A 72,089-nucleotide genomic window follows, 5' to 3' on the forward strand; every position below is an offset into this window, starting at 1 on the left:
TATATTTTTATAAAGCCCAAAAATCTAGAAATGTATCTTAACCATCATATACATAAAACATTAGTGTACATAATTGTCAAGTTTCGAACAACTAATTCTCATTATCTCAATTTGACCCACTTTGGCCCACATTTCATATCTTAACCACCATTGAAATATGTGGTTGGTCATCTTCCGGAACCGAAAGATCGAAGTTGGGAGTGCGTTCGCCTGCGTTGACTCTGATATACCGTTCATGGTTATGGTTTTACGAGTTATCACTATAATAACCCGTTCACCAACAATTGGCGGAGATGAACTCGTCAAGTTGAGAGAAATAAAGTGTTAAAACTCCAGACAAATAATAATTGAATTTTTGTTTCAACTAGATTACCGCGAGTAAATCGTGTAGGACGTTGAGAACTTGCTCGGGCATGGGCAGCTCATTTCTAAAGTAGAATCCTGACACCATGTCGGCGGTGGCCAGCGTCATCGGTACCGCAACCTCAACTTATTTTTCATTGAATATTTTTATGTCTGAGGCTTGCTCGATTGGTATAGCTACAGTCGAGTTATCTAATGCACAACGGATGCTATACATTTCTTGCAAGTTAGTAGGAAGCAATACTTCCTACTACCAATGGGTGGTTTTTTTTTTTGTAGTATAAGTAGGAAGGTATTCTACAATGTTATTTTGATCATTTACATACGAGCAAAAATGGAGGCTGACAATTTGCCTGTCCCATGGCTCAAACTTTTCTCAAAACTAGATCAATCTGCTTTGAGAAATTGGAGTTGTGCTTTTCCGAGCATCATGGAGATACTACAGATCCGTAACTACCGAAGGTGGGTGAAGGGTGCTTTGAAAAAGCTTCGAGGAATTAGTAGGGAAATTTCATCTGCGGATCCCGCTGATCTCTTAGAAGAGAGGGATAAAAATACGGGAATTCTCCTCAAAGAAGTTGATATGTTGAAAATGATGAACAAAACGGTCTACATCATGTGGTGTTTTGAAAGATTTAATCAGTTGGTGGAAGCGCTCGAGAATATGTTGACACTGGAGGTTATCATAGCCAACGCCGGACGCCCAAAATATGTAAGTTTTCTTTAAAATTATACTCCATCTCTTACTAAATTTTGTACATGTCGATGAGAGCCGCGTACGCAACCTCAACTTTAATTAAAATTTTAATATTGTAGTTCTTTGGTTGAAATAATTCAGTACTTGTTTTCCGAACTTTTATTTTGTGAACATCTTTTTTAAGAAATAGTATAAGTAGGAAGCAATATTATGCAAGTAATCAATGAGGCTAACTTGAATATTCATCAAACTAATTTAAGCTAAAAAAATCGTCATACTTTGAAATATTGGTGAAAATTATATTTTTATAAAGCCCAAAAATCTAGAAATGTATCTTAACCATCATATACATAAAACATTAGTGTACATAATTGTCAAGTTTCGAACAACTAATTCTCATTATCTCAATTTGACCCACTTTGGCCCACATTTCATATCTTAACCACCATTGAAATATGTGGTTGGTCATCTTCCGGAACCGAAAGATCGAAGTTGGGAGTGCGTTCGCCTGCGTTGACTCTGATATACCGTTCATGGTTATGGTTTTACGAGTTATCACTATAATAACCCGTTCACCAACAATTGGCGGAGATGAACTCGTCAAGTTGAGAGAAATAAAGTGTTAAAACTCCAGACAAATAATAATTGAATTTTTGTTTCAACTAGATTACCGCGAGTAAATCGTGTAGGACGTTGAGAACTTGCTCGGGCATGGGCAGCTCATTTCTAAAGTAGAATCCTGACACCATGTCGGCGGTGGCCAGCGTCATCGGTACCGCAACCTCAACTTATTTTTCATTGAATATTTTTATGTCTGAGGCTTGCTCGATTGGTATAGCTACAGTCGAGTTATCTAATGCACAACGGATGCTATACATTTCTTGCAAGTTAGTAGGAAGCAATACTTCCTACTACCAATGGGTGGTTTTTTTTTTTGTAGTATAAGTAGGAAGGTATTCTACAATGTTATTTTGATCATTTACATACGAGCAAAAATGGAGGCTGACAATTTGCCTGTCCCATGGCTCAAACTTTTCTCAAAACTAGATCAATCTGCTTTGAGAAATTGGAGTTGTGCTTTTCCGAGCATCATGGAGATACTACAGATCCGTAACTACCGAAGGTGGGTGAAGGGTGCTTTGAAAAAGCTTCGAGGAATTAGTAGGGAAATTTCATCTGCGGATCCCGCTGATCTCTTAGAAGAGAGGGATAAAAATACGGGAATTCTCCTCAAAGAAGTTGATATGTTGAAAATGATGAACAAAACGGTCTACATCATGTGGTGTTTTGAAAGATTTAATCAGTTGGTGGAAGCGCTCGAGAATATGTTGACACTGGAGGTTATCATAGCCAACGCCGGACGCCCAAAATATGTAAGTTTTCTTTAAAATTATACTCCATCTCTTACTAAATTTTGTACATGTCGATGAGAGCCGCGTACGCAACCTCAACTTTAATTAAAATTTTAATATTGTAGTTCTTTGGTTGAAATAATTCAGTACTTGTTTTCCGAACTTTTATTTTGTGAACATCTTTTTTAAGAAATAGTATAAGTAGGAAGCAATATTATGCAAGTAATCAATGAGGCTAACTTGAATATTCATCAAACTAATTTAAGCTAAAAAAATCGTCATACTTTGAAATATTGGTGAAAATTATATTTTTATAAAGCCCAAAAATCTAGAAATGTATCTTAACCATCATATACATAAAACATTAGTGTACATAATTGTCAAGTTTCGAACAACTAATTCTCATTATCTCAATTTGACCCACTTTGGCCCACATTTCATATCTTAACCACCATTGAAATATGTGGTTGGTCATCTTCCGGAACCGAAAGATCGAAGTTGGGAGTGCGTTCGCCTGCGTTGACTCTGATATACCGTTCATGGTTATGGTTTTACGAGTTATCACTATAATAACCCGTTCACCAACAATTGGCGGAGATGAACTCGTCAAGTTGAGAGAAATAAAGTGTTAAAACTCCAGACAAATAATAATTGAATTTTTGTTTCAACTAGATTACCGCGAGTAAATCGTGTAGGACGTTGAGAACTTGCTCGGGCATGGGCAGCTCATTTCTAAAGTAGAATCCTGACACCATGTCGGCGGTGGCCAGCGTCATCGGTACCGCAACCTCAACTTATTTTTCATTGAATATTTTTATGTCTGAGGCTTGCTCGATTGGTATAGCTACAGTCGAGTTATCTAATGCACAACGGATGCTATACATTTCTTGCAAGTTAGTAGGAAGCAATACTTCCTACTACCAATGGGTGGTTTTTTTTTTTGTAGTATAAGTAGGAAGGTATTCTACAATGTTATTTTGATCATTTACATACGAGCAAAAATGGAGGCTGACAATTTGCCTGTCCCATGGCTCAAACTTTTCTCAAAACTAGATCAATCTGCTTTGAGAAATTGGAGTTGTGCTTTTCCGAGCATCATGGAGATACTACAGATCCGTAACTACCGAAGGTGGGTGAAGGGTGCTTTGAAAAAGCTTCGAGGAATTAGTAGGGAAATTTCATCTGCGGATCCCGCTGATCTCTTAGAAGAGAGGGATAAAAATACGGGAATTCTCCTCAAAGAAGTTGATATGTTGAAAATGATGAACAAAACGGTCTACATCATGTGGTGTTTTGAAAGATTTAATCAGTTGGTGGAAGCGCTCGAGAATATGTTGACACTGGAGGTTATCATAGCCAACGCCGGACGCCCAAAATATGTAAGTTTTCTTTAAAATTATACTCCATCTCTTACTAAATTTTGTACATGTCGATGAGAGCCGCGTACGCAACCTCAACTTTAATTAAAATTTTAATATTGTAGTTCTTTGGTTGAAATAATTCAGTACTTGTTTTCCGAACTTTTATTTTGTGAACATCTTTTTTAAGAAATAGTATAAGTAGGAAGCAATATTATGCAAGTAATCAATGAGGCTAACTTGAATATTCATCAAACTAATTTAAGCTAAAAAAATCGTCATACTTTGAAATATTGGTGAAAATTATATTTTTATAAAGCCCAAAAATCTAGAAATGTATCTTAACCATCATATACATAAAACATTAGTGTACATAATTGTCAAGTTTCGAACAACTAATTCTCATTATCTCAATTTGACCCACTTTGGCCCACATTTCATATCTTAACCACCATTGAAATATGTGGTTGGTCATCTTCCGGAACCGAAAGATCGAAGTTGGGAGTGCGTTCGCCTGCGTTGACTCTGATATACCGTTCATGGTTATGGTTTTACGAGTTATCACTATAATAACCCGTTCACCAACAATTGGCGGAGATGAACTCGTCAAGTTGAGAGAAATAAAGTGTTAAAACTCCAGACAAATAATAATTGAATTTTTGTTTCAACTAGATTACCGCGAGTAAATCGTGTAGGACGTTGAGAACTTGCTCGGGCATGGGCAGCTCATTTCTAAAGTAGAATCCTGACACCATGTCGGCGGTGGCCAGCGTCATCGGTACCGCAACCTCAACTTATTTTTCATTGAATATTTTTATGTCTGAGGCTTGCTCGATTGGTATAGCTACAGTCGAGTTATCTAATGCACAACGGATGCTATACATTTCTTGCAAGTTAGTAGGAAGCAATACTTCCTACTACCAATGGGTGGTTTTTTTTTTTGTAGTATAAGTAGGAAGGTATTCTACAATGTTATTTTGATCATTTACATACGAGCAAAAATGGAGGCTGACAATTTGCCTGTCCCATGGCTCAAACTTTTCTCAAAACTAGATCAATCTGCTTTGAGAAATTGGAGTTGTGCTTTTCCGAGCATCATGGAGATACTACAGATCCGTAACTACCGAAGGTGGGTGAAGGGTGCTTTGAAAAAGCTTCGAGGAATTAGTAGGGAAATTTCATCTGCGGATCCCGCTGATCTCTTAGAAGAGAGGGATAAAAATACGGGAATTCTCCTCAAAGAAGTTGATATGTTGAAAATGATGAACAAAACGGTCTACATCATGTGGTGTTTTGAAAGATTTAATCAGTTGGTGGAAGCGCTCGAGAATATGTTGACACTGGAGGTTATCATAGCCAACGCCGGACGCCCAAAATATGCAAGTTTTCTTTAAAATTATACTCCATCTCTTACTAAATTTTGTACATGTCGATGAGAGCCGCGTACGCAACCTCAACTTTAATTAAAATTTTAATATTGTAGTTCTTTGGTTGAAATAATTCAGTACTTGTTTTCCGAACTTTTATTTTGTGAACATCTTTTTTAAGAAATAGTATAAGTAGGAAGCAATATTATGCAAGTAATCAATGAGGCTAACTTGAATATTCATCAAACTAATTTAAGCTAAAAAAATCGTCATACTTTGAAATATTGGTGAAAATTATATTTTTATAAAGCCCAAAAATCTAGAAATGTATCTTAACCATCATATACATAAAACATTAGTGTACATAATTGTCAAGTTTCGAACAACTAATTCTCATTATCTCAATTTGACCCACTTTGGCCCACATTTCATATCTTAACCACCATTGAAATATGTGGTTGGTCATCTTCCGGAACCGAAAGATCGAAGTTGGGAGTGCGTTCGCCTGCGTTGACTCTGATATACCGTTCATGGTTATGGTTTTACGAGTTATCACTATAATAACCCGTTCACCAACAATTGGCGGAGATGAACTCGTCAAGTTGAGAGAAATAAAGTGTTAAAACTCCAGACAAATAATAATTGAATTTTTGTTTCAACTAGATTACCGCGAGTAAATCGTGTAGGACGTTGAGAACTTGCTCGGGCATGGGCAGCTCATTTCTAAAGTAGAATCCTGACACCATGTCGGCGGTGGCCAGCGTCATCGGTACCGCAACCTCAACTTATTTTTCATTGAATATTTTTATGTCTGAGGCTTGCTCGATTGGTATAGCTACAGTCGAGTTATCTAATGCACAACGGATGCTATACATTTCTTGCAAGTTAGTAGGAAGCAATACTTCCTACTACCAATGGGTGGTTTTTTTTTTTGTAGTATAAGTAGGAAGGTATTCTACAATGTTATTTTGATCATTTACATACGAGCAAAAATGGAGGCTGACAATTTGCCTGTCCCATGGCTCAAACTTTTCTCAAAACTAGATCAATCTGCTTTGAGAAATTGGAGTTGTGCTTTTCCGAGCATCATGGAGATACTACAGATCCGTAACTACCGAAGGTGGGTGAAGGGTGCTTTGAAAAAGCTTCGAGGAATTAGTAGGGAAATTTCATCTGCGGATCCCGCTGATCTCTTAGAAGAGAGGGATAAAAATACGGGAATTCTCCTCAAAGAAGTTGATATGTTGAAAATGATGAACAAAACGGTCTACATCATGTGGTGTTTTGAAAGATTTAATCAGTTGGTGGAAGCGCTCGAGAATATGTTGACACTGGAGGTTATCATAGCCAACGCCGGACGCCCAAAATATGTAAGTTTTCTTTAAAATTATACTCCATCTCTTACTAAATTTTGTACATGTCGATGAGAGCCGCGTACGCAACCTCAACTTTAATTAAAATTTTAATATTGTAGTTCTTTGGTTGAAATAATTCAGTACTTGTTTTCCGAACTTTTATTTTGTGAACATCTTTTTTAAGAAATAGTATAAGTAGGAAGCAATATTATGCAAGTAATCAATGAGGCTAACTTGAATATTCATCAAACTAATTTAAGCTAAAAAAATCGTCATACTTTGAAATATTGGTGAAAATTATATTTTTATAAAGCCCAAAAATCTAGAAATGTATCTTAACCATCATATACATAAAACATTAGTGTACATAATTGTCAAGTTTCGAACAACTAATTCTCATTATCTCAATTTGACCCACTTTGGCCCACATTTCATATCTTAACCACCATTGAAATATGTGGTTGGTCATCTTCCGGAACCGAAAGATCGAAGTTGGGAGTGCGTTCGCCTGCGTTGACTCTGATATACCGTTCATGGTTATGGTTTTACGAGTTATCACTATAATAACCCGTTCAACCAACAATTGGCGGAGATGAACTCAGCAAGCTCAGAGAAATAGAGTGTTAAAACTTCAGACAAACAATAATTGAATTTTTGTTTCAACTAGATTACTGCGAGTAAATCGTGTAGGACGCTGAGAACTTGCTCGGGCATGGGCGGCTCATTTCTAAAGTAGAATCCTACCACCATGTCGGCGGTGGCCAGCATCATCGGTACCGTAACCTCAAATTGTTTTTCATTGAATATTTTTATGTCTGAATCTTGCTCGATTGGTATAGCTACAGTCGAGTTATCTAATGTACAACGGATGGTATACATTTCTTGCAAGTTAGTAGGAAGCATGTCACGACCGGCCTTAATTAAGGATAATTAATCCGGGAAAACCATGACTGGGGAAGGGAAATTAAGAAGCGGGTTGAGAAAGGGGCGCATAAAAGAATATTCAAAGGACTTGAATACGCGTGAAATATCCCTTAAAAAAAAAAAAGGCATAGGTCGCATAAAAAGGGTACTCAAAGAACTTGTATACGCGTTATATTCCTTAAAAGGAAAAAGGCATCGTTAGGGGCTTGGCTAAAACATTATCAGAGTTTGCAACGGTAGGTGTAACTGAAATAATAAGTGTTTACAGCGGAATGCATAACTGAGATACATGTATGAAGACATGTATCCTTTCTGAGCCTACTTTAAGTTCGACAAAAACTCCACTCAGCAACACTTCATCGCCCATCACAACTCAACCTGCACAAACATAAACATACGAAGGGCTGAGTACAAGAGTACTCAGTGGGCAGTGCCAAGCATATAACATAATATCAACAACAAAACACAACATCGCATAAGAGGCATAAGTTTCTTTCAAATCCTTTGCTCATTAAACATTTCCAAATTCATAAATAGCATGAGCGCATTCTTCATCATTAACAATCATAAACACGCATCGTGTCGTGGAGAAGGCCTTCCCCAACGAACACGGGCATCGCGCCGTGAGGGGGAGCCTCCCTCAGCGGTCACGGCATCGTACTATTGAGGGAGGCCTCCCCCAATAGACGCTGTAACACTGGCATACTGGCATCGCGCCGCTAGGGAGGCCTCCCTTAGCAGACACGGGCATCGCGCCGTGAGGAAGGCCCTCCTCAGCGGACACGGCATCGTACTGTTGAGGGAGGCCTCCCCCAACAGACGCAAGCATCAATCACAGGCATAAACTTATCAGCGTAACGCATTCAAGCGTAAATAAGCGTAATCAAGCGTAAATCATTTAGCGTAAAGCATAATAAAGCATACCACACTTGAAGATCCAATTTGCATTTTAAATCATAACACTTGCATAGCATTTTATTTACGCGTAAGAAATTGCCCACCTGATAGCAAAGTTTTGCTAAGGTACTCTAACTCCTTGTGTAGTTCTTACTCTCGCGCTTGACCTTAATCACGAGAATATAAAATAAGACATTGCCTCGAGGAAAATTCTTAATTAATGAGAAAGCGTAATTTAACTATGCATGAATCTGGTATGCATGAACTAATCTTCTGAGCGATAATCGGGAATTCTACTATTAATCCTCGTTAATAGATTTAGCTAATTCTCGTCTAGCGCGGTCGAATAAAACTGTGATTCTTCTTTCCTCATCGGAATATTCTAGTCGTGAAATAAACCTCGCATTTGTACTTGATTGAAAAAGGACTAACTCGGCTTTAAACGAGGTGTGACCTTGTAGAAATTATCGGGTTTTTCGATAGAAACATCATTACTAGCGTAACCTCAAATAATTAATAGGCTCAAAAGAGAGTAGCCAATTAATTAAATAAACCAGTGGCTTTAAAGAAATAAAGGATAATAGTTTGCTTTAAAGTCCGAAGTCCAAAAACATTAATTAATAAACTGGGCGGCTCATTACTGATAAATAATTGGGCTCCATTTAAAATTGATACCGCTAGGCTTAGCTCAAAGGAGTAACTTTAGCTCAAGCTTTAAAAGAATTAAAGCCCAACTTAAAAAGTCTTCGACCCAAAACAATTAAAATAGGGGTCCAAATAATAATTAATGTGGACTGAAAAGAATTAATCTAGCTTACTTATTCAAATAAAATTGGCCACATGAAGAAATAAATAGGCCGGATGAATTTATTTGGGACATGGAATAAAAAGTCTATCACAACTTTACATCAGCCCAAACTTAAAACAATTCGAGCCCAATCTTTTAAAATCAAGCCCAAACTTTTTTAAATAATATAGCCCAAATGAAATAAATCATCCAGCCCATCTCCTTTAAAAATTTAGAGCCCAACAGTAAAATAATAAGAATGACCCAACTGTAATAAAATAAATTAGGCCCTACTTAAATTAAAATCAGAGGCCCATACAGTAATTAAAATCGGCCCAATTAAAAAAATAGAGGCCCAATTCGAATTAAAATGGAAGCCCAAGTCACTAAAATATGAAAGCCCAAACTCTCTCTCTCTCTCAAAATTCTCGGTTCTTCCCTTTTTCTCAAATCTCACAACCGACACTCTCTCTCTCAAACTCAAAGCAGAACACGCTCTGCTCTTCTTCTCGATTCAAAAACCAGTCGATCGGCCCTTCCCAGCTCGCTCGACGTCTTCTTCTCCGGCCATCCAGCCGCTTGCTCCGGTCGTCGTCATCTGTCGACGCGTCAAAGCCCCGGCGCCGTCCTCTTTCCTCCCCGCAGAGCCCCGAAATCGCGCCCTAGATCTGAATCGTCATCGTTGCCGCCGAAATTGGTCGGTTAGTCGCCGCCTGGGAGCGGCGTTGCTCCGTACTCTGACCATTCCAGCCACCGGCGACTGCTGCTGTTTCGCCGGAGTCGCGGCCTGGAGTTGCTGCTGTTGCTACTCTTTCGCCCGGAATCCGGCGAGCGGTCGCCGTCTGAGGTGGGCGATATTTTGGAGCGTTGTTTCTGTGTTCAAAACCCGGCGGAATCCCGTGCCTGGTTTGCACCCATCGTCGTTGACGTTCTGGGAGTCGGCGGCTTTACCGCGATTCTGATTCGGAGCGCCGGTTGGCTTCTCCTTCTTTGGCCGCTGTTTCTGTCATTCCTATGCAGGCAAGACTACGAGAGTTCGCTGCCCATCTTCTTTCCCCGTTCGGCAGTAGGTGGTTCGCTGCCCCTTTTCCCGTCTCTCTCTCTTTTTTTAAAAACTGAACTCTAATAATCTCTCTCCTCTCCTCCCAATTTTCGACAGAAAAAGAAAAAGGCAGCGGCTTGCCGCCGAGCCGTCTCCGGCCGTGAGCAGCCCCCGGCTGTTCTCACCCACTTCTATTCCGGCGAGTAGCAGCGAAAGCCGCCGCCGATCCTTGTGTTCACGGCTCAGCAGCCTCACAATCTCAGCCCTCTCCTCGCCGATCGACTGCAACGAAGGTCGCCACCTTCGACGGCCTCCTCCAACAACTCACACATCCCGACTCACAACAACAGCGTCAACAGCTTCATCTCAACACTCACGCCCACACACAATGCATAGATACTCCCTTTTCTTTTCTTTAACCAATTTGTGGTAATTCTAAAATGTAGTAGAAAGAACATTTTATGGAACTCATTTATCAGAAAAAGAACAAGGTATGCGTGCTGATTTCTGTGACATAATATGTGTGCGTATCCTCTGTGAATTGTGCAGTCCTAGTTAGTGTTGATTATGTACATGAACATGTCATCGGTGATGGTTTTCTTTATAAAATGAATGACTGATTTTGAGTGTATGTGTGAGTTGGTTTACCTCTTATGAAAATAAGTTGATTTCTCCAGGAGTGAGTTGCTGTAAATTGATGTTGGCTGCTGTGGTGTTTGAATCAGTGGATAGAAACTGAAATAAATTGCTTATTTGCTTAACAATTGCCGGATGAACTTAATCAAAGGAGAAGAAAGCATTGAAGCCAAGCATTACCTTGAGAGCTTCGGCTGAAACGAACTGGAATTGATCCTCTGAACTGGTGGATGAAAATGAAATGAGAGTGAATATTGCATTTGTTGGGTGGGGAGCAAGTGGTGGTGGAGTTGATAATTAAAGGTTTGGAGATATTGGAGATAGTGGTGGTGGTTGGCTGAGGGAGGAAAGCAAAAGGTTGGAGTGGTGTTGGTGGAGTAAATACGTGTACATCATTAACAAAAGATGGAAATAAAAAATTGTATTTAAACTTTAATTGATTGAAGAGCTTTTGCTTTTGTAATATACTAAACGATTTTCCCCAAGATGGGAACTAGCCTGTAATCTGTGAACTGTAAATAAATACTGGCTTCGATTTTCAATCATCGCATTTCTGTATCTTGCTTGATATCTTTTTCCTTGCCTGCTAACTTGATAAACTGTAATATAACTTAAATTAAATCCGTAGATTTAATCTGCGTTGCAGTCGGAATAATTCCTCGACTTCTAGTAAATAATAGAAATAATATTTCTATCGCATATAAATTAATAACTTGACTTTGCTAAGTCAGTTATTAAACTGGATAATAAATTATTGAATGACTCAATAATCATCGTCGCGTTTTTCTCATACTTTATAAAAGTATAAAGCTAAAATAATAACTCCGTTTCTGATAAAAAAAAAAAATCAGGACCATAAACTGGATTCATTTATAAAAATTGCATTTACTAATTTTAGTCATAATTAAAAGAGCGGGCTACTACATACTACCCCTCTTAACAAAAATTTCGTCCCGAAATTTGCATATCTCTGCTAAAACAGTTCGGGTATTTTTTTCTTTATCTTGTCTTCAAGTTCCCACGGGGTTTCTTCTTGACTGCGGAGCAAACCTAGACAGGTTGCAGAATTACTTGTCGTATTCAACCACAGATTTGTTTCCTTGCTTTAACTCGTAGAACTCAGCTTCTTTCTTCTTCCTATAGCTTTTCGGAATATATTTATCATATAATCATGTCTTAAAATCTTCCCAAGTATAACTTGCCCATTGTTCAGGTGTCAAAATTTTTCAACGTGCTTCCCACCAGAAGTCAGCTGATCCTGTTAGCTGGAATGAGACGCAAGATAGGCGCTCCTCATCAGTACAACGTAGAAAGTTGAAAATACGTTCCATTGCACGCACCCAAATCTCAGCTTCAGCCGGTTCACTTGTTCCGTCAAACGTAGGTGGATTTTGCCTTAAAAAGAGTTCTTCGACTCTCCTAGTCGGGGGCGGAGGGGATGGGTTATGTCCTTGAGCATCTTGTGGTTCTTCGGGTACAGCGTTACGGTTTCTGCGATTGTTATTGTTTCTCGCAGGGCGTCCTCTCTTAGGCGGCATTCTGGTAGCAAAGATGTGCCAATTAGTACACTCTAGCATAATCTAATACAAGTCTCTAAAGAATTCTTGTAAAGGTCAACTTATTCTAACTTGTAAACAAGTCATAACTCCAATGACAACATTGATGTAGTAAGCTTTAAGGGTCCTTAGCATCTCAAATCTATGAGTCATAACAATCCTTAAGCATATAATATCTCATCATCTAAATTGGATACTTAGGCATAAGTCATGGAGATTTATAGCGGCTATAAAATCATGAGCTTAAGAATTATTCTATACGTATCACTTATCTTGCTGCCTTTACTATAGCCATCAAAAGATACAATCTAATTTCTTCTATGTTTGCTTCTATGTTCTGTCGTAGTGGTGATCTCATATCTTAATAGCTCTATGTTCATATGGATTCATTCCATAGGCATACTTAATCGTGCTTGCGTAAATCATTTCATTCAGTAACAACATAACATAGCTATTAACAGTTACACACTTTGTCACTTTTTGTAAACATTATCTCAAAACTTGAAAGAGCTTACCATTCTGCTTCGTTGAGTGTGATGCGATGAAGTGCTGAGCTTTGTCGATTGAATTCTAGACACTTTAGTGATCCATTCTAAGTTTGGCTTAAATAACTCTTTGGCTCAGAGCAAACGAACTGCTCTGATACCACTCTGTCACGACCGGCCTTAATTAAGGATAATTAATCCGGGAAAACCATGACTGGGGAAGGGAAATTAAGAAGCGGGTTGAGAAAGGGGCGCATAAAAGAATATTCAAAGGACTTGAATACGCGTGAAATATCCCTTAAAAAAAAAAAAGGCATAGGTCGCATAAAAAGGGTACTCAAAGAACTTGTATACGCGTTATATTCCTTAAAAGGAAAAAGGCATCGTTAGGGGCTTGGCTAAAACATTATCAGAGTTTGCAACGGTAGGTGTAACTGAAATAATAAGTGTTTACAGCGGAATGCATAACTGAGATACATGTATGAAGACATGTATCCTTTCTGAGCCTACTTTAAGTTCGACAAAAACTCCACTCAGCAACACTTCATCGCCCATCACAACTCAACCTGCACAAACATAAACATACGAAGGGCTGAGTACAAGAGTACTCAGTGGGCAGTGCCAAGCATATAACATAATATCAACAACAAAACACAACATCGCATAAGAGGCATAAGTTTCTTTCAAATCCTTTGCTCATTAAACATTTCCAAATTCATAAATAGCATGAGCGCATTCTTCATCATTAACAATCATAAACACGCATCGTGTCGTGGAGAAGGCCTTCCCCAACGAACACGGGCATCGCGCCGTGAGGGGGAGCCTCCCTCAGCGGTCACGGCATCGTACTATTGAGGGAGGCCTCCCCCAATAGACGCTGTAACACTGGCATACTGGCATCGCGCCGCTAGGGAGGCCTCCCTTAGCAGACACGGGCATCGCGCCGTGAGGAAGGCCCTCCTCAGCGGACACGGCATCGTACTGTTGAGGGAGGCCTCCCCCAACAGACGCAAGCATCAATCACAGGCATAAACTTATCAGCGTAACGCATTCAAGCGTAAATAAGCGTAATCAAGCGTAAATCATTTAGCGTAAAGCATAATAAAGCATACCACACTTGAAGATCCAATTTGCATTTTAAATCATAACACTTGCATAGCATTTTATTTACGCGTAAGAAATTGCCCACCTGATAGCAAAGTTTTGCTAAGGTACTCTAACTCCTTGTGTAGTTCTTACTCTCGCGCTTGACCTTAATCACGAGAATATAAAATAAGACATTGCCTCGAGGAAAATTCTTAATTAATGAGAAAGCGTAATTTAACTATGCATGAATCTGGTATGCATGAACTAATCTTCTGAGCGATAATCGGGAATTCTACTATTAATCCTCGTTAATAGATTTAGCTAATTCTCGTCTAGCGCGGTCGAATAAAACTGTGATTCTTCTTTCCTCATCGGAATATTCTAGTCGTGAAATAAACCTCGCATTTGTACTTGATTGAAAAAGGACTAACTCGGCTTTAAACGAGGTGTGACCTTGTAGAAATTATCGGGTTTTTCGATAGAAACATCATTACTAGCGTAACCTCAAATAATTAATAGGCTCAAAAGAGAGTAGCCAATTAATTAAATAAACCAGTGGCTTTAAAGAAATAAAGGATAATAGTTTGCTTTAAAGTCCGAAGTCCAAAAACATTAATTAATAAACTGGGCGGCTCATTACTGATAAATAATTGGGCTCCATTTAAAATTGATACCGCTAGGCTTAGCTCAAAGGAGTAACTTTAGCTCAAGCTTTAAAAGAATTAAAGCCCAACTTAAAAAGTCTTCGACCCAAAACAATTAAAATAGGGGTCCAAATAATAATTAATGTGGACTGAAAAGAATTAATCTAGCTTACTTATTCAAATAAAATTGGCCACATGAAGAAATAAATAGGCCGGATGAATTTATTTGGGACATGGAATAAAAAGTCTATCACAACTTTACATCAGCCCAAACTTAAAACAATTCGAGCCCAATCTTTTAAAATCAAGCCCAAACTTTTTTAAATAATATAGCCCAAATGAAATAAATCATCCAGCCCATCTCCTTTAAAAATTTAGAGCCCAACAGTAAAATAATAAGAATGACCCAACTGTAATAAAATAAATTAGGCCCTACTTAAATTAAAATCAGAGGCCCATACAGTAATTAAAATCGGCCCAATTAAAAAAATAGAGGCCCAATTCGAATTAAAATGGAAGCCCAAGTCACTAAAATATGAAAGCCCAAACTCTCTCTCTCTCTCAAAATTCTCGGTTCTTCCCTTTTTCTCAAATCTCACAACCGACACTCTCTCTCTCAAACTCAAAGCAGAACACGCTCTGCTCTTCTTCTCGATTCAAAAACCAGTCGATCGGCCCTTCCCAGCTCGCTCGACGTCTTCTTCTCCGGCCATCCAGCCGCTTGCTCCGGTCGTCGTCATCTGTCGACGCGTCAAAGCCCCGGCGCCGTCCTCTTTCCTCCCCGCAGAGCCCCGAAATCGCGCCCTAGATCTGAATCGTCATCGTTGCCGCCGAAATTGGTCGGTTAGTCGCCGCCTGGGAGCGGCGTTGCTCCGTACTCTGACCATTCCAGCCACCGGCGACTGCTGCTGTTTCGCCGGAGTCGCGGCCTGGAGTTGCTGCTGTTGCTACTCTTTCGCCCGGAATCCGGCGAGCGGTCGCCGTCTGAGGTGGGCGATATTTTGGAGCGTTGTTTCTGTGTTCAAAACCCGGCGGAATCCCGTGCCTGGTTTGCACCCATCGTCGTTGACGTTCTGGGAGTCGGCGGCTTTACCGCGATTCTGATTCGGAGCGCCGGTTGGCTTCTCCTTCTTTGGCCGCTGTTTCTGTCATTCCTATGCAGGCAAGACTACGAGAGTTCGCTGCCCATCTTCTTTCCCCGTTCGGCAGTAGGTGGTTCGCTGCCCCTTTTCCCGTCTCTCTCTCTTTTTTTAAAAACTGAACTCTAATAATCTCTCTCCTCTCCTCCCAATTTTCGACAGAAAAAGAAAAAGGCAGCGGCTTGCCGCCGAGCCGTCTCCGGCCGTGAGCAGCCCCCGGCTGTTCTCACCCACTTCTATTCCGGCGAGTAGCAGCGAAAGCCGCCGCCGATCCTTGTGTTCACGGCTCAGCAGCCTCACAATCTCAGCCCTCTCCTCGCCGATCGACTGCAACGAAGGTCGCCACCTTCGACGGCCTCCTCCAACAACTCACACATCCCGACTCACAACAACAGCGTCAACAGCTTCATCTCAACACTCACGCCCACACACAATGCATAGATACTCCCTTTTCTTTTCTTTAACCAATTTGTGGTAATTCTAAAATGTAGTAGAAAGAACATTTTATGGAACTCATTTATCAGAAAAAGAACAAGGTATGCGTGCTGATTTCTGTGACATAATATGTGTGCGTATCCTCTGTGAATTGTGCAGTCCTAGTTAGTGTTGATTATGTACATGAACATGTCATCGGTGATGGTTTTCTTTATAAAATGAATGACTGATTTTGAGTGTATGTGTGAGTTGGTTTACCTCTTATGAAAATAAGTTGATTTCTCCAGGAGTGAGTTGCTGTAAATTGATGTTGGCTGCTGTGGTGTTTGAATCAGTGGATAGAAACTGAAATAAATTGCTTATTTGCTTAACAATTGCCGGATGAACTTAATCAAAGGAGAAGAAAGCATTGAAGCCAAGCATTACCTTGAGAGCTTCGGCTGAAACGAACTGGAATTGATCCTCTGAACTGGTGGATGAAAATGAAATGAGAGTGAATATTGCATTTGTTGGGTGGGGAGCAAGTGGTGGTGGAGTTGATAATTAAAGGTTTGGAGATATTGGAGATAGTGGTGGTGGTTGGCTGAGGGAGGAAAGCAAAAGGTTGGAGTGGTGTTGGTGGAGTAAATACGTGTACATCATTAACAAAAGATGGAAATAAAAAATTGTATTTAAACTTTAATTGATTGAAGAGCTTTTGCTTTTGTAATATACTAAACGATTTTCCCCAAGATGGGAACTAGCCTGTAATCTGTGAACTGTAAATAAATACTGGCTTCGATTTTCAATCATCGCATTTCTGTATCTTGCTTGATATCTTTTTCCTTGCCTGCTAACTTGATAAACTGTAATATAACTTAAATTAAATCCGTAGATTTAATCTGCGTTGCAGTCGGAATAATTCCTCGACTTCTAGTAAATAATAGAAATAATATTTCTATCGCATATAAATTAATAACTTGACTTTGCTAAGTCAGTTATTAAACTGGATAATAAATTATTGAATGACTCAATAATCATCGTCGCGTTTTTCTCATACTTTATAAAAGTATAAAGCTAAAATAATAACTCCGTTTCTGATAAAAAAAAAAAATCAGGACCATAAACTGGATTCATTTATAAAAATTGCATTTACTAATTTTAGTCATAATTAAAAGAGCGGGCTACTACAAAGCAATACTTCCTACTACCAATGAGTGGTTTTTTTTTTTTTTTTTTTTTTTTTTTGTAGTATAAGTACGAAGGTTTTCACACCGGAGGTTACCATAGCCAACGCCGGACGCCCAAAATATGCAAGTTTTCTTTAAAATTATACTCCATCTCTTACTAAATTTTGTACAGGCCGATGAGAGCCGCGTACGCAACCTCAACATTAATTAAAATTTTAATATTGTAGTTCTTTGGTTGAAATAATTCAGTACTTGTTTTCCGAACTTTTATTTTATGAACATCTTTTTTAAGAAATAGTATAAGTAGGAAGCAATATTATGCAAGTAATCAATGAGGCTAACTTGAATATTCATCAAACTAATTTAAGCTAAAAAAGTCGTCATACTTTGGAATATTGGTGAAAATTATATTTTTATAAAACCCAAAAATCTAGAAATGTATCTTAACCATCATATACATAAAACATTAGTGTACATAATTGTCAAGTTTCGAACAACTAATTCTCATTATCTCAATTTGACCCACTTTGGCCCACATTTCTTATCTTAACCACCTTTGAAATAGGTGGTTGGTCATCTTCCGGAACCGAAAGATCAAAGTTGGGAGTGCGTTCGCCTGCGTTGACTCTGATATACCGTTCATGGTTTTGGTTTTACGAGTTATCACTATAATAAGCCGTTCAACCAACAATTGGCGGAGATGAATTCGGCAAGCTGAGAGAAATAGAGTGTTAAAACTCCAGACAAATAATAATTGAATTTTTGATTCAACTAGATTACCGTGAGTAAATCGTGTAGGACACTGAGAACTTGCTCGGGCATGGGCAGCTCATTTCTAAAGTAGAATCCTGCCACCTTGTCGGCGGTGGCCAGCATCATCGGTACCGCAACCTCAACTTATTTTTCATTGAATATTTTTATGTTTGAGGCTTGCTCGATTGGTATAGCTACAGTCGAGTTATCTAATGTACAACGGATGGTATACATTTCTTGCAAGTTAGTAGCAAGCAATACTTCCTACTACCAATGGGTGGTTTTTTTTTTTTTTTTTTGTAGTATAAGTAGGAAGGTATTCTATAATGTTATTTTGATCATTTACATTTGAGCAAAAATGGAGGCTGACAATTTGCATGTCCCATGGCTGAAACTTTTCTCAAAACTAGATCAATCTGCTTTGAGAAATTGGAGTTGTGCTTTTTCGAGCAACATGGAGATACTACAGATCCGAAACTACCGAAGGTGGGTGAAGGGTGCTTTGAAAAAGCTTCGAGGAATTAGTAGGCAAATTCCATCTGCGGATCCTGCTGATCTCTTAGAAGAGAGGATAAAAATACTGGAGAAAGGGTCAGCTCCAGAAAGAGTCTGCGGCTAGAACTGTAGAATTGTCCTAAAAGAAGTTGTTGATATATTGAAAATCGTGTAGGACGCTGAGAACTATAGATTACCGCGAGTAAATCGTGTAGGACGCTGAGAACTTGCTCGGGAATGGGCGGCTCATTTCTAGAGTAGAATCCTGCCACCATGTCGGCGGTGACCTGCATCATCGGCACCGCAACCTCAACTTGTTTTTCATTGAATATTTTTATGTATGCGGCTTGTTCGATTGACATTGCCACAGTCGAGTTATCGAAGGTAGCGGATGGTATACATTTCTTGTAAGTTAGTAAGAAGCAAATATTATGCAAGTATAAGTAGGAAGCAATACTGCCTACTACCATTTGGAGATATTTTATAGTATACATAGGAAGAAATATTATCCATGTAATCAATGTGGCTAACATGAATATTAATCAAACTAATTTAAGCTAAAAAAGTTGCGGTACTTTGGAATATTGGTAAAAAATTATATAGTTGTAAATAGGGATGTAAATGAAGCAAATAATTTTGATTCGGTTCGGTATTCGATTCGAATTTTTGATATTCGAATATCAAATTTTATGATTCGAATACGAATACAAATACTTTTTTTGATTCGTTTAGTTATCAAATACTATTCGAGAATCACGATATTCGATTCGATTTGATTCGGTATTCGAAAATATATATATATATATATATAAAATATAAATAATAAAATTTTATTTTTGGAGTTGGATTTTGAAATAGAAGAATATATTTTTAGTATATATTATTGAGTTTTTTAAGTAAATTTTGAAATATTATTTTACATTTTTCTCTCTATTAAAATCGTGGATTGAATATATACGAATTAAATTAATAATAGGAATTTTTCGAACCGAATATTCGATTTATATTGTGTTACATATATTTTTAAAAAAAGACAAACGAATATTCGATTCGGTTCGAGTATTCGCGAATAGTATACGAATCGAATACAAATAGCGAAATATGATTCGAAAGGTATTCGAATACCGATTCGAATATGTAATTAATTTTACGAATATGAATCGAATACAATGATATTCGATTCGATTCGATTCGTTTACATCCCTAGTTGTAAAGCCCTAGAATTTAGAAATGTATCTTAACCATCATATACATAACACATTTTTTACATAATTGTCAAGCTTCGAACAACTAATTCTTATTATCCCAATTTGGCCCACATTATTCTACTTTGGCCCACATTTCATATATTAACTACCTTTGAAATAGGTGGTTGGTCATCTTCCGGAACCGAAAGATCAAAGTTGGAAGTGCATTCGCCAGCGTTGACTCTGATATACCGTCCATGGTTTTGGTTTTACGGGTTATCACTAGAATAACCCGTTCAACCAACAATTGGCGGAGATGAACTCGGCAAGCTGAGAGAAATAGAGTGTTAAAACTCCATACAAATAATAATTGAATTTTTGTTTCAAATAGATTACCGCGAGTAAATCGAGTAGGACGCTGAGAACTTATTCGAGGATGGGCGGCTCATTTCTAGAGTAGAATCCTGCCACCATGTCGGCGGTGGCCTGCATCATCGGCACCGCAACCTCAACTTGAAACACTCTCCAAACGTATAATCTTCTCTTAGCCCATACCCTCTAAACCAACGTCGCATCACTTCACCCAATCGTCGTTGCATCCTGTAAAAGAAAACAGAACTTCCATCTCGTCATGGGTATAGAACTTACTTGGTACCTCTCGATCAACAACATACTCATTCTCGCTGGTACAGTGGTGCTTCGGCTTAACAAGGCTTAGTTCCTCTTCATATTATCCTTAACCACTGGCTCATGTCACAATCACTTCGGATAGTTTCGTCAATCAACACAATACATATCTCATTAGCAAATCAGGCTCAACTCACGTCATGAAAACCATAAAGAACATCGATAAACTCTTACCTTCATAACCCGAAGGAGATGGGGCGCTGGGGTTTTATTTTGAAATTACTCTCAAACTAGTCTAAGAATTCAAGTTAGACTAGACTCAACTCAAAGATTAATAATAACAAGAATTCAACTCAATCAAGAAATAGACTCAGAGCAGATAACCTGCTCTGATACCACTCTGTCGCAGCCCGCCGTCTAGCCAGTGATAGCGTAGATCGGGTATCGATACGACTAAATAAAAGAAAGAAGTAAAGAAGTATTAAGCTAAGGACAAACAAGTAGCTAAGGGTACAAAACTGAAAAACTAGATAAAAACTAACTATTGTCAATATCTAGACACTTAATCTTTGAAGTGTGTTCTGGTATGATTGATGGGAGTTTCTGTGCAACATTATCAGCAAAGAAGGCGAAGAAAATGAAGTCTAATATCTTAAAAGACAAGATACAAAGCATATTTGATTCATCCCACCAACTTACTGAAGTGGTTGTCGAGCATAATAAAGGTTAGTATTCTACATGAGACAACGGTGTTAATAGTTCTAACATCAAATCATCAACGATATAGGATATTATGCAAATACATTATGTTTGTCATTAACTAATTTTATTAATATTATCATCAACTTTTTAAACAAAAGAGTCCCACAAACACCAACACTCAAGTCAAGGAGTGGCATAACAATAAAGCGAAGAATATTGGACTAATGAAGTGAAAGATTTTATGAGACTTTGAAGCAACTTTTGTATGTACTTTGTACAATTCTCTAGCTATGACTTTTGGTTCTACTAGCATTTTGAGGTTACCTTTTGTATGTACATTGTATATGCCTTGATGTAGTTTTTGGTTTAATGCGATATGTATAATATAACGTCTAATGTCTAAAAGGATATTGAATAGTTTAAATATGGGATTATAGCCAAAAAATACACGAACTTTGATAAAAGTTGCAATTTTCACCTGAACTTTCAAATTAGCCAAAATATACCTGAACTTATATTTTTTGTTGTAAATTTCACCTGAATTGAACTCCGTCGAGGTGAAATTTACAACAAAAAATATAAGTTCAGGTATATTTTGGCCAATTTGAAAGTTCAGGTGAAAATTGCAACTTTTATCAAAGTTCGTGTATTTTTTGGCTATAATCCCTTTAAATATAAATTGTATTGTGTAGATTGTGTGCTCCGAGCTGTACAATTTAAATACTCCTAACTGTATTACAATTGTGACCTACAAGTCATAGTATAATATGTGTTGTGGAATTGCTCGGGAAGACAATCAACGCAGCAAGAACATAAAAGAAAAGAACACCAAGGCGATTTACGTGGTTCGGATTTTTCAATCCTACATCCACGGTGCAGAAACAATCAATTCTATTTCACTATGAACACTCAAGAACTTTACAATTACAATTGAGAACACTCAACACTAGAAGAAGTGTATAGCCTACAAATCTATCAAGATTGCTATAATTCCTCACTCTCAACTAGTTTACAGTAATGAAAATTCTTAAGCTTCAACTCAATAACTAATCTAGGTATTTAAACAAACGAATTAGCAGTTGAGAAGATTTGAGCTATGCGCCGACTTCTCGAATGAAGGAACAGATCCGTTGGAACTGTTGTAACTAACCTAAAACTGAACTCCCTTAACTCTTGCATATTTACAAACTGATACCTCAGCTATAGACTAAACACCCGTGCGTATTTTCGCCAGTCAGAGGAATCGAACGCTAGAGCAGAGAAATCAAGACGCCAGAGGAATCAATATGCCAGAGCAGCGAAATGCTTTACCAGAGAAATCAGGTTCAGAGAAATCAAGTCCAGAGTCGTGAACAACATTGCCAGAGAAATCAAATCCAGAGCAGCGAAATCATCATTCCGCTGGCAACCCATTTCTCTGGCGAGATCATAGAAACCGTATAGACTAATTGTATGTAGATACTTTACTCACAATTCTCCACCTTATCTAATACAATTAGAATACACCAAGTTACTTGCATGGATTAGACAAACACCTTGCTCTCCTCAAGAGAGCTCATACCAATCAACGAACAACACTTTTGGAACTTAACAGTTGGTAATGCTTTAGTAAGCACATCTGCCGCATTATCATCAGTTGAAACTTTCTTGACTACCACATCACCTTTTTCAACCAAATCTCTCACAAAATGAAATTTAACATCTATATGCTTAGACCTCTCATGAAAAGATTGATGTTTAACAAGATGAATGGCACTTTGATTATCACAAAGAATAGAGACAACCTGTTGATTAATGCCTAACTCAGATAGCATACCTCTCAGCCATATACCTTCTTTCACTGCTTCTGTCACAGCTATAAATTCAGCTTCTGTAGTGGAAAGGGCTACCACAGATTGTAGTGTAGATTTCCAGCTCACTGCTGTTCCATAAAGTGTAAATACATATCCAGATTGGGACTTCCTTGTATCTGTACTTCCTGCATAACCCGAGTCAGTAAAGCCAACTAAAACTTGTTCTAAATTAGTAGCTCCACCTTGAAACATAATTCCTTTATTAACAGTTGCTTTCAAGTATCTTAATACTCCTTTTAAAGCATCCCAGTGTGCCTTACCAGGATTTGACATGTACCTGCTTACAAGACTTACAACATAAGCCAAATCAGGCCGAGTACAAAGCATAGAATACATGATGCTTCCTACCAAATTTGCATAAGGAATAACACTCATGTCTTTAATTTCTTCAATAGTAACAGGACAATGCTTATTAGACAATTGAATATGTTGAGCTATAGGGACCTGAGCAACTTTTGCTTCATTCATATTGAATTTTAACAATACTTTCTTCAAGTAATCAGATTGAACAAGCATAAGTTTCATATTTTTCCTATCTCTCTTGATATCCATACCAAGAATTCTTCTAGCAGTCCCTAGATCTTTCATATCAAACTCAGCACTCAGTGATTGCTTTACTTTATCAATCTCATTACTAGAACTACTAGCAATAAGCATATCATCAACATACAAGAGTAAGTAAACAGCCACAAACTCAGCCACTTCTTTCAAGTATACACATCTATCATGCAATGTTCTCTTGAAACCTATACTTATCATGAATTCATCAAACCTTTTATTCCACTGTCTTGGACTTTGCTTCAGTCCATACAAAGACTTTTTCAAGAGACATACCTGACCTTCACAGCCAGCTACTTCAAATCCCTCTGGTTGATTCATGTATATAGTTTCCTCTAACTCACCATTTAGAAAAGCTGTTTTAACATCCATCTGTTGCAATTCTAAATCTAGGTGTGCAGTTAGAGCAAGTATAAGTCTAATAGAACAATGTTTAACAACAGGAGAAAAGATTTCATTAAAATCTATACCTTCTTGCTGAGAGAAACCTCTAGCAACTAACCTTGCTTTATACCTGATTACCTCAATGCCTTTGTGAACCTCCACCTTTTTCTTGTATAACCATCTACATGTTACACATTTCTGGTTCTTAGGTCTGTCCACCAAGATCCAAGTCTTATTTTTCAATAAAGACTCTATTTTCTCCTCCATAGCTTTGATCCATTGCTTGCTTTCAGAACACTGAATTGCTTCTTTATAAGACTTAGGCTCTCTGTAATTTACCTCTTCAGCTGCTGAGAAAGCAAAGCTAACTTGATCTGCTTCAGAGTATCTGGCTGGAGGTTTGATTACTCTTCTAGCTCTGTCTCTGGCTAGATGATACTCACTGAGGTCCTCAGTATTAGCCTTTTGTTGATCATCTTCTTCCTGTTTTATACCTGTCACTTCTGATACTCTAGACACTACATCATTAATAGGAGTGTTATCACTAGTTTTATCAGTGTTTACTTCAACTCCTTTACCAGTATACTCAGTAGTAGATTGCTCCTTAAGAGGCATTATGTTTTCTTTAAACACTACATCTCTACTGACTAGGAGTTTTCCCTTTCCAGATTCTATGCACCAGAGCCTATACCCTTTAACTCCTGTTGGATATCCTACCATAACACATTTCAATGCTCGGGGTTCCAACTTATCCTACCTAACATGCATATATGCTAAGCATCCAAATTTCCTTAAGTTTGAGTAATTAGCAGCCCTACCAGTCCACAGTTCTTCAGGGGTTTTAAAATCAATAGCACTAGAAGGGCATCTATTTATAAGGTAAGCAGCAGTGGTGACTGCTTCTCCCCAAAATTTAGGTGGGAAACCTGAGCTAGAAAGCATACACCTAACTCTCTCAAGGAGAGTTCTATTCATTCTCTCTACAACCCCATTCTGTTGAGGATTTCCAGGTACTGATTTATGTCTTTTTATTCCCATTTCTTTACAAAATTCTTCAAATTTTCCAGAGGTGAATTCTAAGCCATTATCAGTCCTTAAACATTTCAACTTACATCCCTTTTCATTCTCAACAGCACTACACCACTCAACAAATTTATCAAAGGCATCAGACTTGTGTTTTAAGATGTAAACCCAGACTTTCCTAGAAAAATCATCTATTAGAGACATGAAATATACACCTCCACCTATAGTGGTGGTTTTGGATGGACCCCACAGATCACAATGAACATATTGAAGAGGTGCAGATGAGACATGTTTGCCAACAGGATATGGGAGTTTCTTGCTTTTACTTAATTCACATGCATCACAAGTGTTCAGTTTTTCATCAGCAGATAAACTCAGTATACCCTGTTTCTTTAGTTCAATTAACCCTTTTTCACTAACATGCCCCAGTCTCTCATGCCACAATTCAATATCACAAGTAGAGGCAATTTCAGACTCACCAACAATAGTTTCAGCAACTAAATGATACAAAGTCTGTTTTCTGGTTCCTTTCAACACAACTTTATCTTTCTTTAAAACATATATATCATTAACACAAGATTTAAACTCATAGCCTTTCATTTGTAGTGATCCAAGGGATATCAAATTCCTTTTTAGACTAGGAATATATCTAACTTCAGTTAGGAGCCTTACAGAATTATCATGTAGCTTTAACTTGATTGAACCAATGCCTCTGACAGGGCAGACTTGGTTGTTCCCCAAAACTACAAATCCCAGGTCCTTCATCTGCAAATCAACAAACCAATTCAAGTTAGGACACATATGGAAAGAACACCCTGAATCTAATATCCAACTATTCTCAGTTTTAGAAGATGTGATGTTTAAAGCTTCAGCTTCTTGGATATTTTCAGCAAGGTCGGCAGTGTCTGATGAGCCTTTTTGAGCTTGTTTTCTTTTCCAGCTGTAGCAGTCTTTCTTGATATGCCCTGACTTCTTGCAGAAGTGACACTTCTTGTTTTCCTTCTCATCATCCTCCTTCTTCCCTGATCCTCCATTCTTTTCTTTGAAAGGTTTCTTGAATTTTCCTTTGTTGAACTTTGCTTTGACATTGAGGCTTTCACTTGCGGTTTCTTGCCTGACATCAGATGCCTTTTGCAACTTCCTAGATTTCAAGGCATTCATGACTTCATCCAGGGAGATAGCAGTCTCCCTCCCATACAGCATGGCATTCCTCATGTTGTCATAGGATTTGGCCAGGGCACTAAGGAGCTGCATTGCCTTGTCTTCATCTTCTAGCTTTACATCAATATCCGCCAAATCATCAACGGTTTTATTGAATTCATCCAGTTGATCAGAGAGATTCTTCTCCTCTGAAACTCTAAAGGAATACAGCCTCTTCTTCAAGAAGAGCCGATTTGCCAGAGACTTAATCATGTAGAGGCTCTCCAATTTAGCCCATACTGCAGCTGCAGTGTCTTCTTTTGACACCTCTCTTAGCACTTTATCTCCCAGATGCAGGATGATAGTGCTATGCGCCTTCTTTTGCATTTCAGCAAATTTCGCCTTCCCATCTCCTTCTTTAGGTGCCTTTTCTTGGGTCAAAACATCATCAAGGCCCTGTTGAATGAGAAAGGGCCTCATCTTCATTCTCCACAGGGATAAATCATTCTTCCCTGTGAATTTCTCGGTGTCGAATTTAGCAATCGACATTTGGTAGTGAAAAGAATGGCGATTTCTCCACCGATCAAGAACTCCTCCGATTCAGATTTCCTCCGATTCAAATCTCGAACAGTTGGTGTGCGTCGATCTTCCGTTTCCCACAGACGGCGCCACTTGTTGTGGAATTGCTCGGGAAAACAATCAACGCAGCAAGAACATAACAGAAAAGAACACGAAGGCGATTTACGTGGTTCGGATTTTTCAATCCTACATCCACGGTGCAGAAACAATCAATTCTATTTCACTATGAACACTCAAGAACTTTACAATTACAATTGAGAACACTCAACACTAGAAGAAGTGTATAGCCTACAAATCTATCAAGATTGCTATAATTCCTCACTCTCAACTAGTTTACAGTAATGAAAATTCTTAAGCTTCAACTCAATAACTAATCTAGGTATTTAAACAAACGAATTAGCAGTTGAGAAGATTTGAGCTATGCGCCGACTTCTCGAATGAAGGAACAGATCCGTTGGAACTGTTGTAACTAACCTAAAACTGAACTCCCTTAACTCTTGCATATTTACAAACTGATCCCTCAGCTATAGACTAAACACCCGTGCATATTTTCGCCAGTCAGAGGAATCGAACGCTAGAGCAGAGAAATCAAGACGTCAGAGGAATCAATATGCCAGAGCAGCGAAATGCTTTACCAGAGAAATCAGGTTCAGAGAAATCAAGTCCAGAGTCGTGAACAGCATTGCCAGAGAAATCAAATCCAGAGCAGCGAAATCATCATTCCGCTGGCAACCCATTTCTCTGGCGAGATCATAGAAACCGTATAGACTAATTGTATGTAGATACTTTACTCACAATATGTCTACACTTAAAAATGATTCGACCGACGCTGTTAGTGGTCCCATAATTCACGGAGCAATTATGGAAACACCGCGTCCTATGTGGTTCAGAATTTCTAGTTTCTAGTATATATATAGTAACACAGTTAAGGTGGGGCTACTACAGTTGAGCACCTATTTTTCTCATGTCAAGTGGCTCATAAAGTTTGGGTGAGTTGCAATAGTTGGTTTCAACTCAATTATGTGGATCACATGAATCCAATTTCTAGTTTCGAGCATCACATGGGAATCGTTAGAAAGAAGAATCTTGTTGAGGTTGGAAGGTTTGTGGATCTGTATAGTATGGAATATTTGGAATCACAGAAATGAGAGGATCTTCAAGAATGGGACGAGCAACAATGATGATTTGGTGGAGTTAATAAATGTTAGGTTTTGATTTTAGATTTATAATCTATCTCATAGCTTTTCTAGTTTTAGTTTGAGTGATTGGATTTGCAATCCAAAACTTTGCTTTGATATGTAGGTTCTATATTTTTTTTCTTAACTTTGTTTTATGTTTTGGATTGCACCCCTCGTGCGTGATTAATTGATTTTATTTATAAAAAAAATATTCATTTTAATAATTTACATTATGTTGTACATAAAATATATAGTATAATGCGGTATAGCATTTTTTTTTATCCTTTTAGTAAAGCGAAACAATGTCCATAAACTAAAAAAAAAAAACACATTAATGCCTTTTAAGATTGATAAATCTTCTATCATATCATGAATGTATATTAAAGGGTAATAGCATAATATAATACTCCCCTTGTCCCAATTCAATAGGCCACAAAGATTGGGTACAGATGTTAAGAAATGATCAATTTATAATAAAATATGAGAGATAACACAACTTTTGTTGAGGATATATGTATCCAAAAAGTAGGGCTGTAAACAAACCAAGTCGCTTGCGAACTATTCGGAGCTCATCTAAAAAAAGCTCGTTCAAGTTCGTTTAGAGAAGCTCGGTAAATAAACAAACCAAACTTGAACTTGGTGGTATTCGACTCGTTAGCTCGTGAACGTGTTCGTCAAGTGATTTAACTAAAAAAATATAAATTATTAATAGATACAACTTATATTTATCCACTAAAATTAATAGTAATCGTATTAAATCTCTAACTTATTTTGTTTGTTATAAGAAAATAATTAATATATTTATTATTTTGAATAAAATATTTTATTTTCAAAATAAAATAATAAATATTTTGAATATAGATATAAATTTAGAAAGTTCGTATAGGTTTGTGAGCCGCTCGTAAGCCTCAAAGTATTCGGTAAGTAAAGTTCGGGATTCGATTCGATACTAAACAAACCAAACTTGAGCACATCACTATTCGGTTCGGCGCGGTTCGATTACACCCCTACCAAAAAGTAAGAGAGAGAAATAAGGAAAAAGATAATTATGTGTGAAATACAATGACATTTGGTGTAAATAATGAGTTATATGAGTATATTTGTTATGTATTGATTTTTCATTTTAAAAAGTGGCCTACTGAATTGGGACGTCTAAATAAGGGAACATGGCCTATTGAATTGGGACGGAGGGAGTACAATGCATACTCATGAATACTATCAACTATATATTTTTATATCCTTAGGTTGTGTTTACTTTGATGGATAAATTTATCACGGGAAAATGAGGGATAACAAAAATTTATGCTTAATTTCTTTTCCCACATTTTATATAAAAGAGAAGTTCACCATTTTTCCTTCCTTATTTTCACTTCAACGAGGGATAATATTATCCTTCAAAAAATGGAAGGATAAAAACTCTGCCTATAGATCTGCCTAGTAAACTCTCTATCTCAACTTGATCATTCTTCGAATAATCAAGTAAAACAACAAGATAAAAATTTCTTTGCATCTTATAAATCTACCTAAGAAATTCTTTATCTAAACATGATTAGTCTTCGACTAATCAAGTTAAGACCACCTACACTTGTGTTGCTCCTCTAAAACGTTGCAAGAATTGGGTTTGAAGATTCACAAATTTCCTAATATTTTCTGGACTCACAACACCTCTGTCAGAAAACGCAATAGCTAACTTTGGTAGGCATGCAGAATGATGATTTGGAAGAACTCTCGAGTTTGCAGCAAGTTTTTCAATCTCCAAATACAAAACCTCGTAAATGAGGTCGTCTCTGGTATTTATAAGCATCTCACCGGTCGTGGTCTTCATGGAACTTCAGTTGCACAAGTGGAGATAACTTCCTTAGGTAGTTATCACCTATGATCTTCTTAACCGCCGCCCACTCCTTTGAAAACTGCTTTTTCTCTTTATTGTATAACCTAAAGAAACTATATGAAAAAGATACAAGATAAAATAGGAAGATAAAACTGATTAAATAGTCCACATGGATAAATAATCCGCATGGATAAAATAAGTAATGGTTTTCATGTTTCTTAGTTAACCATTAACTAACACACAACAACATATGTTGGTAACACAACAACTAGCACGTGATCATAACATGTTGGCAACACACCAGCTAACACGCCTACAATTGAAAACATTGACAGGCTACACCACTTTTTATTTTTTTACTCTTTAATCATACTCATCTAAATTCCCGTATCGAAACAAAGGAACTTGTTATGGGACGGAGATAGTATTTAAACTATTACAGAATAATCTATAATGTGAAAAGAAAAAAAAAACAATAAATCTAACTAAATCCTTTTTAAATTTGAAACATTTTTTTTAAATAATCAATTTTTAAAATATTTAACATTTTTTGGTTTGGACAAATTTTGTGCAAATAGCACTACTCATAATTTTTAGGGTGATGCTAAACAACTACATACTATATTATAGCCATCCACAAACTAGTTAAATAGAAAAAAAATTAATTTAATTTATTTTTTAAAATAAATAAAAATTTAGTCATTTTACTGTATTATTGACATTTTAGTTATTATTTTGTAATTTTTATTTTTTATAAAAAATGCATTTTATTTTAAAAAAACAAATACAATATAAACAATACATTAAAATCATTCAATTTTATTTTTATTTTAATAAATAAATTCACTATTAAACTAATGTAGCTGAATGGATTTATTGTACTCCTTCCGTCCACGAAATGTTGTCCTAATTTATTATTTTGGTATGTCCACAAAAAATTATCCTAATCTATTTTTAGTAATATTTGTGGGTCTCTTTTTCCGCTCACTAACATGTGAGCCCCATTCTTCACTGATTAACTTAATTATGTTTTTCCATCTTTCTTTATTTATGGGTCTCTTTCTCCACTTAATAAATAAACAACACAATTTTTTTTAAAATTCGTGCCTCTTTCACTTAGGATAATATTTATTGTATAGAGGGAGGTGGCACAAAGCATGAGAAGCGGCCCTAATTATATAGAAAATCGGAAGTGTGCAATTGCAAAATGTTAAAATGAAATGGCATTCCACATCTACCAAGGAGTCAAGTTTGGGACACCATATTGAGCGAGGTCTTCATTCCAGGCGGAATAGTTTTTGTGTCGTGCAGATACAGTGAGATAGGCAGCATCAAACACTTGGTAAGCGCAGTGAGGGAACTTGTTATCCCTCTCCAACTTCCTGATGATACAATGGGAATGAAATCTACAACCACACTCGAGCTCTGTTATAGACGCACCAATGGATGCCCTCGTGAAGAGGCAGATGGAGCATACACCCTCGTCCTCGTCCTCGTCCTCGCCTTGTGGTCTGGATGCGGAAAGAATCCAGAGAGTATCCCTATGATCATCATTCATTACTCTGCGCAACACTGTCTGGTCTGACCACACGTACAAGGGGCTCAATTTGGGCGGCATCAGCGCCCTCATCTTGGCTTCATCCAACGACTCCCCCTTTCGCTGCACTGTCACCACATCCATACGTACAATCACAGCCACGCACGCCTGCCCGGGCTCTGCTACCAGTTGTCCGCCAAATGCACACAACTCTTGGCATAACTTTTTCGTTCCATCCATGCTCATACGGTACTCCGCCAGCCTCCACCTCAATGCGTGAAACAATGACGTTGCATCGCACGGGCTATCAGCTATGGATAGCAAAATTAAGCAACAAACTCTTTCCTTTCTATTCCATAAGAAATGATTGAGTCAAGACTTGGAGGGACATCTCTAGCTCTTGAGATTCCGATGCATTTCCAAGTCATAGCATTGTTTGATTTGCAGCGAAGATTCATCAAAAACCACCTCAAACTTCATAAAAAAAGCATCTTTTGCCCAACACCAACTCGCACGAGGAGTGTGTTAAGATCGTGGGTTGCTGTAATGGTCTGCTCGGCTTAGTCGTTAAAGGATTTAAGCAGCGTGAGGGTGTATGATTTTTCGATACCTATTCACCCGTAACGAGCATTACAATCATTCGAGTGCTTCTCGCGATTGCTGCTTTGCACAATCTTGAGATTCACCAAATGGATATTAAAACTGCGTTCTTAAACGGTGATTTGGAAGAAGAGGTCTATATGGAGCAACCTGAAGGGTTTGTAGTACCTGGACAAGAGAAAAATGTATTCAAACTAGTAAAGTCTCTATATGGATTAAAACAAGCGTCACTGCAATGGCACTTGAACTTTGACAATGTCATGTTGTCAAATGGCTTCAAAATCAACGAGTGTGACAAATGTGTCTACATCAAAAGTACCAATAACGGGTACATTATGGTCTGCATTTATGTAAACGACATGTTGATTATGGGAAGCAACAGTCGTATTATTAATGATACGAAGAACATGTTAAAAAAGAATTTTGGCATGAAAGACATAGGGTTAGCTGACATGATCCTTGGAATGAAAATTCTCAAGACCGCTGATGAAACAACTTTGACACAATATTCTCATTACATTTAGAAAGTGCTCAAACAGTTTAATGCGTTTGATAAAGCGCCTGTAAAAGAGGCGTACTTCCAGGAATTCAAGGTAATTAAATTTCTAGTACATATAAATTTATCATTATATATTGTTAAAATGTTATATATTAAATTAACCATTTTTTTTTCAACAGAAAGCGTATGTTTGGGAGCTTGAGGATGAGAGTGAGTTGAGAACGATGTGGGAGTGAAATGCCCGCAAAAGGTACACAACAAGAGCGATTTGAAGAGTAAGCTCAAGGAGAAGACTCATGTAGTGACCCGCTCTTTTATCAGTATTTTTAATTACAGTATTGTGTGTTTAATTTTCTATCTGCCAGTAATTGAAGCGTTTTATGTTTTCATCTATGTTTATGAATTTCGTATTTTGGAGACAGAGTCACTACACTAGCAAGTATGCATTTATTTATCTTCGCGTGTTTAAGACCGCGATGAGAATCCTTGAGTCGATGAATTATTATTTTTCCGAGTTGTAACCAACTTAGCTAAGTTGGGTTATTTATCAAGATGGAGTTATTTCACGTTGTTACTTAGTCGTGAATTATTTCCGACTTTGAAGCTAATTAAATCTACGGATTTAATTTAAGTATTAGAATGACGAACGGATTGAATCTACGGATTTAATTTAGCATTTATCGATGTTAGCAAGCACGAAACCAGTATTTTAATACTGAGAGTGACCGACACTGAAGGATTTTATTTAGATCTTCTCTTTGATCACTTCGCCACTCACGCCACCCAATCCCAACGCTTGCCAATGCCACAAGTTACCTTCCATTGGTGGATTCAAAAGGGGACAAAAACCATCATGACTTGGCATTGGAACTACCAAATTGCATGCCACAAGTTACCTCCCATTGGTGGCAGCCACCCCCACCCTATCCTACCCCCCTTAGACCTCATAATTTCGTGCATAGCCTCCCCAAAAGCAAGAGTGGCAGCAAAACTTCTCCCATTCCATTCATTTTCACTCCAAGAAAGTGCTAAGGCAAGAAGGTGCTCTCACTCTCTTCTCCCCTCTCCATTTTCGTCCCTACACATCTCCCCCACTCCCAAGACTCCTCTCCCACCATTATCACACTCCATAGAAGCCCTTGAAGCCCCAAGAGAAGTATCAAAGCAAGGGAGAGCGTGGGAAACCTAGGGCGTAAAGTTGGGGTGAAGATTGTGCTTCGAGGGTGAGTTTTCTTTTGTTTTCTCAACTGAAAATACTTTAAGACCATGGATTTTTACACCTATGTGTGATATATTATGTGAGGATATGTTTTATGGTCTTGGATGTTTATTTTGGTAGAGTTTATTGGGTGAAAAATCGTGCATGAGGTAAAGCTGCGAATCTGCCATAAGCACACTGCTCCGGCAGTATTTTGCAAGGCGATTTCAGCCATCCAAACGGTGCCCAAAAATTCCCAACTTAATTATGTATCATATTTTATATGTTTTCTACACTATGGTATATTTTCAGAATTTTTAGAGCTCTTATGATTTATGTATGAAGTTTTAAACATCACTGCCCGTCTGGAATGCATTTCTGGTAAACAATCTTTGGGAGGCCATAAGTCACGTTTAAATCGGTGAAACCCTTTGAAACATTAATATGATACTCTAGACTCCCTTATCTTTCGTTTGAAACAGGCCTCACTATTTTTGAGTAAGGGAAACAACCGGTATAAATTCTTGAAATCTAGTTCTTATTCCTTGTACCATCCAGTAGGTTTTACAAACCTATGACTTTGAGCTCGCAAAGGCCGACTTAAATCTTTGATTCTCAAGCCTATTTTTCTACTGAATATTCCCTGACATGTTGGAAACTTACTTGTTCAGTTTTAGAATTTTTGGTGAAGCCTAAAGTGGGTTTTCCGATTTACGATCTGAATCTGCCAAACTTGAACTCTTTTTGTGCACTGAACTTTAGACAGTCATATCTCCTAAACCATGAATCGTCTTGGGGTAAATCCAATTGGAGAGTGTTACACTCTCTCCCTAGTTTTCAGATTGACCCTTGGAGTTCCCAGTGGCCTTTTGTAATGGGAGATATGAATTTTTAAAGAAGGCCCATTGACTTGGTTCTAATCTGGAAATCTGAAATTTCCAGATTTTTGCTTGTTAAGTACCCATCTTTGAGAGGGCATATCTTGCTCGTTTGAACTTTGTTTCGTTCGATTCAAATTGGAGAATGATCCTTGAAATGTCTAGTTTCCAGAATGTCGTTTGGAGCCTCATTTGGAGATCCGAGGCGGATTTGGTGTCTGTTGCAAAACAGCCCCTTAAGAGCTCAAGTTGTTGAATTATTTTCTAAGTTTGAAAGTTGGTTTTAAAAAAAATGTTTCATGAAATATTATGTATATGTGTATGACGAGTTTGGGATATGTTTTGTGCAAAGTTTTCATGAAAATGAGTGAGTTAACCTAGATAAGGCATCTAGATAAGCTAACGTATGTAAAATGCATAATCCCTAGTTCGATTTTGCGTTGTAAGTCCGGGAATAGGTTGACCTAGAGATCCCAAGTAGACAACGGTTTTTGTTATCCATGATATGTGCTAAGAGTTGAGAACTCGTCTTGTAGGAATTGGTTCACAGGACGGTACCACCGCTTAAGATCACCTCTCTTCCGCACTGAGGATCAGGTGGGCATTACTTTCACTATACGTATATAGAGATCCCCTGCGTGGCGTAGGCCTCTTATACAGATAAATGCATGAGATGATTTAACTGTTAATTTCAGTTTTATATGTCTATCAAACGAGTTTAATGCTACCTTTGAACAAGTTATTTCGTTACAAAATCTTTGAATTAAAGTTATTTCAAGTATTGTCTTGCCATAAAATGTTTCAGTTTTAGTATGATATCTATCTGCTTTGGCTTTGCCAATGATGTAATCGAATTCGGGTCTTGAGCAGTTGATAGCTATCCTGCCTTGACTAGTGTACACCAGTGACCGTGAGTCATCTAGCGGGTTGGCCGGTCAAGTGTCCGTGAGAGGTGGCCACCTCTCCGGCACATAGTTCCAGATATGATAGATTACGAGAGAACTTAGTCTGCAGATGAACTTTAAGAATCACAAATGAATTTAGTAAGCTTGGGCCTATTTCACGAAAACTCCCTTGCTGTACTGTTTATGATGGCATGACAATTTACAGTTTTATGATGCATGTATTTTTATATTTAGGCATACGTGCCCACTGAGTACTCTCGTACTCAGCCCTGCATATATTTCTAAATGTGCAGGTTGAGCAATGGCTGATGGAGATGAAGTGAAGAGCGGAGCTTTTGTCATAAGTTAAATGAACTCTTGGATACATGTCTTCATACATGTAATCAGATTATGTTTTTCCGCTGCGTACTCTTAGGTTTTATGTTCTTTCAGTTAAGCCAGTTTTTATCTGAACCTACAAGTCTGTTCGAGTCTTGTGACTAAACATCAGGTGTATTACAAAATTTTCCCTTCTTTAAACAAATTTTAGTTCGATCCTCTATTATTTGTTCACCCCCTTTCTATCGTCGTCGATAACTATGCATCACGACAGCTTGAGCCACATGAGTTGAACTATCCAACTCATGATCTAGAATTAGTTATAGTAAAAACACCACCTATATGAATTTAGGTGCGAGATGTTCACAAACCACAAAAGCCTTAAGTACTTTTTCGAGCTGAAGGACTTGAACATGAGACAGAGGAGACGGCTCGAACTCGTGAAGGATTACGATTGCGGTATCAGTTACCAACCAGGGAAAGCTAACGTAGTAGCTGATGCTTTAAGTCGTAAAAACTCAATCCGAGTTAGAACTTCTTCTCACTCAAAAGGACACGCTCGTAAAGGATTTTTGACAGATTGAAGATAGAAGTGGTTCAACCACCGGCAATGACAAGAGCAATTATCGCAACTCTGGTAGCCGCCCCAGACCTCAGAGAAAGGATCATCAGCGCTCGGACTTAATTGAGGATAATTAAGCCAGGAAATCGTAACTAAGGACACAGTTATCGACGACGATAGAAAGGGGGTGAACAAATAATAGAGGATCGAACTAAAATTTGTTTAAAGAAGAGAAAATTTTATAATACACCTGATGTTTAGTCACAAGACTCGAACAGACTTGTAGGTTCAGATAAAAACTGGCTTAACTGAAAGAACATAAAACCTAAGAGTACGCAGCGGAATAACATAATCTGATTACATGTATGAAGACATGTATCCAAGAGTTCAATTAACTTATGACAAAAGCTCCGCTCTTCACTTCATCTCCATCAGCCATTGCTCAACCTGCACATTTAGAAATATATGCAGGGCTGAGTACGAGAGTACTCAGTGGGCACGTATGCCTAAATATAAAAATACATGCATCATAAAACTGTAAATTGTCATGACATCATAAACAGTACAGCAAGGGAGTTTTCGTGAAATAGGCCCAAGCTTACTAAATTCATTTGTGATTCTTAAAGTTCGTCTGCAGACTAAGTTCTCTCGTAATCTATCATATCTGGAACTATGTGCCGGAGAGGTGGCCACTTCTCACGGACACTTGACCGGCCAACCCGCTAGATGACTCACGGTCATTGGTGTACACTAGTCAAGGCAGGATAGCTATCAACTGCTCAAGACCCGAATTCGATTACATCATTGGCAAAGCCAAAGCAGATAGATATCATACTAAAACTGAAACATTTTATGGCAAGACAATACTTGAAATAACTTTAATTCAAAGATTTTGTAACGAAATAACTTGTTCAAAGGTAGCATTAAACTCGTTTGATAGACATATAAAACTGAAATTAACAGTTAAATCATCTCATGCATTTATCTGTATAAGAGGCCTACGCCACGCAGGGGATCTCTATATACGTATAGTGAAAGTAATGCCCACCTGATCCTCAGTGCGGAAGAGAGGTGATCTTAAGCGGTGGTACCGTCCTGTGAACCAATTCCTACAAGACGAGTTCTCAACTCTTAGCACATATCATGGATAACAAAAACCGTTGTCTACTTGGGATCTCTAGGTCAACCTATTCCCGGACTTACAACGCAAAATCGAACTAGGAATTATGCATTTTACATACGTTAGCTTATCTTGATGCCTTATCTAGGTTAACTCACTTATTTTCATGAAAACTTTGCACAAAACATATCCCAAACTCGTCATACACATATACATAATATTTCATGAAACATTCTTTAAAACCAACTTTCAAACTTAGAAAATAATTCAACAACTTGAGCTCTTAAGGGGCTGTTTTGCAACAGACACCAATTCTGCCTCGGATCTCCAAATGAGGCTCCAAACGACATTCTGGAAACTAGACATTTCAAGGATCATTCTCCAATTTGAATCGAATGAAACAAAGTTCAAACGAGCAAGATATGCCCTCTCAAAGATGGGTACTTAACAAGCAAAAATCTGGAAATTTCAGATTTCCAGATTAGAACCAAGTCAATGGGCCTTCTTTAAAAATTCATATCTCCCATTACAAAAGGCCACTGGGAACTCCAAGGGTCAATCTGAAAACTAGGGAGAGAGTGTAACACTCTCCAATTGGATTTACCCCAAGAAGATTCATGGTTTAGGAGATATGACTGTCTAAAGTTCAGTGCACAAAAAGAGTTCAAGTTTGGCAGATTCAGATCGTAAATCGGAAAACCCACATTAGGCTTCACCAAAAATTCTAAAACTGAACAAGTAAGTTTCCAACATGTCAGGGAATATTCAGTAGAAAAATAGGCTTGAGAATCAAAGATTTAAGTCGGCCTTTGCGAGCTCAAAGTCATAGGTTTGTAAAACCTACTGGATGGTACAAGGAATAAGAACTAGATTTCAAGAATTTATACCGGTTGTTTCCCTTACTCAAAAATAGTGAGGCCTGTTTCAAACGAAAGATAAGGGAGTCTAGAGTATCATATTAATGTTTCAAAGGGTTTCACCGATTTAAACGTGACTTATGGCCTCCCAAAGATTGTTTACCAGAAATGCATTCCAGACGGGCAGTGATGTTTAAAAATTCATACATAAATCATAAGAGCTCTAAAAATTCTGAAAATATACCATAGTGTAGAAAACATATAAAATATGATACATAATTAATTTGGGAATTTTTGGGCACCGTTTGGATGGCTGAAATCGCCTTGCAAAATACTGCCGGAGCAGTGTGCTTATGGCAGATTCGCAGCTTTACCTCATGCACGATTTTTCACCCAATAAACTCTACCAAAATAAACATCCAAGACCATAAAACATATCCTCATATAATATATCACACATAGGTGTAAAAATCCATGGTCTTAAAGTATTTTCAGTTGAGAAAACAAAAGAAAACTCACCCTCGAAGCACAATCTTCACCCCAACTTTACGCCCTAGGTTTCCCACGCTCTCCCTTGCTTTGATACTTCTCTTCGGGCTTCAAGGGCTTCTATGGAGTGTGATAATGGTGGGAGAAGAGTCTTGGGAGTGGGGGAGATGTGTAGGGACGAAAATGGAGAGGGGAGAAGAGAGTGAGAGCACTTTCTTGCCTTAGCACTTTCTTAGAGTGAAAATGGATGGAATGGGAGAAGTTTTGCAGCCACTCTTGCTTTTGGGGAGGCTATGCACGAAATTATGAGGTCTAAGGGGGGTAGGATAGGGTGGGGGTGGCTGCCACCAATGGGAGGTAACTTGTGGCATGCAATTTGGTAGTTCCAATGCCAAGTAATGATGGTTCTTGTTGCCACCAATGGGAGGTAACTTGTGGCATTGGCAAGTGTTAGGATTGGGTGGCGAGAGTGGTGAAGTGATCTAAGAGAAGATCTAAATAAAATCCTTCAGTGTCGGTCACTCTCAGTATTAAAATACTGGTTTCGTGCTTGCTAACATCGATAAATGCTAAATTAAATCCGTAGATTCAATCCGTTCGTCATTCTAATACTTAAATTAAATCCGTAGATTTAATTAGCTTCAAAGTCGGAAATAATTCACGACTTAAGTAACAATGTGAAATAACTCCATCTTGATAAATAACCCAACTTAGCTAAGTTGGTTACAACTCGGAAAAATAATAATTCATCGACTCAAGGATTCTCATCGCGGTCTTAAACACGCGAAGATAAATAAATGCATACTTGCTAGTGTAGTGACTCTGTCTCCAAAATACGAAATTCATAAACATAGATGAAAACATAAAACGCTTCAATTACTGGCAGATAGAAAATTAAACACACAATACTGTAATTAAAAATACTGATAAAAGAGCGGGTCACTACATCCTACCCCTCTTAACAAAAATTTCGTCCCGAAATTTGCATATCTCTACTAAAAAAAAGCTTAGGGTTTTTCTTCATAGTTCAAGTCTGGGCTAAGGATCATCTCTCCTTAGTGGATCACATGCTTTGGATCGTGAACGTACTTCCTGAGTGGTGATACGTGGAAAAACGTTGTGGACGTTTCCAAAACTCGGCGGTAACGCCAACTTATAGGCCACTGGACCTATCTTCTCTAGAATCTCATACGATCCTATAAATCGGAATCTAAGCTTTCCCTTGACATCAAACGTAGTTTTCCCTAGGTGGGAGATACCTTTAGGAAGACCTTGTCTCCTATTTCAAAACGTAACTCGGTTTGGCGTGAAACGGCGTAAGATCTTTGTTTATCCTGTGCCTTCTTTATTCGTCCTTTGATCTAGCGGACTATCTCAACCATCTCATCGACCATGTCTGGTCCTAAAACTTTTCTCTCACCCACTTCATCTTAGTAAAGTGGCGATCTACACTTCCGTCCATAAAGCGCCTCGTAAGGTGCCATATTAATGGTCGCCTGTTGACTATTATTGTAGGTAAACTCGATCAATGGCAGCATTGATTCCCAACTTTTTTCTGCGAGCTGATCCAAAATCTAGAAGTAAATTTTGAATCTCTACCCGAAGTAATGGATATTGGTATTCCATGTAGCCGTACAATCTCACGGACGTACAATTGGGCTAGCTTCTTCGATCCATGGGTAATTGGAATCGGTATAAAATGAGCGCACTTCGTGAGACGATCTACTATTACCCAAATAGCTGTGTTACCCCTATTCGTCTTGGGTAAACTCGTCACGAAATCCATCGCTATGTGCTCCCACTTCCATTCTGGATGTGTCATGAGCTTCACTCATGATCTCGTTTCTGAGTTCCTCGTTATAGGGAACACACAATCTTCCTTCAAAAGAACGGCGTTATCCATTGCCTCTTGGTAGTCTCCTGGCGTACCTGTTCGGATCTTAAGACGAACCCTTTCCAAGCTTTCGTCCGCTCTCTGGGCGCTGATGATCCTTTCTCTGAGGTCTGGGGCGGCTACCAGAGTTGCGATAATTGCTCTTGTCGTTGCCGGTGGTTGAACCACTTCTATCTTCAATCTGTCAAAAATCCCATACAAGTGTGTCCTTTTGAGCGAGAAGAAGTTCTAACTCGGATTGAGTTTTACGACTTAAAGCATCAGCTACTACGTTAGCTTTCCCTGGGTGGTAATTGATACCGCAATCGTAATCCTTCACGAGTTCGAGCCGTCTCCTCTGTCTCTTGTTCAAGTCCTTCAGCTCGAAAAAGTACTTAAGGCTTTTGTGGTTTGTGAACATCTCGCACCTAAATTCATATAGGTGGTGTTTTTACTATAACTAATTCTAGATCATGAGTTGGATAGTTCAACTCATGTGGCTCAAGCTGTCGTGATGCATAGTTATCACTCTTTCTTCTTGCATCAAGATGCAACCAAGTCCCCTCTTGGACACGTACGTATAATTCACATATTCTTTGTCAGCTATTGGAATGGCTAACACTAGCATTTTGTTAACTTCTCCTTGAGTTCCTGAAAGCTTCTCACATTCTTTCATCCAAGAAAATTAGATTCGTTTCCTAAGTCATCGTGTCATTGGCCTTGTTATCTTGGAAAATCATTCTATGAATCTACAATAGTAACCGGGTAATCCCAAGAATTTCTTGTCTCATTAGGATTTGTAGGTGGTCTCCACTCATGTACAACTTGTACCCTTTTCGGGGTCCACTTTGATCTCTTCTGATAACATGATATGCCCTAAAAATATGACTTCACCGAGCCAAAAATTCGCATCTGTTGAACTTAGCATAAAGAGTCTCTATTCTCAACGTTTCTAAGACTATCCTCAGGTGTTCCTCATGGTCTTCCTCGTTCTTCGAGTAGGTCGAGTCATCATCTATGAAAACTAAGACGAATTGGTGCATCGATCAGTCCGAGAGGCACCACTACGAACTCATAATGGCCAATCTGGTGGTGAAGGTCTTCTTAGGTACATCTTCTGGTCAAAAAATTTAGTAAGTGGGATCCAAGTCTCAAGTATATCTTTGAGAATGCACTCGATTTTATGAGCCACTAAAAATGCCATCTATCCTCGACAAATGATCAATATAGGACACTTTTTCTTAAGTGTTACTTTGCTGTCGTTTGCTGGGCAGAGACGACAGACTTTCTCCTACCCTTGTTAATCCCACGGGGACTTATTAGCTTCTTTCTTTCCAGCTTTCCGTGGTTTTCTAACGTGACGTGGTGGTACATGTTGTTGTTGCTGTCTCTGGTGCTGCTAGCGTGGTTACTACTGTTTGGTTGGGGCAAAGCATGGGTCGTTTGCATATACGGAGCCTGGACAAGCAAGTTCAGCATAGGCCCGTCTCTTGTTCCTTATTTAAACAACGGTTTGTAAAATGCCCTTCTGGTTACCGTGTAACAATCTTCACTTTCACTTTATTATTATTGCAGCATCTTCTAGGGTTCTTGTCATACTGGGCAGGGCAGGATCCTTTGTTGGTTATCTCCTATCTGTTTAGGAGTACCCTGGTTTTTCTTAGCTTTGTTGTTGGGAAGATTGCCATTGCCATAGCTTCCTTCTCGCTTGGCAATTGCTACTGTTGTCCCAATTGTTTTCTTTATGACCATCTTAAGGTAGTCTATACCTTGACTGTGCGTGGTTTTTCCTTTACGAATGGATAGTAGTGACTAAATATGAGAGTCTCAATCATTTCTTACTCCTGCGTAAAATCTGTTTGGCTTGTTAGGGAAAGTCAATATCTCATGACACAATCCGTTTCCAAACTTCTTTATGCGTTTCTCAAAGGTGTCCACCATCGTGGAACATGCCTTGACATTCGATCGAAAACTTCATCATACACAGTAATTGTTCTGGCTCTCCGCTCGAGACTCCAGAAGCAGCTTTGTTTCTACCCATCCAAAGTCAAAAGATAGTTTGACGCTTAATGCATCCTTCTAATGGTAAAAGTACCATTTTCTAGTGGTTGATAACTAATGACAAACTGAGTCATCCTAGTCGTCATTGTGCTCATTGTGATAAGACAAGATCTTATGGTGCGAGTCTATCTATTGGGACACCGCTCTTCTTCAAGATTTCAAATCTCGATTGGCAACCACTATGATCTTAGTCGTGTGGAGGTGTTGGCTTAGGCATTGTTACTGGTCTTTCTCTCGGCCTTGTTGCCTCAATGTCCATCGCTCGGCTATGCGATTCCGTGTAAGATAATCCCCAATGGCTTGCCAAAGCCATCCGGATCTCGTGCCTTTGACCGGCACAAAATTTTCAGCCATCTTTTATTCCGTGTTTACTTGTCATTCTTCCCTGCTTTAGATTGTAAAATTTCATTTCTTTCCTTTTGCGATAGCTCTTGGGTATATCCTTGTCATAATTCATGTTTTAGACGTTCCCGCGTAAAATTTTCCAGTTGTTCAGCTGTCATCTTTTTCCTCTGTGCTTCCTACCATAGGTCCAAGTCTCAGCCTCCGCTGGGTCTCATATCCTACCGAGGATAGGTGGGGTTTGTCATAGAAATAATTCCTCTATTCTACCTTCTGGTTGTAAGGATGGTGGGGCTATATTTTGTTCTGGCCCTGGTACTGGACCTCTTTAATCATCTCGGGGAATTCTTCTCCCTCCTCTCGGATGCCCTCATCTTGGTGGCATTCCGATGAGTTGACATATAGTCGTTACTACATTATGAAAAACGTTCAGACGCATATCATCAAATCGGCAACCCGTTTCTTGGTTCTCAAAACTCACTCATACTCTTTCTCATGCTAACATATGAGTAAAACGTGGCGGAAGTGGCTTGCCGCAAAAGATCGGTAAGGTCACTAAATAGTTACGGAAAATTGCCTTGATGAGGACTTTTACATCAACATTCGAATCTGGATCTACTGATCTATCCCGGTACTACACGTGATGGACTGGCGGTCTAGCAAAATCATCACAAAAGAACTTAGTCACGTTACGTCCATTGGACCAGTGTTTTAGTACCAGTCAAAACAACTAAGCCAACATAGGGGCATACATAAGCATCGGATCAAACATCGTTTCCGAAATACACAAATAACGTCCTGCTAAAAACATACGAGGTGGTCTAAAAGCATCACGTGCTTGACCCTTGGGTCGAGGCATTCGTGTCGGACTGATTTAATCTAGTGAATACTTGCTTGTCTTTGGGTTACAGAAAATCTACCAACAGTTAGTAGATCGCAATGATTCAAATCACAAATGGCAATTGGGCAAAGTGTTCTAATAATTTGCCAAACAATTGAAATGAATAACCATAGGGTACAAATGAATTGACTAAAAGGTCGAAACGAAATGACCTAATAGTCTGAACCCGTTTGGCTTTCCAGATGAAGGTTTTACATATATAGGTGTAGAGACCCATATATGACGACTACTGAGATTTTGGTCATGTGGACTGGCCAGGTCCAACACAATTACTTCTCAGTCACATGGAAATACTTTTCCGAACTTGGTAGGTCTTGATCATTGGCTGCAAAAGGTACTTTTGGTATAAAGTCTCTACTTTCTCCTTAACATCTAAAACCTATCCTTGAGAATGTTTGGAAGATTCTCAAGCTTGAAGTCTGGTTTCTAAATCAACATCCTTCCTTAAAATTTTCTATAAGCAAACTAAGACTTCTCAACTGTAATCAAGCTTACTTAACAACTTCCTCTAAATGATCTTAATGTGGGACTTCTAGTACTTAGCATTCATTCACATAGCGCTTGTATGTAATCGTATAATTTGAAGTATACTCGTGCCCTTGTGAGGGACCTTTCGAATCATCAATCTCCCACAAAAATGGATTTTGCTTCTCCGAGCATCTTATAGGATATGGGTCACCTCACATAGTACTAAGGCATGTAATGATCTTAGTCAACACTTTCATTCTTCTTACTAAACTGAACGTCTAATCCAAGATGTTCTAACAAGGGCGATGTCTCTGATAGGCTAAAGTATGTATACTTTTCCTGAGTATACCCTTAGAGTCTCATTAGGGTCTCAGTCCCTTAATGTATGCGTCAAACCGCTATTGATGTCCCTAGCTCTATTTACCTCTGAATCTTTTTCGGGAACTTCTCCCATCTTATGCACTTGCGTAGATTTTCTAGTCGATGATAAAGATTGGTAACTTCTAGTTACCCATGTCACATCTCATCTTTCTGATTCGTAGTAGGTGATCGTAATCAACATGGGTTCTAAAACAAGCTCACGTCTAACGTGATAGGTAACTTTAATCAGAAAGGTTTTGAGTATCTAAAACTGTAATCTAATAGTTCTAATCGCAATATTAAAGAATCATGCACAAAGCGTTATAACCCTTCGTGAGTCTAGCTCTGAAATTCGAACATAAATCATGAAGGTTCTCTTCATGTCATAACTGGTGATAATTGAGGGGTTTGAAAAGAGTATTAGCTCATCACACCACCGCTAGCTAATTGCATAAGTCACTCTCATCGCTATGAGCAATGTCTTAACTAAGTTCTGGTCGGGTAAGGCAATAGTTGGTTCGGTATTCTGTCACGTGTGAACAGCCCGAATAATGAACTATGCCCGTGTCACTTACTTGTGTGTGACACTCTTCCTTTCATCTTATTGCATACCTTCTCATTGGATTCTCGTGTCTCTTCAAGTGACATTTGATTTTCTTCCTCTTTCTTGGCTCTTCACTATGGCTATAGTGAAAGATAACTGAGTTTCTAGTTTCTACTGTTCTTCTCGTAACAGTGATCATGCATTCTTAACGCCTCTAAGTTCATTGATATATCAAATCAATTAATAAAGCATAAACCTTGAAAAGTAAGCATCAGCACATTCGTATGAAACGTGAACTTTCAACGTTCGTAAATCATTACCTCTTTCTTTCTTGTTGAGCGTGACGATGCGATGAAGTGCTGAGCTTTTGTCGACTGACTCTTCCAAACTAATATAAAATTTAGGACTAACTGGGTAACTCTTGGATTCAGAGCAAACGAACTGCTCTGATACCACTCTGTCACGACCGGACTTAATTGAGGATAATTAAGCCAGGAAATCGTAACTAAGGACACAGTTATCGACGACGATAGAAAGGGGGTGAACAAATAATAGAGGATCGAACTAAAATTTGTTTAAAGAAGGGAAAATTTTATAATACACCTGATGTTTAGTCACAAGACTCGAACAGACTTGTAGGTTCAGATAAAAACTGGCTTAACTGAAAGAACATAAAACCTAAGAGTACGCAGCGGAATAACATAATCTGATTACATGTATGAAGACATGTATCCAAGAGTTCAATTAACTTATGACAAAAGCTCCGCTCTTCACTTCATCTCCATCAGCCATTGCTCAACCTGCACATTTAGAAATATATGCAGGGCTGAGTACGAGAGTACTCAGTGGGTGTCACACCCCAATTCTTGAAACAATAACTATAATCGGGGAACGACTAATCATCTAAATGAACAAGGGAGAATCCTTGCGAAATCCGAATAAAAGGGATCATAATCGGGCTTAGCCCCTTTGGATGAAGAAAGACAAGTATTCAAGCGATACGAATCAATCAACAAACATAACAACTTCAGGATCACAAGTTTAGTGTCATGCTTCAGATAACCAATATTCACTGATCGAAAAACTTGTGAGTCAAAAGTCTAGGCTCAACAAAAGATATTGTTTAGAGTTACAACATAATAGGTCTTAAGTTAAGGAACAAAAGACAGATACTGGCTAGTTCTGCAGCGGAAATTGAAATAAGGAGTTGAACTCTAGCCTCAGCTCTGCCCCGTCATCACCTGTCATTAACCTGAAAACATTTGAAAGTATTTTTGGGCTAAGTACTAATGTACTTAGTGGGCTTCAACTTTTAAAACATTTCACAATCTATAAGAGCAGTTTATCCAATCTTACTGTCATGACATAGAAGGTTTTAAAGAGAAATAACTTCTATGCATGTTAAAACATTTCATATATATATATATATATATATATTTGATTTGCGCGCAGTTGTTACACTCTATTCTGTTACTCGCTGTGATCCCGGACCTTTTAGCCACCGACGGATCTCTGTCTCCCACTGACTTGGACTGAGGGCGTAACCCAGCCAAGTTTACTTTGACCTCGGGATGCTACCCAGGCAGGTCTCATATTTCTCATGCTCCGGAACACATCCAGCCGAGCACCCTTATAACGCCTCTGGTTAGAGCCCGATGGAGATCAACCCACCGAGTCAACTAACAAGTGTACACAATTCTCAAACAACGTATTAGGTCATAAGAGAACCTCAATTGATTAACTGTGCGAGCCTTAAACATGGTAGAGTGCACAAAAATATTTATTGGATAAACAGTTTTTATTTCGTGAAACATTTAAGCTCACTAGCTCAATCGTACATTTGGAAAATAAGCCCACCTGTATAGGCAAAGCCTGTCGTTAACGTTATCTCTGAATCGGAATAGCGGTGCTAATCCCCCTGTTGCTCAAAGCCTACAAGAAATCTATTCTCAAAAGGTCTCCTTGAATCTAATCTTAAGTCACGGTGAAGTGCTTAATATTCTATGATTCACTTAGCCGGGTTTTCAAAAATTAAGAAATAAATAATTGAAAACATTTCTCTTGAGTTAAGAACACCAACAATATTCTTACTCGACTTTCTTTAGTAATTGGAATTATAATTAAAACCAATTAAATCATAAATACTTTTATTGCAAAATAAAAATGCAATTTCGTGTCATGCTTGTAAAATTACATACGAACAGAGTGTATGCACTTGCAAAAACTTATACTGGTATGGTGGTTTACTGGAATGACACCATTGATATGCTTGAATTTACAGTTGAGTAAATGAGATAAGGGCTCAAGAGGGAACCTTAAGAGGTTTCGGTTGAGAATCGTTCTGTTGTTGCTTGAATGAGGAGTTGATGGTTTAACTTCTTACTGAAGGGATAACGAATGTGCCGAGAAGGGTGGAGTAATCTTATCAATGGTGTTGGGTGATGACAGTCGAGAGAGGAGAGAGAGAAAAGAGAGGAAAGAGAGAAGAAAGAAACGTCTGTTATGGGGGATGAAAGAGAAAGGTGTTATATATAAACCCAATTACTTAGCCATCAAGTATTGGATAATTAACACATGCTTAATTATCCACTTGCATAAAATATCTTATCCGTTAACAAAGTTTATCCACTTGCTTTGACTCCTCTCTCTCTAAAGTTAGTTCGGCACCAGAGCAGAGAAATGCTCGCCAGTGCAGAGGAAAGTTCGCCAGAGGGTTCACTCGCCAGAGGGTTCGCTCGGCAGAGGGTTCGCTCGGCAGAGGGTTCACTCGGCAGAGGGTTCGCTCGCCAGAGGGTTCGCTCGTCAGAGGGTTCGCTCGGCAGAGGGTTCGCTCGTCAGAGGAATCGCTCGGTAGAGGAATCACTCGCCAGAGGAATCGCTCGGCAGAGGAATCACTCGCCAGAGGAATCGCTCGGCAGAGGAATCACTAGCCAGAGGAATCGCTCGGCAGAGGAATCACTCGCCAGAGAAAACGCTCGTAATTAAAAAAAAATGCAAAGCACAAAACAAAATTTAAATAACTTGAAAATTTACAAATGCTTTCGTAAATCATTTTTGTTGGAATTAAATAAATTCTTTTTTTCTCAATCCGGCGTGAATCATCTTAAATCTAAGTTCAAAAATTATTCTAAACTTAGCTCGAGGAAACGGGGTATTACATCCCTCCCTCCTTAAAGAAAATTTCGTCCCCGAAATTACATACCTTGGTAATCTAGCTCGGGATACTTGACTTTCATTGAATCTTCAAGTTCCCAGGTGGCCTCTTCCATCCCGTGATGGTTCCATTTCATTTTGACAAGAACAATGTTCTTCTTCCGTAAAACTTGAACCTTGCGATCAAGAATCTGGACTGGTTTCTCTTCATAACTTAAGTCCTGGGCTAGGACTACTTCATCGTGCTTAATCACATGTTTTGGATCAAACACATACTTTCTTAATTGAGAGACATGAAACACATTGTGCACGTCTCCAATACTGGGCGGCAAAGCCAACCTATAGGCGACGGGGCCTATGTTATCTAGGATCTCAAAAGGTCCTATATAACGGGGTCGTAACTTGCCCCTCTTTCCGAAACGTATAACTCCCTTTGAGGGAGAAACTTTGAGGAAAACTCGATCCCCAACATGGAATTCTAACTCTGATCGACGTTTATCAGCGTAAGACTTTTGTCTATCTTGAGCTTCTTTGATTCTTTGCTTGATGTGGTCGACTTTCTCAACCATCTGTTGGACCAGTTCAGGGCCTAACAACTTTCTTTCACCCACTTCATCCCAGTAAAGTGGTGATCGACATTTTCGGCCATACAAAGCCTCATATGGAGCCATTCCAATTGTTGCTTGATAACTGTTGTTATAAGCAAATTCTACAAGAGGTAACAAATCCTCCCAACTTCCACCTTTGTCTGCGACAATCGTTCGCAGCATATCTTCTAGAATCTGAATCGTTCTTTCTGACTGCCCGTCAGTCTGAGGGTGGTACGCTGTGCTGAAATTCAGTTGAGTGCCCATTGCTTCTTGTAAACCTTTCCAGAAACGCGATGTGAATCTGGTGTCACGATCTGACGTGATAGATACAGGTACACCATGAAGGCGTACTATCTCTTTGACATATAACTTTGCAAGTTTCTCCAATCCAAAGGTCATTTGAATTGGCAGAAAGTGCGCTGACTTTGAAAATCGGTCCACTATGACCCAAATTGCAGTGTTTCCACGTGTCGACTTCGGTAGGCTTACTACGAAGTCCATGTTGATGTGCTCCCACTTCCACTCAGGGATTGGTAGTGGTTGCAGCATTCCATACGGCCTCTGATGCGCGGCCTTCACTTGTTGACAAGCGAGACATCGCTCCACAAACAAGGCTACATCTCTTTTCATTCCTTTCCACCAGAAAATTTTCTTTAAATCCTGGTACATCTTTGTGCTGCCTGGATGTGCAGTGTAAGGAGTATCATGAGCCTCGCTCATAATCTCGTTCTTTAATTCTTCCTTATGTGGCACACACAATCTTTCATCAACCATAAGTGCGTTATCATGTGCTTCAGAGAATCCTTTCGTTTCATTCGTTCTTGCAGCGAGACGCATCTTCTCCAAGAACCAATCTTCTCTTTGTGCTTGCACAATTCTTTCTCTCAAATCAGGTTTAGTTATCAAGGCAGCTACACAACCCGATACTGTGTTCGGAGGATGAACGATCTCTAAACTGAGGGAGGCGAAATCACGAATCAATTCTTTCTGCTGGGTGATGAAATACCCTAGCTTAGCCTTCGTCTTTCGACTCAGGGCGTTAGCTACTACATTCGCTTTTCCTGGATGGTAACTGATGGTGCAATCGTAATCCTTTACTAATTCGAGCCATCTTCGTTGTCTCATGTTCAAATCCTTTTGCTCGAAGAAGTACTTCAAACTCTTATGATCTGTAAAGATCTCACACCTAACTCCATAGAGGTAGTGTCTCCAAATCTTGAGCGCGTGTACGACGGCTGCTAGTTCTAAATCATGAGTTGGGTAGTTAAGCTCATGGGGCTTCAATTGACGAGACGCGTATGCTATCACTTTCTGATTTTGCATCAACACGCAACCCAATCCTAGTTTCGAGGCGTCAGTGTACACCACGAATTCTTCATTCTCTTTTGGTATTGCTAACACTGGCGCAGTAGTCAGCTTAGTCTTGAGCTCCTTAAAACTTTGTTCGCACGCTTCAGACCAAACATATTTAGTTCCTTTTTTTAAAAGCTGAGTCATTGGCCTAGCCAATTTCGAAAATCCTTCGATGAATCTTCTATAGTAACCTGCTAGACCGAGGAAACTTCTAATCTCATTGGCATTTGATGGTGCCTTCCATTCCTTGACCGCTTCGACCTTGGCGGGGTCTACTTTGACTCCTTCAGCCGTCACTATGTGACCGAGAAACATCACTTCCTTCAACCAAAATTCGCACTTGCTGAATTTGGCAAATAGTCTCTCATTACGCAGTGTTTCGAGTACGATGCGCAAGTGTTCCTCGTGTTGCTCTTCAGTCTTAGAGTATATGAGGATGTCGTCAATGAACACTAAGACAAAACTATCAAGATACTGATGGAAAACTCTGTTCATCAGGTCCATGAAGACTGCTGGGGCATTCGTTAAACCAAAAGGCATTACGGTGAACTCGTAATGTCCATAACGCGTTCGAAATGCTGTCTTTGGGATGTCTTCTCTTTTCATTTTTAGTTGGTGGTAACCAGATCTTAGGTCAATTTTGGAAAACACACCGGCTCCTCTCAACTGATCGAACAGGTCGTCTATCCTCGGAAGAGGATATCTATTCTTTATCGTAAGCTTGTTCAGTTCCCTATAATCGATACACATCCTTAGTGAGCCATCTTTCTTTTTGACAAATAGGACTGGTGCTCCCCACGGTGATACGCTAGGTCGTATGAAACCTAGGTCCAACAATTCTTGTAGTTGCACTTTCAAATCTTGTAACTCCGGCGGAGCCATTCTGTATGGTGCCTTGGACACTGGTGCTGCTCCAGGTTCCAGATCTATCGTGAATTCTAATTGTCGGTCTGGTGGCAAACCGGGCAATTCTTCAGGAAAGACATCTTTGAACTCTCGAACCACGCGAACTTCTTCGATTGTTTTCTCTACTTCATGTTCTCCTGTCAAACTGACTAGGAAAGCCTGACATTTTCCCTTCCTTATCATCTTTGTGGCCTTCATTGCTGAAATCACTGGTACTCTTTCTCCCATTCTTATGCCATGAAAACTTGCTTTCTCCTTTCCAGCGGATTGGAAAGAGATCTTTTTCTCATTACACTGTATTGTGGCACCGACTTGAGTAAGCCAGTCCATTCCTAGGATTATGTCAAAATCTATTATAGCGATGACATACAATTTTGCCTTAAACGTTTCAGCACCTATGTTTAGCTCTAAGTTCGAGATAACGTCCTTAGCAGCCAATCTTCCACCACCAGGGGTGCTAACCTCTAAAGTGGTCTCAGCCAAATGTGGAGTCAGTTCTAATCTCTTACAAGCAGCATGTGAAATGAAAGAGTGGGACGCTCCAGTATCAAACAAAGCTATTATCGGTACGTCAAAGACATTAATCATACCTGCCAAGTTTCCTTGGTTTCCCGCTGCTTGGTTTTGGTTAAGGGCATAGGCCCTAGCATTCTGTGGCTGTCCACGGTGTCCTCCAGGACCCTGATTTTGTCGCTGCTGATTCCCGGGGTTCTGCTGTTGAGGTGCTCCTCCGTTCTTCTTCGGACATGCTGAAGCATAGTGCCCAGTTTCCCCGCAACTATAGCAGACATTTATTCCTTTCAGGCATTCCCCTGAATGAGGTCGTTGACACTTTGGGCAAAGTGGTCGCCCCATTGCTTGCGGCTGTTGGTTCTGACGCTGATTCTGATTTTGGTTAGCAACCCATGGTTTCTTCCCATTTCCATTTCCAGGGTTTCCACCCATTCTCTCGTTCCATTTCCTTTTCCCTTTACCACCATCTTGAGGTGGTACAAGTCCAGACTGTCCTGGAGCTTTCCCTTTCTCCCTTGGTAGCAATGACTCAATGGTAAGAGCCCTGCTCAGTGTTTGTGCGTAAGTGAGACCTCCCTGACTTGCTAGGGAGATTGATATCTCGTGGCGCAGTCTGTTCCTGAATTTCTCGGCGCGTTTCTCATCAGTGTCCACTAAGAGTGGAGCATATCTTGACAGCTGGTTAAAAGCCCTGTCATACTCAGTCACTGTCCCAGCCCTCTGCTTCAAATTCCAGAACTCGTTCTGTTTCTTCTGTCTATAGCATCCCGGTATGTACTTCTCATACAACTCATTCTTAAAATCTTCCCATGTGAAATTTTCCAACTGTTCTTCAGTCATTGTGCGCCTCACCGATTCCCACCAGAAGTCGGCTTCGTCTACCAGTTGGTAAGTTGCACAAGTCACTTTGTCTTCGTCATCGCAACGGATGTAACTGAAGATTCTCTCTACTGTTCTAACCCATTTCTCGGCGTCCGTGGGATCGCCCATGCCATCAAACGTTGGAGGCTTTTCTTTACGAAACTTTTCTTCAGCAGTACGCTCTGGTGCTACTTGAGGGATAGGTTGTTCAGGGATGAATCCCCTGCCGCGTCCGCGACCACGTCCTCGTCCCCTACCGCGTCCTCTTGGCGCGTCTTCCATTCTGATTAACGGACGAAATCAACACAATTGTGAGACTCATTCCGCGTGCATGCATACATGTATACATACATAGATATACCCAAGGTATAATACTTCTATTGTGTAACCCTATGAAAGGCTAACTCTATGTGGAAACTGATCTATCTTGGTGGAATACTTAAGTGAATCCTTAATCTTATCTCATTTCCGCTACGTCATAACATATCTATGTTTAACGTCTCTATCTTACCAGTCCTTTCTTAAATCGATCAAGCGAAGCTATCACGACTAACATTTCCAAGGCATTCTTGGGTGGTACTCAAACAGTTGTAAGAGGACCCTTCATTCTGATCGTATAGGCTGTGAACCTAAAACGATAACATAAACTTTCTCATTCATTCATTCTTTTTGAAACCTGAAACACGTGGACATTACATGCCACAAGAAACTTTTCTATTGCCGGAGAGATTCAAAGAATCTGACTCGACCATACATCTGGAATTCGTGAAAGGCTCAATAGTCCTAAACACGACTTTAACTTATCTTATCGTTAAGGGCTCGGGTTGTCCCAAACACGATACTTAGCTGGTTATATGAGTCAAAGACTCAAAATAACAATATGAAAGCGATTAGCAATTCATAACTTATAGCATATGGAAAGCGGTAAGCAATTCACATAGCATCATTTACTGAAAGCGCGCACTTCTTGAAAACTCTTCAAACGTTTAAAAACTTTGAAACTTTTAAAACGTACCTTTACTTACGGCAGTGTGACGGCGAGCTGAGGTTCAACAACTTTCTTAGAAGTCTAGAGGTACTAATCTAGACTCAACATTAGAAGCTTTTGGTTATCAGAGACATGAAAGAAAACTTATGCTCTGATACCACTCTGTCACACCCCAATTCTTGAAACAATAACTATAATCGGGGAACGACTAATCATCTAAATGAACAAGGGAGAATCCTTGCGAAATCCGAATAAAAGGGATCATAATCGGGCTTAGCCCCTTTGGATGAAGAAAGACAAGTATTCAAGCGATACGAATCAATCAACAAACATAACAACTTCAGGATCACAAGTTTAGTGTCATGCTTCAGATAACCAATATTCACTGATCGAAAAACTTGTGAGTCAAAAGTCTAGGCTCAACAAAAGATATTGTTTAGAGTTACAACATAATAGGTCTTAAGTTAAGGAACAAAAGACAGATACTGGCTAGTTCTGCAGCGGAAATTGAAATAAGGAGTTGAACTCTAGCCTCAGCTCTGCCCCGTCATCACCTGTCATTAACCTGAAAACATTTGAAAGTATTTTTGGGCTAAGTACTAATGTACTTAGTGGGCTTCAACTTTTAAAACATTTCACAATCTATAAGAGCAGTTTATCCAATCTTACTGTCATGACAAAGAAGGTTTTAAAGAGAAATAACTTCTATGCATGTTAAAACATTTCATATATATATATATATATATATATATTTGATTTGCGCGCAGTTGTTACACTCTATTCTGTTACTCGTTGTGATCCCGGACCTTTTAGCCACCGACGGATCTCTGTCTCCCACTGACTTGGACTGAGGGCGTAACCCAGCCAAGTTTACTTTGACCTCGGGATGCTACCCAGGCAGGTCTCATATTTCTCATGCTCCGGAACACATCCAGCCGAGCACCCTTATAACGCCTCTGGTTAGAGCCCGATGGAGATCAACCCACCGAGTCAACTAACAAGTGTACACAATTCTCAAACAACGTATTAGGTCATAAGAGAACCTCAATTGATTAACTGTGCGAGCCTTAAACATGGTAGAGTGCACAAAAATATTTATTGGATAAACAGTTTTTATTTCGTGAAACATTTAAGCTCACTAGCTCAATCGTACATTTGGAAAATAAGCCCACCTGTATAGGCAAAGCCTGTCGTTAACGTTATCTCTGAATCGGAATAGCGGTGCTAATCCCCCTGTTGCTCAAAGCCTACAAGAAATCTATTCTCAAAAGGTCTCCTTGAATCTAATCTTAAGTCACGGTGAAGTGCTTAATATTCTATGATTCACTTAGCCGGGTTTTCAAAAATTAAGAAATAAATAATTGAAAACATTTCTCTTGAGTTAAGAACACCAACAATATTCTTACTCGACTTTCTTTAGTAATTGGAATTATAATTAAAACCAATTAAATCATAAATACTTTTATTGCAAAATAAAAATGCAATTTCGTGTCATGCTTGTAAAATTACATACGAACAGAGTGTATGCACTTGCAAAAACTTATACTGGTATGGTGGTTTACTGGAATGACACCATTGATATGCTTGAATTTACAGTTGAGTAAATGAGATAAGGGCTCAAGAGGGAACCTTAAGAGGTTTCGGTTGAGAATCGTTCTGTTGTTGCTTGAATGAGGAGTTGATGGTTTAACTTCTTACTGAAGGGATAACGAATGTGCCGAGAAGGGTGGAGTAATCTTATCAATGGTGTTGGGTGATGACAGTCGAGAGAGGAGAGAGAGAAAAGAGAGGAAAGAGAGAAGAAAGAAACGTCTGTTATGGGGGATGAAAGAGAAATGTGTTATATATAAACCCAATTACTTAGCCATCAAGTATTGGATAATTAACACATGCTTAATTATCCACTTGCATAAAATATCTTATCCGTTAACAAAGTTTATCCACTTGCTTTGACTCCTCTCTCTCTAAAGTTAGTTCGGCACCAGAGCAGAGAAATGCTCGCCAGTGCAGAGGAAAGTTCGCCAGAGGGTTCACTCGCCAGAGGGTTCGCTCGGCAGAGGGTTCGCTCGCCAGAGGGTTCACTCGGCAGAGGGTTCGCTCGGCAGAGGGTTCGCTCGGCAGAGGGTTCGCTCGGCAGAGGGTTCGCTCGCCAGAGGGTTCGCTTGGCAGAGGGTTCGCTCGGCAGAGGGTTCGCTCGCCAGAGGGTTCGCTCGTCAGAGGGTTCGCTCGGCAGAGGGTTCGCTCGTCAGAGGAATCGCTCGGCAGAGGAATCACTCGCCAGAGGAATCACTCGCCAGAGGAATCGCTCGGCAGAGGAATCACTAGCCAGAGGAATCGCTCGGCAGAGGAATCACTCGCCAGAGAAAACGCTCGTAATTAAAAAAAAATGCAAAGCACAAAACAAAATTTAAATAACTTGAAAATTTACAAATGCTTTCGTAAATCATTTTTGTTGGAATTAAATAAATTCTTTTTTTCTCAATCCGGCGTGAATCATCTTAAATCTAAGTTCAAAAATTATTCTAAACTTAGCTCGAGGAAACGGGGTATTACAGTGGGCACGTATGCCTAAATATAAAAATACATGCATCATAAAACTGTAAATTGTCATGCCATCATAAACAGTACAGCAAGGGAGTTTTCGTGAAATAGGCCCAAGCTTACTAAATTCATTTGTGATTCTTAAAGTTCGTCTGCAGACTAAGTTCTCTCGTAATCTATCATATCTGGAACTATGTGCCGGAGAGGTGGCCACCTCTCACGGACACTTGACCGGCCAACCCGCTAGATGACTCACGGTCACTGGTGTACACTAGTCAAGGCAGGATAGCTATCAACTGCTCATGACCCGAATTCGATTACATCATTGGCAAAGCCAAAGCAGATAGATATCATACTAAAACTGAAACATTTTATGGCAAGACAATACTTGAAATAACTTTAATTCAAAGATTTTGTAACGAAATAACTTGTTCAAAGGTAGCATTAAACTCGTTTGATAGACATATAAAACTGAAATTAACAGTTAAATCATCTCATGCATTTATCTGTATAAGAGGCCTACGCCACGCAGGGGATCTCTATATACGTATAGTGAAAGTAATGCCCACCTGATCCTCAGTGCGGAAGAGAGGTGATCTTAAGCGGTGGTACCGTCCTGTGAACCAATTCCTACAAGACGAGTTCTCAACTCTTAGCACATATCATGGATAACAAAAACCGTTGTCTACTTGGGATCTCTAGGTCAACCTATTCCCGGACTTACAACGCAAAATCGAACTAGGAATTATGCATTTTACATACGTTAGCTTATCTTGATGCCTTATCTAGGTTAACTCACTTATTTTCATGAAAACTTTGCACAAAACATATCCCAAACTCGTCATACACATATACATAATATTTCATGAAACATTCTTTAAAACCAACTTTCAAACTTAGAAAATAATTCAACAACTTGAGCTCTTAAGGGGCTGTTTTGCAACAGACACCAATTCTGCCTCGGATCTCCAAATGAGGCTCCAAACGACATTCTGGAAACTAGACATTTCAAGGATCATTCTCCAATTTGAATCGAATGAAACAAAGTTCAAACGAGCAAGATATGCCCTCTCAAAGATGGGTACTTAACAAGCAAAAATCTGGAAATTTCAGATTTCCAGATTAGAACCAAGTCAATGGGCCTTCTTTAAAAATTCATATCTCCCATTACAAAAGGCCACTGGGAACTCCAAGGGTCAATCTGAAAACTAGGGAGAGAGTGTAACACTCTCCAATTGGATTTACCCCAAGAAGATTCATGGTTTAGGAGATATGACTGTCTAAAGTTCAGTGCACAAAAAGAGTTCAAGTTTGGCAGATTCAGATCGTAAATCGGAAAACCCACATTAGGCTTCACCAAAAATTCTAAAACTGAACAAGTAAGTTTCCAACATGTCAGGGAATATTCAGTAGAAAAATAGGCTTGAGAATCAAAGATTTAAGTCGGCCTTTGCGAGCTCAAAGTCATAGGTTTGTAAAACCTACTGGATGGTACAAGGAATAAGAACTAGATTTCAAGAATTTATACCGGTTGTTTCCCTTACTCAAAAATAGTGAGGCCTGTTTCAAACGAAAGATAAGGGAGTCTAGAGTATCATATTAATGTTTCAAAGGGTTTCACCGATTTAAACGTGACTTATGGCCTCCCAAAGATTGTTTACCAGAAATGCATTCCAGACGGGCAGTGATGTTTAAAAATTCATACATAAATCATAAGAGCTCTAAAAATTCTGAAAATATACCATAGTGTAGAAAACATATAAAATATGATACATAATTAATTTGGGAATTTTTGGGCACCGTTTGGATGGCTGAAATCGCCTTGCAAAATACTGCCGGAGCAGTGTGCTTATGGCAGATTCGCAGCTTTACCTCATGCACGATTTTTCACCCAATAAACTCTACCAAAATAAACATCCAAGACCATAAAACATATCCTCACATAATATATCACACATAGGTGTAAAAATCCATGGTCTTAAAGTATTTTCAGTTGAGAAAACAAAAGAAAACTCACCCTCGAAGCACAATCTTCACCCCAACTTTACGCCCTAGGTTTCCCACGCTCTCCCTTGCTTTGATACTTCTCTTGGGGCTTCAAGGGCTTCTATGGAGTGTGATAATGGTGGGAGAAGAGTCTTGGGAGTGGGGGAGATGTGTAGGGACGAAAATGGAGAGGGGAGAAGAGAGTGAGAGCACTTTCTTGCCTTAGCACTTTCTTAGAGTGAAAATGGATGGAATGGGAGAAGTTTTGCAGCCACTCTTGCTTTTGGGGAGGCTATGCACGAAATTATGAGGTCTAAGGGGGGTAGGATAGGGTGGGGGTGGCTGCCACCAATGGGAGGTAACTTGTGGCATGCAATTTGGTAGTTCCAATGCCAAGTAAGATGGTTCTTGTTGCCACCAATGGGAGGTAACTTGTGGCATTGGCAAGTGTTAGGATTGGGTGGCGAGAGTGGTGAAGTGATCTAAGAGAAGATCTAAATAAAATCCTTCAGTGTCGGTCACTCTCAGTATTAAAATACTGGTTTCGTGCTTGCTAACATCGATAAATGCTAAATTAAATCCGTAGATTCAATCCGTTCGTCATTCTAATACTTAAATTAAATCCGTAGATTTAATTAGCTTCAAAGTCGGAAATAATTCACGACTTAAGTAACAATGTAAAATAACTCCATCTTGATAAATAACCCAACTTAGCTAAGTTGGTTACAACTCGGAAAAATAATAATTCATCGACTCAAGGATTCTCATCGCGGTCTTAAACACGCGAAGATAAATAAATGCATACTTGCTAGTGTAGTGACTCTGTCTCCAAAATACGAAATTCATAAACATAGATGAAAACATAAAACGCTTCAATTACTGGCAGATAGAAAATTAAACACACAATACTGTAATTAAAAATACTGGCAAACATAAAGCGTCTCACGAAGTGCGTTTTTTTTATATATACCGATTCCAATTACCCATGGATCGAAGAAGCTAGCCCAATTGTACATCCGTGAGATTGTACGGCTACATGGAATACCAATATCCATTACTTCGGGTAGAGATTCAAAATTTACTTCTAGATTTTGGATCAGCTGGCAGAAAAAGTTGGGAATCAATGCTGCCATTGATCGAGTTTGCCCACAATAATAGTCAACAGGCGACCATTAATATGGCACCTTACGAGGCGCTTTATGGACGGAAGTGTAGATCGCCACTTTACTAGGATGAAATAGGTGAGAGAAAAGTTTTAGGACCAGACATGGTCGATGAAATGGTTGAGATAGTCCGCTAGATCAGAGGACGAATAAAGAAGGCACAGGATAGACAGAGATCCTACGCCGATTCACGCCAACCTGAGTTATGTTTTGAAATAGGAGACAAGGTCTTCCTAAAGGTATCTCCCACCTAGGGAAAACTATGTTTGATGTCAAGGGAAAGCTTAGATTCCGATTTATAGGATCGTATGAGATTCTAGAGAAGATAGGTCCAGTGGCCTATAAGTTGGCGTTACCGCCGAGTTTTGGAAACGTCCACAATGTTTTTCACGTATCACCACTCAGGCAGTACGTTCACGATCCAAAGCATGTGATCCACTAAGGAGAAATGATCCTTAGCCCAGACTTGAACTATGAAGAAAAACCCTAAGCTTTTTTTTTTAGTGGAGATATGCAAATTTCGGGACGAAATTTTTGTTAAGAGGGGTAGGATGTAGTGACCCGCTCTTTTATCAGTATTTTTAATTACAGTATTGTGTGTTTAATTTTCTATCTGCCAGTAATTGAAGCGTTTTATGTTTTCATCTATGTTTATGAATTTCGTATTTTGGAGACAGAGTCACTACACTAGCAAGTATGCATTTATTTATCTTTGCGTGTTTAAGACCGCGATGAGAATCCTTGAGTCGATGAATTATTATTTTTCCGAGTTGTAACCAACTTAGCTAAGTTGGGTTATTTATCAAGATGGAGTTATTTCACGTTGTTACTTAGTCGTGAATTATTTCCGACTTTGAAGCTAATTAAATCTACGGATTTAATTTAAGTATTAGAATGACGAACGGATTGAATCTACGGATTTAATTTAGCATTTATCGATGTTAGCAAGCACGAAACCAGTATTTTAATACTGAGAGTGACCGACACTGAAGGATTTTATTTAGATCTTCTCTTAGATCACTTCGCCACTCACGCCACCCAATCCCAACGCTTGCCAATGCCACAAGTTACCTTCCATTGGTGGATTCAAAAGGGGACAAAAACCATCATGACTTGGCATTGGAACTACCAAATTGCATGCCACAAGTTACCTCCCATTGGTGGCAGCCACCCCCACCCTATCCTACCCCCCTTAGACCTCATAATTTCGTGCATAGCCTCCCCAAAAGCAAGAGTGGCAGCAAAACTTCTCCCATTCCATTCATTTTCACTCCAAGAAAGTGCTAAGGCAAGAAGGTGCTCTCACTCTCTTCTCCCCTCTCCATTTTCGTCCCTACACATCTCCCCCACTCCCAAGACTCCTCTCCCACCATTATCACACTCCATAGAAGCCCTTGAAGCCCCAAGAGAAGTATCAAAGCAAGGGAGAGCGTGGGAAACCTAGGGCGTAAAGTTGGGGTGAAGATTGTGCTTCGAGGGTGAGTTTTCTTTTGTTTTCTCAACTGAAAATACTTTAAGACCATGGATTTTTACACCTATGTGTGATATATTATGTGAGGATATGTTTTATGGTCTTGGATGTTTATTTTGGTAGAGTTTATTGGGTGAAAAATCGTGCATGAGGTAAAGCTGCGAATCTGCTATAAGCACACTGCTCCGGCAGTATTTTGCAAGGCGATTTCAGCCATCCAAACGGTGCCCAAAAATTCCCAAATTAATTATGTATCATATTTTATATGTTTTCTACACTATGGTATATTTTCAGAATTTTTAGAGCTCTTATGATTTATGTATGAATTTTTAAACATCACTGCCCGTCTGGAATGCATTTCTGGTAAACAATCTTTGGGAGGCCATAAGTCACGTTTAAATCGGTGAAACCCTTTGAAACATTAATATGATACTCTAGACTCCCTTATCTTTCGTTTGAAACAGGCCTCACTATTTTTGAGTAAGGGAAACAACCGGTATAAATTCTTGAAATCTAGTTCTTATTCCTTGTACCATCCAGTAGGTTTTACAAACCTATGACTTTGAGCTCGCAAAGGCCGACTTAAATCTTTGATTCTCAAGCCTATTTTTCTACTGAATATTCCCTGACATGTTGGAAACTTACTTGTTCAGTTTTAGAATTTTTGGTGAAGCCTAAAGTGGGTTTTCCGATTTACGATCTGAATCTGCCAAACTTGAACTCTTTTTGTGCACTGAACTTTAGACAATCATATCTCCTAAACCATGAATCTTCTTGGGGTAAATCCAATTGGAGAGTGTTACACTCTCTCCCTAGTTTTCAGATTGACCCTTGGAGTTCCCAGTGGCCTTTTGTAATGGGAGATATGAATTGTTAAAGAAGGCCCATTGACTTGGTTCTAATCTGGAAATCTGAAATTTCCAGATTTTTGCTTGTTAAGTACCCATCTTTGAGAGGGCATATCTTGCTCGTTTGAACTTTGTTTCGTTCGATTCAAATTGGAGAATGATCCTTGAAATGTCTAGTTTCCAGAATGTCGTTTGGAGCCTCATTTGGAGATCCGAGGCGGATTTGGTGTCTGTTGCAAAACAGCCCCTTAAGAGCTCAAGTTGTTGAATTATTTTCTAAGTTTGAAAGTTGGTTTTAAAAAAAATGTTTCATGAAATATTATGTATATGTGTATGACGAGTTTGGGATATGTTTTGTGCAAAGTTTTCATGAAAATGAGTGAGTTAACCTAGATAAGGCATCTAGATAAGCTAACGTATGTAAAATGCATAATCCCTAGTTCGATTTTGCGTTGTAAGTCCGGGAATAGGTTGACCTAGAGATCCCAAGTAGACAACGGTTTTTGTTATCCATGATATGTGCTAAGAGTTGAGAACTCGTCTTGTAGGAATTGGTTCGCAGGACGGTACCACCGCTTAAGATCACCTCTCTTCCGCACTGAGGATCAGGTGGGCATTACTTTCACTATACGTATATAGAGATCCCCTGCGTGGCGTAGGCCTCTTATACAGATAAATGCATGAGATGATTTAACTGTTAATTTCAGTTTTATATGTCTATCAAACGAGTTTAATGCTACCTTTGAACAAGTTATTTCGTTACAAAATCTTTGAATTAAAGTTATTTCAAGTATTGTCTTGCCATAAAATGTTTTAGTTTTAGTATGATATCTATCTGCTTTGGCTTTGCCAATGATGTAATCGAATTCGGGTCTTGAGCAGTTGATAGCTATCCTGCCTTGACTAGTGTACACCAGTGACCGTGAGTCATCTAGCGGGTTGGCCGGTCAAGTGTCCGTGAGAGGTGGCCACCTCTCCGGCACATAGTTCCAGATATGATAGATTACGAGAGAACTTAGTCTGCAGACGAACTTTAAGAATCACAAATGAATTTAGTAAGCTTGGGCCTATTTCACGAAAACTCCCTTGCTGTACTGTTTATGATGGCATGACAATTTACAGTTTTATGATGCATGTATTTTTATATTTAGGCATACGTGCCCACTGAGTACTCTCGTACTCAGCCCTGCATATATTTCTAAATGTGCAGGTTGAGCAATGGCTGATGGAGATGAAGTGAAGAGCGGAGCTTTTGTCATAAGTTAAATGAACTCTTGGATACATGTCTTCATACATGTAATCAGATTATGTTTTTCCGCTGCGTACTCTTAGGTTTTATGTTCTTTCAGTTAAGCCAGTTTTTATCTGAACCTACAAGTCTGTTCGAGTCTTGTGACTAAACATCAGGTGTATTATAAAATTTTCCCTTCTTTAAACAAATTTTAGTTCGATCCTCTATTATTTGTTCACCCCCTTTCTATCGTCGTCGATAACTGTGTCCTTAGTTACGATTTCCTGGCTTAATTATCCTCAATTAAGTCCGGTCGTGACAACTCAGACATGGGAGACAATGGATAGACCTCATGTGGGTATGAGTGACGATTTCTGGACTGGGATCTAGGAATACTGGGCGCGAGAGGATGTTCAGGCAGTTTCCAGGCGAGCGCGTGTGAACCGAATGTTTGAGCCCAATGGACCCGGTACAAGGATAAGCAGGGGCGTTTGAGGGTCTCAGTCTACTCGTATCCTCAGCAAAGTCTGGTTAGTAATTATCAATTAAGTTCATAAGTAATATATATATATATCACAAATAATAACTTATTTATCTTATATATATGCATGAACAGAGCTTGAAGAGTGGACTCCCCCTGACTACACAGAACTATAACAGCTTCCTTCGCCTCCACATGCGCGCGGATGGAAGTTATATGTTAGAGAAGGATGCCAGACTTGATGTAAGTGTTTAAGTTTAATCAAATATTAGTAATACATAGTGAAATGTATTTATTTTCTAACAATTATGCATTGTTATGTATTAATTAGACAGAGATTCATCGCATTGCTGCTCGACGAGAGGACATGCTGGACGAGGTCTACTTGGAGCTTGTACATCCCGGCAGGTCACGACTCTACGGCACTGGAAGTACCGGTGTGAGCCAGGTTAGTAGGGGGTCTACTAATAGCACAGTCACTTTCGAGATGTCTTAGCGGATGTATGAGACACGGATCTCCACGCTAGAGAAGCGGCTGCAGATGGCTGACGAGGATAAGGCTGCCGAACGAGCAACACGTGAGGCCCTTGAGCAACGGGTGGCTATGTTCGAGGAGTTTATGAGGCGGTCGGGTCAGCTACCTGGTCCTCGATCCCCTACTTATTAGGTCTCTGATCCTCGATCCATCGTCCTGTCTTCTACGTATTTATATTTTGTTGAACTATTTATTTCATATTTTGGAATAAAATTACACTTTCACTTTGTTTTTACATTTATGTTTTCTTGAACTATTTATTTCATGTTTTGGAACAACATTGCACTAACCTTGATTGAATTCAACGTATGCAATTGAATTCAAAATACATTACAAATACTAAATTAAAATACTAATTATGATGTATAAACTAAATTGATATAAAAAAATATTAATAATAATAATAATAATACAAAATTAATAAATAAATATTTTTTTGACATAAAAATATGGACGGAAACGAGATCGATTCGTAATTAACGACGTCTCTTGGATATCATCTCGACATATTCTAAGGTTATGAATGTATGATATTGTATACTGAAATAGAGTTTAAATGAATTAATAGGTACTAGATATATCAATAATACGAGTGTTCTGTACTGGTGACCACTCAAAAGGAACTTTAAGGTTAAGCGTACTTGACTTAGAGTACAACTAAGATGGGTGACCGACTGGAAAGTTCGTCTAACGTATGCAATACTGTATAAATACGAAAATACTTGTGGGGTATAAATAAATAAATAAATAAAATAAATAAAGAAATAAACAAAAAAAATAACAATTACATGCGGCAGCAGCCGCCAGTAATACACAGCATGTGGCCACCGCCGTCCGACGAGAATACCAGCGGCGGCTGCCACCAGTGACGTCCGGCAATAGCGCCACTGCCGTTCGGTCAACATTACTGGCAGTGGGAGGCCGCCGCTAATCACCGACGGCTGACGCCGCTGATATATCTCCGGCAAAAGATCTTCGTTCAGCGACGACCGCCGGTAACCGCTAGTATACGAGTCACTGACGAGCGAAATACCGACAGCGAGGTGTCACCGGTGAGCGTATTTCCAGCGATATCGACGTGGTTATCGGCGCCAATTTAAATCCCGATTTTTTTGTAGTGTGAACTTTAAAGACTTTCAAAAATTGAGAAAATTGGTTGAAATCATTAAAAAAAAAATAAAAAAATTATATTTATTCAATTTATGTCATATTTTAGTGGATTATAAATTACTAGCTAAAATAATCGTCATGTGTTAGAAGGTGTTTGGCTGAGTTTATAAGCTCTTTAGAACAACTTGTAAGCTGTCTAGGTGCTTATAAGCTCCGTCAAAGTGTTTGGCAAAATAAGTTTTTAAAGAGCTTATAAGCTGTGAAAATAAGCTTTAAGAGTTCGTAAGCTCCCAAAAAATAAGTTCATCTACCCCAACTTATTTTCTCATTATCTTATAAACAACTCTCATATTATAAAAATAATATTTAATTATAATTTTTTATTTTCATCATATATCATTCTAATTTCATTTTTCTTTCTTCTCTAACAAAGATTTTCTCTCACTAATTAAAATTCTCTCTTTAGTTTATAAGTTCAATTACCTAAATACTTTGACAACTTATAAGCTCTTAAGAAACTGCATCTTATAAACTCTAAAAGTTTATAAGCTCTTTAATATAAGCTTAACCAAATACTCTCTTAGTGTGGTGTAAGTTACTAGCTAGTTTTGTTGTGTGTTAATATCATATGGATAAAAAAAAGATGTACAATAAAAACACCAAAAGTTTTATAAAATCCACCCATACTTTCATGTCTCATGTGTTTTATTCTTTTCGTACTTAATATATAACTCTCCATATTCTAATTGATAATGTCTTATGTGTTTTATTCTTATGTTATCTTATGGTTTGTATGTTCTAGTCCTTCCGTTCTGGTTTGATCTGGTTCTTCCGAGCTGCAGCTGGTCTGCTTTGGTTCTGCCAAGCTGATGTTGGTCTGCTCTGGCTCTGGGGAACTGGTGTTGGCTGCTCTGGTATTTGCTGCCCTGGCGAGGTCTGCTCTGGCGTTATCTGCTCTGGCGCGGCTGCTCTGGTGTAGTTTGCTCTGCTGCTCTGGCTCTGCGCAGCCTAAGCCGAAAGGGCTTGTTCTTCCTTGTGCTATTTTAGTTGTTGTTTTCCTTTTGCGTTCTTTACTCTCTTTTGAGAGGGTTTGTTGTTTTTTCCGGTTTTGTTTGGGCTTTCTTTTTTTAGTCTCCTCTCCTTATTGGCGCCTGTGCTTTCAAGATTTTTTTCCGTACTTCTTTTTTCAATAAATTTTCCATTTCAGCATTCTAATAGATAACACACCAAGCAATATATATATTTCTAGGGAGCCTCACCCTCTACACAATCGAATATCTAAGTCCATCATGTGATCAAACTGATACATGCTAAATTTGATTATGTTACTCGTAATTTTTAGGGTGATGCTAAACAGTTATATTATGGTCACCCACAAACTAGTTAAATAGAAAAAAAATTATTTAATTTATTTTGTAAAGTAAATAAAAATTTACTAACGTTATATTAGTTATTTTTTATAAAAAATAAAAAATATGACTCATCCAAAAACACCTAGCGGATGGACTCGAATTTATACGAGGTCGTCCTAGTGCAGTAAGGTGACTCAAGTCGTCTCACACGGAAGGCTTAACAGGGCTTTAACTGTGCTACTCACAAGAAACTGAAAGAAAACCTAAACACTCTAGTCGGGTAGTGGGGTCTGGCTTTACTCTCTCACCCTAGATGGAAAATAACTAACATAAAGCAAACAAAATAGATCCATTAACAAGCAAGGCAAAAAAGAGACTCATCTCAAAACAAGGACACATGGAAACTCATAAACGGACAAGAAGCGATATAAAAATTCTTCTATGCTAACAAGAACGATTCTACTCAACAGCTAGAAACATAATAGCTAACTTGTAGACAACACCCATGAATAAGCAAGATAAACGATAAAAACATAACACGGTCAATATCATGAATCATCCGCAACAATGAAAGACAATAGCTAGATCGAGGAGTACTTAAAAGAACTTGATAGAGACTTAAGCAATTGTAAAAAGCATGGTAAGAAATTGACAAATGGATTAAATTAAACACTTCAATCATAAATCAAGATCAAGGAAAGTATTGAGATGAATCAAACAAGCGAATAAAGATAATCCTTACAATCCGAGTGCAAGATGTAAATTCGAATCCACAATAACCAATCTTGATCCTAGGAATCCAAGCTGTTTCTCAGTGTTTGAGTGCTCCAAAAGCAAATGGAGAAAAGTGGAAAAATGCCCTAGAGGCTGCTGGAGTCGAGAGTTGGGCTGAAAACCTTAAAAATGGGCTTTTAAATGGAAAAAACGTAACTGCCGAAAACGCCAGGGATGGCGGCCGCCGTGATACGGCGCCGCTGTATACTCCCTTCGCTGGCATACACAAGTATTTTGCTCGCACCGCACGACGGGTGCGTGTCATAGACAACACCCATGAATAAGCAAGATAAACGATAAAAACATAACACGGTCAATATCATGAATCATCCACCACAATAAAAGACAATAGCTAGATCGAGGAGTACTTAAAAGAATTTGATAGAGACTTAAGCAATTGTAAAAAGCATGGTAAGAAATTGACAAATGGATTAAATTAAACACTTCAATCATAAATCAAGATCAAGGAAAGTATTGAGATGAATCAAACAAGCGAATAAAGATAATCCTTACAATCCGAGTGCAAGATGTAAATTCGAATCCACAATAACCAATCTTGATCCTAGGAATCCAAGCTGTTTCTCAGTGTTTGAGTGCTCCAAAAACAAATGGAGGAAAGTGGAAAAATGCCCTAGAGGCTGCTGGAGTCGAGAGTTGGGGTGAAAACCCTAAAAATGGGCTTTTAAATGGAAAAAATGTAACTGCCGAAAACGCCCAGGGACGGCGGCCGCAGTGGGACGGCGGCGCCGTATACTCCCTTCGCTGGCTCTTATAAAAATGTGCACGGCGCGCGCCATGGGGGCGGCGGCCGGTGTCTGGACGGCGGCCGCCGTGGAACGGCGGTGGCTGTCCGCTTTACTTCACAAAAGATCCCAAATGATGCCAAAAAGCTCGATTGATCCCGATTCCTGCAACACAACAAAAACACCACCAAATAACATCGAGCAAGTGAATAATAGAACTAAAAGATACGAAGCATGCTCGAATGCACGACATAAAGACCCAAAAACGAGGTAAACAACCCCCCCACACTTAATTCCTTGCTTGTCCTCAAGCAACAATCACAACATCAAATGGAAATCCACAAGCGATTCTACTCACCAAGCAAAACACCAACCAATCCAAGTCTTTCTAGATATCTATGTCCCCAATTAAGTGTTCAAAGCTAAGGTTTAAAATGCAACAACAAGATGATACAACTCAATCCGATCAGACCCAATTCTCCGCTAGGGGTGAATTTCCTAATGCAATTTCCTTTATAATCATATCTCGTTCATTTCATTTCACATTCTTTCATCTTTTCACATTTCTTGTGTCATTTTTGTTCTTAATAGATAGGCCATATTTCACGAGATTGACATTTTTGGAGGTGATCCAAAATCTTCTCGTGTGGTTTTCCATGCTCATAATGATGCTATTAGAGGAGCAGATACCCAGAGCTATCAAGTACTCAACAACCAACCATACATTTCAACACAGAGATAGATATTAGGATATTGCAATGAAAACACTCCCCCTAGCATCTACCGGACAAAATCACGTCAAGAGCTGCTCATCAGGGTGTTGCATCCAAACATTAAACTAATTACACAACATTGGGAACATATCTATCACAAGAGACAAGGACAACAATCAACTCGAATCACAAACCAGAATCGCTAGTGAACCACCATCAACATGTGAGGTGCACTTTAAAACAAACAAGAAATCAAGATAAGGGGACCACTTGCCCCACACAATAAAGCCCAAAATCACAACAACAAGGCACCCATAGGATCAACAAACACCTCCCCCCCCCACACTTAAAATCTAGCAATGTCTCAGTGCTCGCAAAAAGAGGGGTGAAAGAGAAAAACTTCCCTGAACATCGATCCAAGTGGCGAGCCCGTAGTTTCCCACGATGTCTGCCTATCTCTCATCCATAGAACAAACACTCTCCAACGCACCAACCTGCATCAAACAACCGAAAAAACATAAACACAAACCCGAACAAAACGAAAGAAAAACGAAAATAAGGGAAAGCAAGAAAAACATGGGTTGCCTCCCATGCAGCGCTAGTTTTTAAGTCGCTAGCCCGACTAAGAGGATCCCTTAACTAAAATCCGATTGAAGCGTCAGCTGTTTAAGTGCCTGTGTAAACACATCTTCTTGAATTGCAGCTGCGGGTCCTCCTAATAAGCGCTCCATGCTCATATCATGAGATGGTCTTCTATCCACACATCCAACGAGATTGAGTGACACAACTTCATCAAGCTTCTCTTCCAGTAGCAAGGCACACAGAAAGCCTTGCTCTATATCATTTTCCTCTTGCAGCTTATCCAGAAATTCCTGCTCAATGTCAGCCTCATCCTGCAAGTTAGCAAGGAATTCCTCCACAATCTCGTCCTCCTCCTGTAACTTATAAAGAAAATCCTGCACAATACAATCCTCATCCAAAACATCAAAAGTCTCAACATAAGAACAGTTTTGCAATAAGGGGGTACGAGTAGGAGATTTCTTATCAAAAACAGAGAAAGTTACAGACCTCCCTGCCCCCGCCATACTCAAATTTCTAGTTCTCACGTCAATACGAGTATGGGTGGTGGCCATAAAAGGTCGGCCAAGCAAAACAAGGTGCCCATTCTCTCCTCTAATCCCTTTTCCCACATCAAGGACAACAAAATCAGCCAAAACTATAATCCCCCTCACAACAACCTCGACATCCCCAACAAGGCCCCGTGGGCTGCTAATAGAGCCGTCAGCTAGCTCTATCTTCATATTCGTGCATTTCAGCTCTTTATTACCCAATTTCTCAAAAATATCAAGCGACATCAAATTGAATGCCGCGCCCAAATCAAGCATTCCCAAAACCTTTTCAACCCCACATAAGCTAATATCAAAAATAAAGCTACCTGGATCTCCTTGCTTGGGTGATGGTTGGTCTGGTGCAACAGCGACATGTGGCAGTAGCTCACTGGGGCATTGGGTAGCCTTGATTGCTTCCACAGTTTTGCTTCTCTATTTCCCCATGGTTAATGGGGCATTTTCCTTGACTATTGCCACGGCATGAGCTTGATGCGGCTGTTTGTCCTGGTTTGGGAAGTTCCCCGTTGGCTGTTGTTGCTGCAGCTGATTTAAGGCCCCCGTTAGTTGCCCAACTGTAGTCTCGAGGCGTTTGATGGTAGCACTCTGAGCTTCCATCGCCTGTTTGCTAGCTTGCATGAAAGCTTGCATCTGATCTTCAAATAAGGGGCCTGGAGGTTGGAGCTGCTGCGGCTGCTGGAAATTCCCTTGTTGCATGGGGTACTGCTGCGGGGATGGATAGAATTGCTGCTGGTTCTGATAACCCAATTGCTGTGGAGGTCGGCGGAACTGATTGCCTTGGTTTGATCCCGACCCTTGGCTAAGAGCTTGGTCTCTCCATCCCGAATTCTGCTGATTTCTCCAACTCGAGTTGGAGCTCTGTTGCCCTTGATTAAACATGGGCCTCTGTTCAAATTGAGGCCTCCCCGGATAGCCCTGAGCAGCATAGACCTCTGCTTCTCCTTTAGGTGTGAATTCCCCCATTCGATGGCACTCGTTGGTTACATGGCCAAATTCGCCACATATACCACAACTTTCTGCTGGCTCATCAAGTCCGGTACTTGCTTCTGAAGCTCATTGTTTGGAGCTACTGCATTAGCTTCAACTCTCCTTCCTCTTATCGACTTTTGTTGGGAACTCGCGGCAACCGTGTTGAAGATCTCCTTAAGCTCATCGGCTATCTTCCGGGCAATGTTGCCCCCTGCTGTACTGTCCACCATGAACTGTGCCGTCTGTATCAATCTGTCATAGAAGAACTGCATCAACATCACGGGTGCTAATTGGTGCTGTGGGCACTGGCGGAGGAGCTCTTGGAATCTTTCCCAAGCCTCATGGAGAGGCTCGTCGGCTCCCTGCATGAAGTTCATTATCTGGGTCCTAATCTCTTGTGTCTTGTGATTAGGGTAATACTTGAGCATGAACTTCTCACATGCCTCTCCCCATGTGGTTATGGAGTTTGGTGGCAGGGACAACAACCACGTCCTGGCCCGGTCTTTGAGTGCATAAGGTAGGCACTTGAGTCTTAACTAGTCCTCGGTGAGATCCAGCAACGGGAAGGTCTGCACTTGAGTGCAGAAGTCGCGGATAAATTGTAGAGCATCCTCACTCGGCATCCCATGAAAGAGCAGTAGCAAGCTTGAGTCGTTGGGCTTCAGATTATAATTTCGGACTGCCGTGGGAAGCATTATCGCCGAAGTGCTAGTATTTCCAATAACAGGCCTGAAGAAATCTCCCATGTACTGTACATTCTGTTCCGCCATGACTTCTTGCTCAGGATCGGAATGAACTTCTTCTTCTTCAGAGTGTACTGAGCGTGTGTCCTCAAAAGCTTCCAGAGTGAAGTTGGAAGCGATTCCCTCTTCACAATCTTTCTCTTGATACTGCGATTCCACAAATTTTCTCGAACTAGACTCGGACTCCTCCTCCAGGCTAGCCAAGACCTCATGAGGTCGGTCAATGTTGTCGAAGTAAGGCACTAGCTTTCTCTTCAAGCTACGGCAACCTTGCATACACAACACTAGCAAGCCAAATCAAACGCACCAGAGGGAGAAAATAACCAAGTCAAAAGAAAGAAGCAAAATAAACACGAAAAAAAATGTAACACAACTAAACGCCTAAAGCCTTCCCCAGCAACGGCGCCAAAATTTGACTCATCCAAAAACACCTAGTGGATGGACTCGAATTTATACGAGGTCGTCCTAGTGCAGTAAGGTGACTCAAGTCGTCTCACACGGAAGGCTTAACAGGACTTTAACTGTGCTACTCACAAGAAACTGAAAGAAAACCTAAACACTCTAATCGGGTAGTGGGGTCTGGCTTTACTCTCTCACCCTAGACGGAAAATAACTAACATAAAGCAAACAGAATAAATCCATTAACAAGCAAGGCAAAAACGAGACTCGTCTCAAAACAAGGACACATGGAAACTCATAAACGGACAAGAAGCGATATAAAAATTCTCCTATGCTAACAAGAACGATTCTACTCAACAGCTAGAAACATAATAGCTAACTTGTAGACTGATGCGTCTCCGACTTTTGGGCCATTTGGCCCTATT

The 72,089-nt window shown here is 39.3% G+C and overlaps 7 long non-coding RNA genes across 7 annotated transcripts; 3 read left to right on the forward strand and 4 right to left on the reverse strand.

Annotated features, from left to right (window-relative positions):
• Window positions 1-7,512: 7,512 nt before the first annotated feature.
• On the reverse strand, window positions 7,513-11,531 carry LOC131004328 (uncharacterized). The gene is made up of 4 exons (XR_009094967.1): window positions 10,959-11,531; window positions 10,791-10,877; window positions 8,418-8,480; window positions 7,513-7,794 (listed from the first exon to the last, which is right to left on the reverse strand). It is a non-coding gene; the product is annotated as an uncharacterized LOC131004328 (long non-coding RNA).
• Window positions 9,381-10,773, forward strand: LOC131004327 (uncharacterized). The gene is made up of 2 exons (XR_009094966.1): window positions 9,381-10,170; window positions 10,260-10,773. It is a non-coding gene; the product is annotated as an uncharacterized LOC131004327 (long non-coding RNA).
• A 1,572-nt stretch (window positions 11,532-13,103) lies between the features above and the next one.
• LOC131004330 (uncharacterized) lies at window positions 13,104-17,122 on the reverse strand. Its single transcript, XR_009094969.1, has 4 exons — window positions 16,550-17,122; window positions 16,382-16,468; window positions 14,009-14,071; window positions 13,104-13,385 (listed from the first exon to the last, which is right to left on the reverse strand). It is a non-coding gene; the product is annotated as an uncharacterized LOC131004330 (long non-coding RNA).
• Window positions 14,972-16,364, forward strand: LOC131004329 (uncharacterized). Its single transcript, XR_009094968.1, has 2 exons — window positions 14,972-15,761; window positions 15,851-16,364. It is a non-coding gene; the product is annotated as an uncharacterized LOC131004329 (long non-coding RNA).
• Window positions 17,123-33,242: 16,120 nt separating the features above from the next.
• Window positions 33,243-35,698, forward strand: LOC131004316 (uncharacterized). The gene is made up of 3 exons (XR_009094963.1): window positions 33,243-33,461; window positions 34,851-34,911; window positions 35,513-35,698. It is a non-coding gene; the product is annotated as an uncharacterized LOC131004316 (long non-coding RNA).
• A 662-nt stretch (window positions 35,699-36,360) lies between these two features.
• On the reverse strand, window positions 36,361-38,665 carry LOC131004317 (uncharacterized). The gene is made up of 3 exons (XR_009094964.1): window positions 38,596-38,665; window positions 37,148-37,208; window positions 36,361-36,546 (listed from the first exon to the last, which is right to left on the reverse strand). It is a non-coding gene; the product is annotated as an uncharacterized LOC131004317 (long non-coding RNA).
• A 7,039-nt stretch (window positions 38,666-45,704) lies between these two features.
• LOC131004318 (uncharacterized) lies at window positions 45,705-58,254 on the reverse strand. Its single transcript, XR_009094965.1, has 3 exons — window positions 58,037-58,254; window positions 56,589-56,649; window positions 45,705-45,914 (listed from the first exon to the last, which is right to left on the reverse strand). It is a non-coding gene; the product is annotated as an uncharacterized LOC131004318 (long non-coding RNA).
• Between the last annotated feature and the right edge of the window lie 13,835 nt (window positions 58,255-72,089).

Source organism: Salvia miltiorrhiza, unplaced genomic scaffold, assembly GCF_028751815.1.
Source record: "Salvia miltiorrhiza cultivar Shanhuang (shh) unplaced genomic scaffold, IMPLAD_Smil_shh original_scaffold_381, whole genome shotgun sequence".
Classification (NCBI taxonomy): Eukaryota; Viridiplantae; Streptophyta; class Magnoliopsida; order Lamiales; family Lamiaceae; genus Salvia; species Salvia miltiorrhiza.